The sequence below is a fragment of the Humulus lupulus genome, chromosome 6 (assembly GCF_963169125.1).
Source record: "Humulus lupulus chromosome 6, drHumLupu1.1, whole genome shotgun sequence".
In the NCBI taxonomy this organism is placed as follows: Eukaryota; Viridiplantae; Streptophyta; class Magnoliopsida; order Rosales; family Cannabaceae; genus Humulus; species Humulus lupulus.
Genome location: NC_084798.1, coordinates 30,551,000 through 30,623,088, shown reverse-complemented (window position 1 = coordinate 30,623,088; position 72,089 = coordinate 30,551,000). Strand labels below are relative to the sequence as shown.

At 37.2% G+C, this 72,089-nt stretch overlaps 3 protein-coding genes across 4 annotated transcripts; all 3 read left to right on the top strand.

The window, feature by feature from the left end:
- Positions 1-33,340: 33,340 nt before the first annotated feature.
- On the top strand, positions 33,341-41,254 carry LOC133781993 (outer envelope protein 64, mitochondrial). 2 transcript variants are annotated; one of them, XM_062221119.1, is made up of 13 exons: positions 33,344-33,840; positions 33,927-34,079; positions 34,198-34,322; positions 34,864-34,989; positions 35,099-35,281; positions 35,537-35,681; positions 36,313-36,481; positions 38,196-38,330; positions 38,419-38,619; positions 39,756-39,883; positions 39,975-40,026; positions 40,377-40,446; positions 40,721-41,254. In XM_062221119.1, exons 1-13 carry the CDS (start codon positions 33,572-33,574, stop codon positions 40,801-40,803), a joined length of 1,839 nt encoding a protein of 612 aa, XP_062077103.1. In that variant the 5' UTR covers positions 33,344-33,571; the 3' UTR covers positions 40,804-41,254. The 2 variants fall into 2 exon arrangements, 1 of the variants encoding a protein (XP_062077103.1); XR_009870301.1 differs by lacking the exons at positions 40,377-40,446; positions 40,721-41,254 and having other exon boundaries at positions 33,341-33,840; positions 39,745-39,883; positions 39,975-40,009.
- Positions 41,255-42,258: 1,004 nt separating this feature from the next.
- LOC133781994 (uncharacterized) lies at positions 42,259-45,469 on the top strand. The gene is made up of 4 exons (XM_062221121.1): positions 42,259-43,197; positions 44,743-44,835; positions 45,045-45,112; positions 45,217-45,469. Exons 1-4 carry the CDS (start codon positions 42,547-42,549, stop codon positions 45,350-45,352), a joined length of 948 nt encoding a protein of 315 aa, XP_062077105.1. The 5' UTR covers positions 42,259-42,546; the 3' UTR covers positions 45,353-45,469.
- A 16,574-nt stretch (positions 45,470-62,043) lies between these two features.
- LOC133781992 (uncharacterized) lies at positions 62,044-64,460 on the top strand. The gene is made up of 2 exons (XM_062221118.1): positions 62,044-63,198; positions 63,911-64,460. Exons 1-2 carry the CDS (start codon positions 62,394-62,396, stop codon positions 64,279-64,281), a joined length of 1,176 nt encoding a protein of 391 aa, XP_062077102.1. The 5' UTR covers positions 62,044-62,393; the 3' UTR covers positions 64,282-64,460.
- The last annotated feature ends 7,629 nt before the right edge of the window (positions 64,461-72,089 follow it).

Genomic DNA, 72,089 nt, shown 5'->3' with positions numbered 1-72,089 from the left:
TTCGGTGCAAGGTTTAGATTGATCATAGAAGTACTCAAGGTATCCCAAACTCTAGTCCATTTCTGTATTATATTCTTTAAAGTTCTCATAGTCTTCTACTCATTCTAACCTTATTCCTATTCTTGGTTAGGAAATCCAAGTTCTTAAGCACAAGGTTTTTGGTAAGTATATTTTGATAGTATAGTTCCTTCTTCACTTTCATCCCTTTTCTTCAATATACTCATCATATTATAAATGGTTTTTAGGAGTGTTCCAAGGTCCCAAATCAGTTCTCATATTTCGGTTGTTTTGGTAAGGAAAATAGCATAGGACTTATGTGTTATATGATTTTATATGTTATCTTATGAATATGTGTTATGTAAAATGCTATGTTAAGTATGCTTGTAGACTTGGGCATATGACCTATATAACTAACAAGCCCCAAATAGATTATGGGCATATGACTTGCTTAGCTAGCAAGACCCCACTAATCTAATGGGCATATGACTTGTTTAGTTTATGGGACCCCAAGTAATAATGGCCATTATAGTATGTATGTGACATAAGTGTTATAGTATGTTTTATGTTACCTTATAAATTTTATGTATATGGTTATATGTTAGATTTTCCTTGCTGGGCATTAGGCTCACTCCTTTTTGTTTATATGTGCAGGAAAATAGCTTTAGTGGCAGGAAAGATTCTTGGAAGCTTGGGGAATGTGTATTGAGGCGGAATGGATTCAAGGAGTCGAGAGTTTCGGTTTCGAGGATGAAGTCTTTATTTATGGTTTATGTGTATTTTTTTTCCGCACCTATTTATGTAATCTCTTTTCATCACAATTAAGTTATGTTTTTTTTTAAAAACAATGGGATCCCATATCCTGCTTAGAGTTTATGTAAGTTTAACATTTGTTTTTACAAGTTTCTAATAAAGTATGATTTTTTTTCACTTGTAAGTATTATTAGGGATTAGTGTCTATGCTTAGTTTTCATTAATGGTCCAAAGTCTAGAATAGTTGGGTCATTACATTGGGTCTGCTTGTAGCGCTATAGCGCCCAAAGGTAGCGTTGTAGCGCTACTCAGTCTTCAGAATGGGGTTTTTTGGTACTTTTTGGGGTTTTGACCCGAGGGCTCGGGGGACAATTTCACCACCCTGTTTGGTGGGATTGGAGGTCCCGAGAGCGCGGGATTGGGTTTTAGAACTTGAACTCATTGAAATACCATTTATGGTTGTGACTAGGTTATCGATAGGGGCTTGGAATCAGGATCGTGCTTGTGGCTCATTCATTAGTAACTTATGCTTGGAACAAAGGTAAGAAAACTACACCCAGTATGTGAAGCATGTGATTCATGAGATACATGTGATTAGGACATGACATGAATATTGAATATGAGATTGTTCAGAGCTTGAGTCTCTGTAAATGTGCATGATCATAATTATGCTAGTGACTGTTAAGTAAGCATGTTGAATGCCCTACATTTGGATATTTGACTTATGATATATGCCTGGTTGCATTGCTTACTTGTGTATGGCACTGACCCATGAGTCAAAAATTGGCACGAATCGTATGGTATTGGCTTAAGAGTTAAGAATGGCATTGATGTGTCCAACACAAGCCGAAATGATTAGATCTAATCTACATAAGTGTAACGCCCTGGTTACCCCTATACAGTTACAGTGAACGGTAAACCAGAAATTTGACTCGCTACCCGAGACCTTTGGTTAAAAACATGCATCTAAGTTTGACTCGCTACTCGCTACCATGAAAGGAGACTAGAATGGTGATTGGATTAGTGCCAGGGATAGAATCAGATGTAAGTATTGTTTTGAGTGGCTCAACGGAGTTGTAAGAATTAAAGGTTTAGTTAAGGAGTGAGATGGAATTCTCTAAGGTGGATCTTCAATCGGGTTAGGACCAGTTAGAGATCAGAGAGGAAGTTATATAAAAGATTGTGTTTGTATCAGATAATGTCTTGAGAATTGTTTAATGCCAAGTGTTTGTGAATCAAATGAACAGAGCATTCAAAGGTTTATTTGAATGGGATTTGTGATCATCTTGGATGATGGTATTGTGGTATTTTCTCTGCGGAGATTTGCCAAGATTAAAGAATGCCTTGGGGGAAGGAGTGTCCTTGGGTGGTAAGGATGTTATAGGTGCCTTGGGGAAGGAGTTCTGAGTCTTCTTACAGATCAAAACCAGTTAGTAGGTTGTTATGACATCTCAGTGATTGAGAAAAGCAATTGCCTAAGCAATATTTTGGTGAAAGCCTCTGACCAGAGCTAGAGTAGAGTTTCTGGTGGGCTAGGTGGCCAGTTTATTGTTTGAGATTATTATCTCAGGGAAGATAAAAAGAAAAGATGATTAAGTGAACCGCAGACAGAAAAGATTGAAAGGAAAGTCTTAGCTGGACTAGCTAAGAGTTGTACAGTGTCAGATATGAATTTATTGTGGTATAAGGGTCGGATTTAAAATCCGAGGTTAGTTGGGAGATTCTGGATGAATCTTGTGTTATTCTTCTATTTTTTTCATTCAGGCATTATGGAAATGTAACAGGATATGAAAACTTTATAATGGAGGCCTGAGATGAAGAGGGATGTAATGGGATGCATGGTAAAGTTCTTAACCTGTTACCAGGTCAAGACAGAGTATCATGAATCAGCAAGGCCATTATAGCAATTGAGTATTTCATAATGGGAAAAAGAGAGCATCGCGATGAGTTTCGCGATGGGATTTCCAAGTTAGTGGATCAGCGTGAGTTGGCATTGAGTCATTGTGGACCAGTTTGTCGAAGTGAGTTCATTTTTATCAGCAAGGATAAGTAAATAATTCGGCTGATTAGTATTTAAATCTCCTTATGAGAGAGATAGAATGCCTTCATGAAACTCAAGGTCTATCTTATCAGATGAAGACTCTATTGCAACTTCCAGGTTTTGGAAGGGTTAAGAAGGCGGTGAGTAGATAGATGGAATTCAGTATAGTTTACTACTCTCAGACTGGTGGTAAATCAGAGAGAGAGGGTTATCCAATTATTATTGGAAGAACATTTTATAAGATGAATGAGTTAGTATATTTGGATCCTGCGGTGGTTTAGGGGGCTATTGAGATTATTAAAGAGTGGAGCTTGGATGCTCACTTCTCAGAATAAATGGAAAAGTTTTACTAAATTGAAAAGCAGGAACATAGAGTTCCAGGTAGAAGAATGTATCTTCTTTAAAGTATCAACATGGAAAGGGGTGAGGAGTTAGGGCAAGCTAAGCCCTAGATTATCTCGGCAGTTGAATCCTGGATAGGTCTGATTAGGTTGACTCTGGATCAGCCTTAGCTTTGACATTGTCAGTTGTATACAGTGTGTTATGTACTTCCATGCAGTGGACATGGGTTAAAGGAACTCATAAGTTGAGTAATAAGAATCTGAAGATTAAGGTTAAGTATTTCGGTAAGGAATAGCCAGTTTAGACTGTAACAAAAGTAATAAAGTTCTGTTGAATAGAGTGTACCTTGGGTTAAGGTAGTGCTTTAGAGATAGTGAGGTCGAGGAAGCGACCTGGGAAATTGGAGTCAATTGTGCGGAATTCTTATTCCGAGCTATTTGAGTAAATTTCGAGGACGAAATTTCTATAAGGAGGGGATAGTTGTAATGCCCCGAATTTCCTAATAAGGGTTAGGACCTTGATTAGGAGGCCGGGAGGGCCATAATTAAATTATGATGCTATTTAATGATCATATGCATGTTTATGTGAATTATATTATTATATGGTGATAAATGCATGCATATGGGTGTATTTATAATTATATGGGCATTTTGGTAATTTGGCATGTTGATGGCATATTTGTATATTTGGGTGCATATTGTAATTTGTGAATGAGATTTCATTATTATGGAGATATATTCGAGCTATTCGGCATGAGACGATCTTATATTATGAGTTAGCGGTTTTGTCATAACGGGGTCGATTATTGGGTAATAAGAATGTTTATTTGATGATAAATTGGTAGTATTTGAGGTCAGGAAGAATTTCTGGAAGTTTTGACTATAATGTCCCTGGGGGTATTTTTGGGACCCCGAGCACTAGGTTTTATTCGAGGTTACTTAAGCTTGAAGTAGCTTGTTAAATAGAACGTACTTTAGAAAACATTTCCTCTCTCTTTCGTTAGCTCATTTTACCGTTCGAAGCCTTTTTGAAGAAATATCGAGTTCTAGGAGTCGGAATCAAGCGAGGATCGAGGCATATCGATCCTAGGAAAGATTAGAAGCTTCTTAACCGAAGGATTTGACGGAAAACAACCCAATTGAAGGTAATCTAAGTTTAAGTTTTGAGTTTTTAAGAGTTTCCAAGCTTGGAATTAGCCTTTGTGAATCGTTGAGTTTTTGGTTCGATTGAGCTTTGGGTTTTGATGGTTTTGGACCATTGGGGAAGCTTGGGAACTTTGATTTGATGATTTGGTAATGTTTAGGCATGATTTTGGAGGCTTTGGGATGTTGAAAATCGTGTTTGGGGATGGCTCTGGGTTGGGGGCCACGGCCCTAGTTCGAAGAAGCCGGTGGGGCAGTTTTGTGCTTACTGGGTGCCGTGGCCCTTGATGTTGGGAACCGCGGCCCTTGCTTCTGGAATGGCTGGGGGCCGCAGCCCTTGAGCAGGGTTGAGCCCGTTTGTGTGTTTTGACCCCGAGAACATGGTTTTAGGCCTCGGGATCGTTCCTTCTACCCGGATTAGTAGGGATTGATGTCCCGAAGGCTAGATCTTTGTTTGGGAACCCTTGGTTATCATTTTATTGATGGTGTTCCGTATTTGGTTATGACTAGGTGGCCGCTAAAGGACTAAAAGTTGATCGTTCTCAAGGATCGTTCTTTTATTCATTCTAGCTCGAATCTGAGGTAAGAAAATGGCACCCTGTGTATATATGACATGCATGGTTATTATTGATGCATGTTGGACTATTAAATGTGGCATGCATGATTATTGTTGAGGCATGTGAAGTGGTTAAATATGATGCATATGATGCACGAGAAACATGTGATTAGGACATGCTTTGTATACTGAGTATGATATTGTTCAGAGCTTGAGCCTCTGTGTTTATGCATGATCCTAATTGTGCTAGTATTTTTTAAGTAAGCATGTTGAATGCCTTGTATTCGGATATTAGATATGTGATATATGTTTGGTGGCATTGCTTACTTGTATATGGCACTGACTAGTCAGGGATACTGACCTAAGAGTCAGAAACGACAATAGCATCCTGAACGCAGGGCCGAATGAAGATTAGATCTAATCGATATCAGCGTTGAATGGCTCTAAGGCATTAATGTTGGACCGACCCTAAGGTCAATGAACTTATAAGCGCTTGCCTAGTTACTAAAGCCAGGGCCTAAGGTCCAGGTGACTATTTGTCACATGGCTAGGGAACGATGTTCCAAGGTTATGCCTCTATGGTCATGAGGAAGGTTATGTTGGTGACTAGTCACCATGCATCTATCCTGTTTGAACTAATAAAGGTTCACTTGTTTGTTAAGCCCCGGTGACCCTATCATCACAAGGCTAAAGGGAGCTATACCCAACTCAGTGACTTTTGCGACTGTCACCTATTTGTTTGGACTGAAAGTCCTGGATGATTATTATGATCATTGGTTGATGTGTTATACTCAACATTATGTTTCTATTTTGGGATAAAATCCCTGGATGACTATTATGGTCATTGGTTGATGTGTTATACTCAACATTACGTAAACTCATTTGCCTATTGGAATAGGGCTATATCTGCTAGGCGTGTGCCTTATGATTTGATGACATGTTATTACTTTTCATGAGCATATTAAGTTTTCTTGCTGGGCTTCGGCTCATGGGTGCTATGTGGTGCAGGTAAAGGCAAAAGAAAGTTGGACCATCCTTGAGTTGGAGAGCTGATGATGTGTACATATGCAGCTGCTCAACCACCACGGCCGAGGTTTGAAGAGGAACTAGGGTTAAACCCTGTTTTGTCGCTTAGATCGGCCTGTTGTAAATATTTTCTTGTAATAGACTCTGAAATTATATTTTGGGATCCCAATGTATATATTAAACATTCTAATGAAACGTTATATCTTAACCAAAATTTTTAATCCCTAAACCGCTAATCATACCTAGATACACGATTTTGGCCAAATAGCTCGATTAACGAGTTTAGCACTGTTTACAAGGCACACTGTAACGGTCCCGGAGTTAAGGTGTTACAACTTGGTATCAGAGCGAGCCAAGGTTTATGGTTCCTGAAGACAAGCTCGGCATGTACACTCATTACTGAAGATAGCTTCACTCATTAAACAGAGTTTGAAACTTTTCCCAACTAAGGGCATTTACATTTCTGGTCTGGGTAATCACTTCCCACCAAATCCGGGCATCCTCCCAAAACATATAAGTGGCACAGGCCACCCTCTCATTACCAGTTACCCTAATGAAGTCAAGGATAGTGGTAATCATACTCATCCATTGTTCTGCCTTGGCAAGATCTACACTGCCCTAAAATAATGGAGGTTGTTGCTTCTTGAACCTTTCATAAAGAGGTTCCCATTTATTCCCAACCTCAGGCAGTTGTTCTGCCACTGGCACCGACACAGGAGGTGCCTCTGATACACTGGCCATTGCAGGCGCTTGCTGTTGTCTCAGGAGACGAAGTTCCTCCCCTTGTCTCAACACTGTTGCCTGCAGATCACTGATTATCTGCTGCCAGTTTACAAGAGCTAGCTGTGGAATCTGTGACTGGTCATTTTCCTAACCCTGACTGTTATTATTATTCTCGCCCTGATCACTCTGGCCAGTTGAAGTATTTTTCTGCCCTGGATTCATTCTTATAGGTTACCTTGCTGAAATAATGATCAATACGGCCAGTCAGGTAGTAATAACTAAACCTCTTGCCGCCTTACTGTCCAAGAACTAGCAGACAATTATCACATTCCACAGTCATACAATTATACAGGCAGATACATGTTTATAGCATTTAGCACTCAGCATGTATCACATAATAATTCACAATCAACCATACTGATAAGTATGTTCCAGCAATCTTAGTACTAATTAGCACACATTTGCTGAAGATATAATATTTCAGGGCACAGGTTTAACATGGTGTCTCATGCATACAGGTAAAGTATATATACTATATTTAGGCAGTTATACATATAACTACATAAATAGTTACCAAACCATGAGTCAAGCTTGACTTCAGTGATGTGTGTACATGCCCAGCCAGTCTACAGGAACCCTAACCTTGGCATGCTCTGATACCAAGTTGTAACGCCCTGGTTACCCCAAAACAGTTATGGTGAACGGTAAACCAGAAATTTGACTCGCTACCTAAGTCCTTTGGTTAAAAACGTGCATCTAAGTGTTATTACCAGGCTAAGGTGGAAAAACAATATAAAAGGAAATGATACATTTTATTAAATACATAAAATTGTTCATGGGCCCATAAAATATTTTACAAGTTATTTACAACCCAAAATGGTTATTACTGTTTCAAATTTACAAACCCGCCGACCTAAGCGGCAAAAATAGGGTAAACCCCCTAGTTCCTCTGAGAACTCATTGGTCGTGGTGGTCAAGCGGCCGCATATGTACACATCACCACCTAAGCTCTCCACTCAAGGTTGGGTGAGCATTTCTTTCCCTTTACCTGCACCACATAGCACCCATGAGCCAAGGCCCAGCAAGAAAACACAATATAGCATGATATAATATCAACAATGATCATAATAATCATTCAGGACTTTCAGTCAAAAACAGATGATTGACAGTCGCAAAAGTCACTAAAATGGGTAATGCTCCCTTAAGCCATGTGACGATAGGGTCACCGGGGCTTAACAAATAAGTGAACCTTTCACTAGCTTAAACAGGATAGGTGCATGGTGACTAGTCACCAACATAACCTTCCTCATGACCATAGAGTCATAACCCTGGAACATCGTTCCCTAGCCATGTGACAAATGGTCACCTGGGCCTCAGGCCTTGGCTCTGAGTAACTAGCTTAGACTAGTCAAGCGCTTATAAGTTTCATCGACCTTAGGGTCGGTCCAACATTAATGCCTTAGAGCCATTCAATGCTGATATTGATTAGATCTAATCTTCATTCGGCCCTGCGTTCAGGACACTTATGTCGTTTCTGAATCTTAGGTCAGTGTCCCTGACTAGTCAGTGTCATATACAAGTAAAGAATATTCGCCAGCATTTAATATGCAATCCATGTCCACATTTATCAACCAACATGCCTCAATAACAATCATGCGTGTCACATACACAGGGTGCAGTTTTCTTACCTCAGGTTTGAGCGAGAGTTAATATAAGAACGACCCTTGAGAACGACCTGTCTTTTTGTCCCTTAGCGGTTACCTAGTCACAACCAATTATGGGATTCCATCAATAAAATGAATAACAAAGGTTCCCAAACCAAAACCTAGCCTCCGAGATGTCGAATCCTACTAAGCCGAGTAGTAGGATCGATCCCGAGGCCTAAGGCTAGAATCCCCGAGCCAAAAACTCATTTCTGGCCAAAATGCCACTAAGGGCCGCGGCCCTCCTTAGCCATGCCACGGCCCGGACCTCAAACAGAGACGGCCTCCTTCAGCACCCAGCATGAGCCTCGATCCTCCCTGGCCATGTCGCGGCCCAACCTACACTTCAGCCAAAACTCTGGTTTTTCCTCCCTTGCGATTTCCTTGAAACCAACCCTCCAAACCAAACCAAAACACCACCCAAACTTCCAATACAACCCCTAAACTTGATCTACATCACCCCCTCATCAAAACCCAAGTTAAACACCAACCAAAACTTCCATTAATTCCAACTTCCCACATCAAAACCATAAGATGAAAACTAAAACTAAAACAGAGCAAACCAGGGAACTAGTGGCTAGAAACTTACCTCAAACTCAGATTGTGATGCTCTTCAATGGTAGAACACTCTCCCAAACTCTCAAGGCTTACTTCCCAAGCTTGAATCCTCAACAATGGCTCAAAAATCACAAAGTGAATGGAGGAAAAGGAAGGTACGGATAAGCTCTTGAATATACTCTGTTTCTCTTCATTTCTACAGCCATAAAGGGCTTATATCTATCCTAGGGGTAAAAATACCAAAATACCCCTGGGTCTAATAAAGGTTTCTAAAGGCTCCCAAGGGCAAAATTGGTATTTCCCATCTATCTCGTTAATCATAATTAACGCTCTCCAATTCACGCTATTCTTGATAATCTCAAACACCACTAATTCACATCTTGTTACCCTTTAATTCCTAGCAACGTTCTAATCATTAAAATCACCCCAAGACTCATCCCGAGCCCCAAACTTAAACCTATTATGACTAGACCGCTAATCAATATTCCAAGATCGTCTCATGCCGAATAGCTCGAACAAACCCACATTATAATGTGGTCTCAACAATATATCACCGACATGCATACAAATATACAATTATGCCCTCAACGGGCCAAATTACCAAAACACCCTTGTCATGAAATGTGGACCCACATGCATGCATTTAACATCATATTATAATATAATTAACATAAACATGCATATGTTCATTTAATGGCATAATTAAACAGTTATGGCCCTCCCGGCCTACTAATCCAGCCATTAAACCGCATTAAGGATTTCGGGGCATTACAACTATCCCCTCCTTACAGAAATTTCGTCCTCAAAATTTACCTGAACAGCTTGGGATACTAACTCTGCATATCTGACTCCAGCTCCCAGGTCGCTTCCTCGACCTTGCTGTTTCTCTACAATACCTTAACCAAAGGTATCGTCTTATTTATGAGGACCTTATCTTTTCTGTCGAGTATCTGAATTGGCTGCTCCTCAAAGGAGAGATCCGGCTCAAGCTCCAGATCCCCATAACTCAAAATATGATTCACATCAGATACATACCTCTGAAGAGTTGAAACATGAAATACATTATGCACGGCTGACAACGGCGGAGGCAAAGCCAATCTGTAAGCCACTTGACCAACCCTTTTCAGAATTTCAAATGGACCTACAAACCTAGGGCTCAGCTTGCCCTTCTTCCCAAACTTTCTCACCCCTTTCCATGGCGAGACTCTAAGGAAGACATAGTCTCCCACTTGGAACTCCATGTTCCTGCGCTTGGGATCTGCATAGCTTTTCTGTCTACTCTGAGAAGCGAGCATCCAAGCTCTAATATTCTCAATGGCCTCACTGGTCCTCTGAACTGCCTCAGGACCTAAGTATCTCCTTTCACCTGTCTCATCCCAATGAATGAGAGATCTGCACTTCCTACTATACAGCATCTCATAAGGTGCAACTCCAATGGTAGACTGATAACTGTTGTTGTAGGAGAACTCTGCACTTCCTACAAGCCCCAGCATGATTACCAGAATCTTAAAGTGTTAATCACTCATCTGATTTGGGCTACAAGCCCTAGTATGATTATCAAAATCATAAAGTGTTATTCACTCATCTAATTAGGGTGCAGAGCCCAAGTGCGTGACTTAATTGTCACTTATCTAAGCCACTTATTCTTAGATGGACACATTAGCCATCTATTCTCACTATGACTTGATAGTCATCTATACAAAGGGCAAGGCCCATAAGTCATCTACACAAAGAGTAGGGCCCATAAGTCATCTATACCAAGGGCAGAGCCCACAATCATTATTTGGACTTATTTGCATGCATGAATAGGGCTATTGTCGCTAGGCATGCATATTATGATTTAGTAACATGTTATTACTATTCATGAGTGTTATCCCCAAAAATTGGAGATCAATGACGTGGCAATAAAGGTGACAAGTGGCAGTGCATAGTCAATAAATACATTGACTCCTCAGAGTTGTGATAAAGTGACCCGGTAGGCTGGTGAAGAGTTTGGACTGCTTGAAAGATGTCATAACCAAGCCAAGTGCATCCTAGGAGAGCTAAGGAGAGTGCATCCTAGGAGGCCCCAAGGGTGTGGTCCTAGGAGAGCTAAGGAGAGTGCATCCTAGGAGACCCCAAGGGTGTGGTCCTAGGAGAGCTAAGGAGAGTGCATCCGAGGAGAGCTAAGGAGAGTGCATCCTAGGAGGCTAAGGAGAATGCATTCTAGGAGAGCTAAGGAGAGTGGTCCTAAGAGACCTTGGTCCGAGGAGAACTCAAGAGAGTGGACCTAGGAGACCCCAAGGATGAGGAGAGAAGTGCATGTCCTACCACCATGCACGTCCGACCAACAAGTGTATGTCCTACCACCATGCACATGTCCGACCAGCACTTGCATGAGTGGTCAGTAGGAGGTGGATCAACTAGCTAGAGGAGACTAAGTCAAGATTCCCAGAAACAACTTCAACAAGATATGCGGGAATCTCTCATTCTTCCCACAAATGGGGGGTTTGTTACATTTTGAATTTTGAATGTTTCTTTGTAATTTAAATGTAATAAATATAATAAAATATCCTAGTTCTAGGGGATACCGTATGTATGACCCTAAGCCTATAAATAGAGGGCTTATGGGATGAGAGAGGGGCTTCTTTCTGCTTCTTCTTTCTAGAGAGAGAAAATTTGGGTCTGGCTATTCTAGAGAGAGAAAGGGCTGATATTTGAGAGGATTCTTGTATTTTTGCAATCTGTACTGGAGAAACTCAGTTGGCTCAGTCCATCTGATCTTGAGTACAGATCTATAAATCACAACTCTAAGTGGATTAGGCTATTACCGACAATTGGGGCTGAACCACTATAAAATCTCTTGTGTTATTTACTTTTCTTGTTTGAACTGTCTGTGTTATTTAAATTCTCTTGAAAGTTTGTCGTATTTGACATTCTCACGTCGTTGGCTAAAAACATAGTCAACAATGAGCATATTGAGTTTTTTTGTTAAGCTTCGGCTCACGGGTGCTATGTGGTGCAGGTAAAGGCAAAAGGAAGTTGGACCATCCTTGAATTGGAGAGCTTAGGTGACGATGTGTACATATGCGGCTGCTCGACCGCCACGACCGAGGGTTTAAAGAGGAGCTAGGGTTAAACCCTATTTTGTCGCTTATGTCGGCTGGTTGTAAATATTTTATTGTAATTAACCTTTAAATTATATTTTGGGATCCCAATGTATACAGTAAACGTTTTAGTGAAACGTTGTATCTTAACCAAAAACTTTAACCCTAAACCGTTAATCATACTTAGTTACATGATTATGGTCAAATGACTCGATTAGCGAGTATAACACTGTTTAAAATGCACACCGTAACAGTCCTTGGGTAGTAGGGCATTACATTAAAAGTTGACGTATTTTATCCTTCATTTTATGTTTTGTTACACTTTATTTATATTTGAGACTGGAAATATCTTACTAAATTTTTATTTGTACAAGGTTAGATAGAAGTTTATTTATGGCAATATATTGATAAATGGACAGTTTATGCGTTTATGCTACATGGACAGTTTATGCGTTTTTATAACAACTCCCAATTATCAAGCTTTTCTTCAAAATTTATCACAAATAAAATAACGAGTTACACCTGTGAATGATCACAAAGAACAATGAAGCAAAGCCATGCAAAAAGCATAAATGCATAATGACTTCTATGTAAACCGTAATTTTGAAAATATAAATTTTAGTATATATATATTAATGAAACAAATTTTAAATTACCGTATAAATGAATGAATTTTTTTTAATAAATATATAAATGAAAAAATCTCTAAATTTAATGCTTCTAAACTTTAAAGTAGGTAAATTTTTTTATTAAAAATTATAAACTAATTAATATATAAGTGATTTTAAATATTTTAGAGATATAATAGAAAATAAATTTTTAATATTTGATAAGAATATTGAGATCAATTTACCAAAATAATATGTTAGGCAATAATTAATTAATAAATTTGGTTAAAAAGAAAAAATAAATGGGTGCTACATTTTTTTTAGTTAAAAATCTCACTTTACTCTTATAAATTAGGTTTTATATAATAAATATAACATTAGGGATTTATGTGAGCCAAAATATAAAGGTTGGGGGATCTAATTGCTACAAAAAAAAATGTTGGAGACCTAAGTGATACAAGTAGTAAAGCTTGGGGACCCCAAGGGCTATTTATCCTTATATTTGAGATGGATTTATACATTTAAATGGTACATCTAGATCTTAAAGAGTTATGTCAAAAATATAAGTAGCCTAAGGGATGCATTGTTAAATCTTATGTTGTAGAAGAAGCAATTGAAATCTTTTTAGACTATTTTTCAATTGTTTCAAGCATCGGGGCATGTCCAACAAGAACTATTATTGAAATAAGTAACTGTGATAAATGCGGTGTTGTCTATTAAATTAATTGAGTTGATTGAGATGACGCTTATTTCTAGTTTTACAAAATATTGATTAGGTTCAACCATATATCGAGTAATTTATTTTATTAGTTAAGGAGTTTGTAATATCTTTCGTCCACCACTCTCAATCTTTCGCCGGCTTCTCCATCTCTCTCATCCGACACTTTTGCTTTCTCATAAGCTTCTAAAGCTTTCTCCTTTGCTACCTTCAAATCCCTTACATGGCATCATAATTCTCCCTCTGAAGTTTTTTTCTTGACACTTATACCTTCAACCTCTTAAGTTGAAGATAAAATTTGAGCTTTTTACACTCCTTCTTAATCTTTTTCTTCAACTTGTCTTCTCTAAATACTACAATCTCCTTGACTCGGTCCAAATTGAAGGACCAATATGTCATTTGAGGTTGAAATAAGCTCCAAAATGCTCCCATATTCGTCACCAACATAGTTAATCCTATTGTCCAGGTCAAATCCACGTGGATACTCATCATCCTATATTAGTCTCACAAGTACAAAACTCAAAAAAATAAGAAATAGAGTGAAGAAGTGGAATGTTGGGAATAGAAAGAAAAAGAATTTGAGAATCTACCTAAAGAAATAATGGGGTACACAAGATATAACATAGAGTTGTATTTTCATTTAGGAAAATTTGTGTAAAAAATGAGTGAGTAGTTCTAAAGGTTGCATTTAAGTCACTATGTAGTTTTTTTTTACGACAAAAGTCAGTAAGTAGTCTGAAATGTTACACTTAAGTCATTAAGTAGTTTTTTTTTTTACGAAAAAAATTACTAAGTAGTCTAAATTGTTGTACTTAAGTCATTATTAAGTAGTTTTTTTGTTGTTGTGAAAGTCTCATTCTACACCAATTTTGTCTCAATTTCAATTAATTAATAAAAATCTAAAAATATATGTATTTCTAACTTCAAAATTATAATTGGAATTCATTTTAAAAATAAAAAATAATTTAAAATTGGAAAAATACCAGTTTAACCCTTGTGTTTTGCCTGAATACTCTATCGACCCCTGCATTTTATTAAATGACATTTCAGACTTCGTATTTTGTAAAACGGATCAATATAATACCATGAACTTGTTTAAATAATGAATTAGTTAAATAAATAAAAATATAAATTAAATTTCTTTTAAAATAAAAAATAATTAAAAAAGTAATTTAAATAGTAAAAAAATAACATAAATATTTTGAAAATAAATAATAAGGTGTAAATAAAAAACAATAATCTAAAAATCAATATGTTCTTCATTTTTTTCTCTTTCTTCTTCTTCTTCATCTTCAATAGAGCTACTAGCCGAGTAACCCCAAAAACCCAACCATCTTTGTCTTGCAATTCTTAACCCAAGAAAATCAACATTGGGCTCTAGTCCAGGGGTTGGTGTAACATCCCAAAAATGCTAATAGGGCTTAGTGTCATGATTAGCATGCCGGGATGACATAATTGGATATATGTGTGATTAATTGATTAAATGTATGACTATGTGGCATGCATGATTTATATGATAATATGAATATATTTATATGCATGTTTATGGATATTAAATATGCATGTAGGCCAGTTCCTATTTGCAAGGGCATATTTGTAATTTTGGCCCGTTGAGGGCATAAATGCGATTATATGTGTTAAATGGTTGGGACCACATTATTATGTGGATATATTTGCAGTATACAGCTCGAGGCCATCCTAGTGAGTAGATTGGCGAAATAATCACAGTAGGGTTTAATACCTGGCTTGGGGTGAGTCTAGGGATATTTTTGGAAGTTTAACGTATATTTGAGATTTATCGAGTAGCGGGTAAGTATTTGATAATTAGTTTGGCATGTCGGGATTAATTAGAAATTTGTAGGATGACTCGAGGAATTAGCAGGAAATGGGGCTAATGACCATTTTGCCCTTATGGGCAACAAAGGGGTTGCGTTAGTGTAAGGGGCATTTTGGTCTATATGGTTAAGGGATATAGTTAGGAAGTGTTAGGATTACGCTAGAACATAAGAAACTTTCTCAGCACTCTCTCTCTATTACTCTCACGTTCTCCCCCTCCCTCTCTTGTGCCTTGGAAGTTTTGGAACTTTGGAAGGGAAAACCTGGGAATTGAGCTAGGAAATCTGGAGAAATTAAGCTAGAAAAAGTCAAAGGGACAACTGAGGATCAAGTCATCACTAAGGTAAGATTACAAACTTTAATTTGTTGGATTTCTGGTTGGGTTATGAGCATGCTTAAGGATACTTGAGGGAGTATCTGAATTTGGGATTTAAGGAAGTTTGAACTAGTGTTTTAGGCTATATGTGTTGTTTATGAGGTGATATTGGGAATTCTGGACCTAGTTTTGGCTTGGGTATATATCTAAGTGGAATTATGTGGCTTTGCTTTGGGGGAAAATGCAGAAAAACCTAAGGATTTCTGGGTTCACGGGGGTGCACCGCGCCCCGCGTGACCCAAAAGGCCCTAGGGGGGGCTTGTTGTTTTGTGGGCGCGCAGTGGCCCTATAGGGAGAGTCGCGACCCGCCTACCCCTGGAGCTAGAGTGTAATGCCCCGACTAATTCTAAGACTTCAGACCATTAAAAACTACTAAGACATAACTACTATTTTGAAATACATGCATAAAATACTAGAACTTTATTATAAAAATCCAAAATACGGGATCCCATTGTTTAATACACAAATACATAAAGAAAATATAAACCTTTAATTAATTGTTCAAAGAATAAATGCGGAAAATAAATACATAAATTGAAAAGACTCAAAAATATACACTTCATCCTCGATCTTCCAGCAGTCCATCCATTCAATCCATCCCCAATACACATGCCAAAGCTGCAACGAATCTGTTATCCCCAAAAAATGGAGATCGATGACGTGGCAATAGAGGTGACAAGTGGCAGTACATGGTCCGTAAAAGACACATTAAATAGTCAATAAATACATTGAATCCTCAGAGTTGTGATAAAATTTTGACTGGCTTGAGAAGTGTCATGACCGACCAGGCATGACCTTGTCCGACCAGTCACGACATTACTGCCCAGGAGTGACATTGCTGCCCAAGAGTGGCATGCTAGACCGGAGTGCCATGTTAGAGGAGAGACATGGCATGCTAGACCAGAGTGCCATGTTAGAGGAGAGACATGGCATGCTAGACCAAAGTGCCATGTTAGACGAGAGACATGGCATGCTAGACCAGAGTGCCATGTTAGACCAGCATGCACATGTCCTAGCACTTGCATATGTCCAGCATGCATGTGTCCGACCAGCACTTGCATATGTCCAGCATGCATGTGTCCGACTAGCACTTGCATATGTCCAGCATGCATATGTCCGACCAGCACTTGCATATGTCCAGCATGCATGTGTCCGACCAGCACTTGCATATGTCCAGCATGCATGTGTCCGACCAGCACTTGCATATGTCCAGCATGCATATGTCCGACCAGCATGTGCATGTCCTACTAGCAGCAAGTGCATGTCCTACCAGTAAGTGCATGTCCTACCAGCCAAGTGCATGACTGTCCAGTAGAGGTGTGTTCGACCAGCTTGAAGGAGATATGGGTCGACCAGATAGAGGAGGACTAAGTCAAGATTCCCAGAAACGGCTTCAATAAGAACCGGTCTTGGCACACGTGGGAATATCTCATTTTTCCCACAAATTGGGTGTTCTGTTAAATTTTGAATATTTTTGTAATTTAAATATAATAAGAATAATGAAATATCCCGATTCTAGGGGATATCAGATGTATGATCCTAAGCCTATAAATAGATGGCTTATGGGATTAGAAGGGGGCTTCTTCTTCTTCTTTTTAAACTCTTTGGGAAATTTTGGGTATGAGTTTTCTAGAGAGAGAAAGTGCTTGTATCTGAAAGAACTCTTGTAATCTGTACTGAAGAAACTCAGTTGGCTCAGTTCATCTGATCTTGAGTACAGATCTATAATCACAACTCTAAGTGGATTAGGCTATTACCAACATATTGGGGCTGAACCACTATAAAAATTGCGTGTGTTATTTACTTTCTGTTAAAAACCGTCTGTGTCGTTTTATTTCTCTTGAAGGTTTTATCGTTTTTTACATTCTCACGTCGTTGGCCAAAAAAGCGGTCAACAGAATCCGTCCCGCCTTCCAAGCTTTTTTTCCTGCACAATCTAAAATAAAAGGAATGAGCCTAATGCCCATCAAGGAAAATCTACTAAAACATAACATAAAACATAAGACTAAAAACATATACTATAAAACATATAACGTAAAAACGTATATCATATAAACATAGCACTACAATATTAATGGTCATTAACTCATTACCGTAGTATGTGATAAAACCATCTAGGTCCTTAGTCTACTAATCGAGGTAGGTTAGATCACAAAATAGTATATGATAACCCATCCAGGTCCTCTGTCCACTAATCGAGGTAGGGTATATCATAACTCTAATCTACGATAATGATAAAAATCTCGGGATTTGATTTGCTATCTAAGCCACTATAATACCCAAGTGAATATAACATAAAACATATTCATATACATATACATATATAACATAGCACTATAACATATCATATCATATAAACATATCAAAACACATATAATCTAACCTATTTTCCTTACCAAAAACTGGGATATTGGAGACAAGAACGAGATTGGAAAACTCCTAAAACCAAACAATAAGAATGATGAGTTTCTAAAGAAATGGAGATGAAAAGGAGATCTAAACCATCAAGATAGAAACTTACCGAAAAACCTTATGTTTCAAGAAACTTAAACACCTAACTAAAAAACCATAATAACAGGTTAGGATCTGGAAGAAAATAAAAGAACTATAATAAATTGAACCTGATGATATGAATACCTTGATAGACTAGAACTTTGACCTACACCTCAATACTGAAATGTCACTCTATCTTACTTCCCAAGTGTTTAGAAAAGCTTATATTGGAAAGCTTTTAATCCCAAAACCCTAGTGTTTTCTCTCTAAAATAAACTTAGCAGCTTGGAGCCTTTGAAGAATGCTTGAATGATCAATGAAATGATCGAGTATTAGGTCCTATTTATAGAGTTCAAGGAGCGAAACTAACCCCTTTTAAAAAGAATAAATAAATGAATATAAATTGAATAAATTTGAATTTTCAGTTCAACAGATGCTAAGAACTCAGTCAAAAACGTTCAAGAGCAAGTCCAAGTTGTTGAGGGCTGTTTTAAGCTCAGATTCCACGAAGTTTCAAAAACATCACAAAGGGCCGATATATCGCTCCCTATAGGCGATATATTCCCCACCCCTATGCCCCGAGCCTTCGTAGTTTCGTTCGTGCGAAGTCGACGTGTTTTCTGTATCAACCTTAGGCGACATATCAGCCTTTATAGCTGCGATATATCGGCATACGCTGATATTTTAAACACATTTTTGCATATTTTTAGCACACTTGAAGTTTGTTAAAAAAACTTTGACTGAGTAAAATGTGATCCTAACAGTTGCTGGAAGATTCTAGAGCTTCTAGATTCATCCATTATTAAATTATTCATCTAAAATCCTTAAATCCTTAAATAAACATGCATGTGACAAGTGTCACGTTCTTAATTATTCTATCTAAACCTTAGGTTATAAAAAATATTATTTCTAGGACCAGTTATATTAATCAAACCTTATGTTAAAATTGACATTTCTAAACTATAGGTTAAACTTAAAAAATCCATAACTATTTCTATGAGTTTCCAACTAAATCCCAGCTTGAACCAATAATCACGAAAACTAAAATACTACAAGCTACTGCTATTGGCTACTGCTACTGCTGCTGCCAGCTGCCTGCTGCTGCTGCTGCTACTACTACTACTACGCACGTCGCGACCCTTAGGGCCAGGTCACGGCCCACCTAGGCAACCATAGCCAAATTTGGTTTTTAGGCTCGGTGACTTTAACCTAAGCGCTCAGGACGAATTCTACTACCTGGTTTAGTAGAATTTAAGGTCCCGAAGGCTAGTATTTTATTACAAAACATTTAATTGAATTAGATTTTGATAGTTTTCATTGTCGCTTATGACTAGGGTTACTGTTAAGGCTTGGGATTAATGATCATGCTCGGGACTGCTCCACATCCTCCACTCAAGACTCGAGGTAAGAAAACCGCACCCGCATTGTGAATGGGACGGAGACTTCCATGTATTTGAATATATGCAAGATTATAAATGTATTTGTGGTTGGAAATATCTGGATATGCAAGTTAGCTCTACTGATTTCGATTGAGTGTTTTGCAACCTATATATTTGTTATGTTTGATATGAAAGTCCGGCCTAAGGGAGCCAGGGTTGATGTTAAGCATACTGAGCACAGCTCGGCCTATGTGAGTCGGGATAAGCTAAATAACTAAAGGGCTCGGCCTAAGGGCGCTGACCCCTAATTAATTATATTGAGATTGAATTATATGTCATGATTAAATTGTTATTGCTACCTAGCTTAGTATTTGTACTCTATTGTTGATTGAACTAGTTGATCTAAAGTTTACTATGCACTTTGTAGTTATCTATGCTTGTTGAATTTGGTTTTCTTGCTAAGCCTTGGCTCACGGGTGCTGCGTGGTGCAGGTAAAGGCAAGGGAAAGCTGGACCAGCCATGAGTTGGAGAGCTTTGGGGGCGGGGTGTATATCGGCAGCTGCTCGACCGCCATGGCCAGAGGATGTACAGGGACTAGAGCCAAAATTTGTATTTTGCCATTTAGGCTAGCTGCAGTTATTTTTACTTTTGAGGGTTGTAACCGCCTTGTAAACATTATATTTGGGATCCCATATATCAAACTCTTATTTTAATAAAAGTCAACCATTTTACGAACAAAACCTTTTAACCCTAGCCTTTCAGTTGACTTTAGAGACATGTTTATGTTCAAACGACTTGATTAACAAGTCTTGCACTATTTTAAACACACAGTGTAATAGTCTTTGTTATCCAGGGTGTTACAACTTGGTAGGTTTAAGGGTTCTTGAAGACTGGTTGTGCATGTACATTTGCCGCTAAAGACAAGCTCGACTCAGGGTTCGATAACCATATATGTGATTATATGTTTGAATGTTTAAATGAAATATAAATGCTTTTTCTGCATGATTATTAGGGAGCATGAGATATACTGATAGGGCCTGGCCCTTGATTACTATGTGAATATGATAAGGCGTGCTTATTAACATTGCTACTGTATGTGAATAATTTTTTAAATGCATGTTTACATTATGATTGTGTATTGTTGGTTGAGTTTCGGTGTTGGACCGTAGGATGATTATAAACCTATTATCATTACCTGACCAGCTGAGTCATTGATTGCAGATAAACTTGGAGAGTTATGCCACCAAGGCGATCAATTCGACTAGGCGATATTGGGGTTGAGGCTAGAGATGATGAGCAGGGCCAGAACCCTCCGCCAGTTCCTGATAACTTACAACAGTTACTGTCATGCAAGCTAGACTTCAAAGTCAGGAAGAAGAGATTCGCCTTCTAAGGCAGCATGCTCCGCCAGGGAGTGTTGCACCTAACTTGCCACCTGTTGTGGCACTAGTTGTACAGCCGCCTGAGATTGGGAACATGTGGGAGTCGCTTTATGAAAGATTTAGGAAACAACATCCTCCTACCTTTGAGGGAGGATTAGATCCACTTAAGGCTGAACAGTGGATGAGTTTGATTACCTCCATCCTGGACTTCATGAGGGTGGAAGGTAACGACAGGGCGGCCTGTGCCACCTATATGCTTCATGATGATGCTCACATCTGATGGGAGGTAACATCACAGACTCGAGATGTTTCTACTATGAGTTGGGATGGGTTTAGAGACTTATTTAATAAGAAATACTACAGTATTGTCATCAAGGCGACAAAAATGAATGAGTTCACTGGGTTGGTACAGGGCAGCATGATAGTTACTGAGTATGCCCTGAAGTTCGACAGGCTAGCGAAATTTGCACCTGATCTAGAGCCTATAGATGCAGCTAGGTAGGACAGGTTTGTTCGAGGGCTTAATACTATGATAGCCCGAGATGTGAAGATCACATCTGTACATGGGGAGACAACTTATGCCCAGGCGGTTGAGAATGCCCTCACTGCTGAGGAGGCAGAGAACAAGATTTGGAGGGAGAACGCTACGAGACGGGATGTTCGCATCGATAAGGGATTGATTAACGGTAGTGATTATAACAATGGACATCGACTTTGTACGAGTAATATTGTTCTATGAATTCAAGAGTTCAATTCTGAATCTATAGTGGAGTCATGAGGAATTAATAAATTGTGAGATAATTTATTTAATAAATAAACTCACGGGAATTTATTGAAGCTTGTATTCATGGATCCATGATCCCCATGCCGTCTCTTATTAAATAAAATTTAATAGTCTGAAACAATTGATTTAATTATCAATTATAAATAGCAAATTAGCTGGGTCAATTTAATGATATTTACATGTATTAAGAATTTGAGAATAAAAGAGAGTATTTTGAGCAAATTTATTAATATTGACAAATTGATGTCAATAAAAATAAATAATATTAAATCAATTTTCAAATTATAATTGGTTAATTTGAATAAGGATTTAATTATTTATTTAATGAATTAAATATAAGACAAATAAATAAAATATTTCGAATTTGACCCAATTGAGATATAAATTCAAGACAAAGAGATTGGGCACAACTAGTTGTGTGGGGTGCCCAAGCTCTTTATTTTTTGTTTATTGTTTTAAATAATTTATTTAAAAGAAATCCCATTTAGTTGCCTATATAAGGAATGCAATGTTTATGGTTTTCTTTAAGTGTGTTGTTTCAATTTTTGGTAAGTGAAAACCTAGACACTCTATTCTCCTTGCTTGGTTGCCCATCACTATTCCTTTCCCTCTAAAATTCTATCTCATGTGTTAAAAAGTTGTCCACCCTTTGTTAGACTTGTTTTAGAGATAGACTTGGAAGACTTTGGTATCGGTTTAAGCGGTTTAGATTCTTGATTATTCCTAGCATCTAGAAAGGATAAAATGATAGAGAATCTAAAGGAATGAGACATTGTTTCGCTACTCAATTTGTAAGTACTTTATTTCTATTTATGTATTTACATGAATATTCATATGTGAGCATGTTTTGGTATTTTCTATTTTATATTATGTATATGAAAATAGGAAGCATGCATCTAGACAAAAAGATTTCAAAGCCTACATCATTTTCGAAGCTGGAGCATCTCTGACTGACAATGAAGCCACATCCCAAGTTTGGTGGAAATTAGAGTTAAGACACACTCGAATGGAAGCTTCGTGGTCTCGTTGTCGAAACTTTGAGGTGACATTCAGACCAACTCCGATGACTGTTTGATGAGTGGTTGGTACCGTCAGAATCAGCGTCGCAAGAGGAATGTTTCCCACTAAACCATTCCAGTAAACTCGACGTTTTCCTCCGATGAGATTTTTGGATCTCCACCCCTTTAGGAGTGTTTTCTGGAAACACCGGTGCTTGTTTGGACAAATGAGCTATACTTTCGTGATGTACTCATCAAGAGTATTTTTTTGATATATAGAAAGTCAATTTCCGTCACTGTTGCTGGAGCACCGCTGTAATGCCTCAAATTTCCTAATAAGGTTTAGGACCTTAATTAGGAGGCCGAGGGGGCCATAATTGATTTAATATGCTATTAAGTGATAATATGCATGTTTAGGTGTATTAAATATGCATGTGAACCCATTTCTAAGTAATTGGGTGATTTTTATATTTTGGCCATTTCAGGCATATTTGGCATATATGTGATATATGTATAGTGTTTTATTATTATTTGGTTATGCTAGAGTTACTCAGCGTGAGACGATCCTAGGAGGTAAGCTAGTGGGAAAGTCACAACGAGATTTATGCTTGACTTGGAGTGAGTCAAGGGGTATTTAGAGCATTACCGGGTTATTAGGTAATGGTTTTAAATATTTGGTGATAAATTGGGAGTTAGTAAGATCAGGGGAAAATTCTGGAGGTTTTGACTATTCTGCCCCGGGGGAGTGTTTACGGGACCCCGAGCGTTAGGATTTGTTTGAGGCTACTTAAGCTTGAAGTAACCTTTTAAGAAATAAAAAGAACGTTCATAACGTTCTCTCTCCCTCAAGTTCCATTTTCGTCTCCCGATCGCATTTTCGAATGTAACTTGAGTTCTAGGACTTGGATTCAAGCAAGGATCGAAGCATAGCGATCCTAGGAAAGATTAGAAGCTTATTAGCTGGAGGATTTAGTTGAAAACAACTCAATCAGAGGTAATTCAAGTTTTAGGTTTTAAGTTTTTTAAGTTTTTAAGCTTGAATTGGACTTTGTGTTTTGATGAGTTTTTGTTAGATTTGAGACTTGGGTTTTGTTGGTTTTGGATCATGGGGATGTTTGAGAACTTTGATTTTTGAGTTTGGAGATGTTTGGATATGTTTTTGGGAGGTTTTAAAAGGTTGAAAATGGGGAAAAATGGTTGGTTCGAGGTTGGGTCACGGCCCTCTTCTTGTATAATGACCCAACTACTCTAGACCTTGGACCATTAACGAAAACTATACATAGACACTAATCTTTAACAAAACTTACAAGTGAAAAAATCATAACTTTGTTAAAACTTGTAAAAACAAATATTAGACTTACATAAAATCTCAAGTAGGATATGGGATCCCATTGTTTTAAAAACAAAACATAACATAATGGTAATTAAAAAGAGATTACATAATAAAATGTGGGAAAATACATATAAAAACCATAAGAACAAAAACTACATCCTCGAATCGAAACTCTCGGCTCTTTGAATCCATTCCGCCTCAATACACATTCCCCAAGCATCCACGAACCTTTTCCGCCACTATAGCTATTTTCCCGCATAAATAAACATAAAAGGAATGAGCCTAATGCCCAGCAAGGAAAATCTAACATATATCCATACACATAGAAATTCATAATGCAACATAAAACATACCATGACACTTATGTCACATACATACTATAATGGTCATTATTACTTGGGGTCCCATAAACTAAGCAAGTCATATGCCCATTAGATTAGTGGGGTCTTGCTAGCTAAGCAAGTCATATGCCCATAATCTATTTGGGGCTTGTTAGTTATATAGGTCATATGCCCAAGTCTACAATCATACTTAACATAACATATTACATAACATAAAATCATAAGATAACATATAAAAGCATATAACACATAAATCCTATCCTATTTTCCTTACCAAAATAACCGGGATATGAGAACTGATTTGGGACCATGGAACACTCCTAAAAACCATTTATAAGAAGGTGAGTATATTGAAGAAAAGGGATGAAAGTGAAGAAGGGACTATACTATCAAAATATACTTACCAAAAACCTTGTGCTTAAGAACTTGGATTTCCTAACCAAGAATAGGAATAAGGTTAGAATGAGTAGAAGACTATGAGAACTTTAAAGAATATAATACAGAAATGGACTAGAGTTTGGGATATCTTGAGTACTTTTATGATCAATCTAAACATTACACCGAAATGTGTACAGAACCTTACTTCCCAAGTGTTTAGTAAGCTTGTAGTGATCAAGCTTATAATTCCCAACCCAAGTGTTTACACTCTCACACTAACCTAGCAACTTGCAGCCTCTGAACTTAGAGAAATAGATGAATAAATGGCTGGGTACTAGGTCCTATTTATAGAGGAATGAAGAGATCTTCATTTAACTTGAATAAAAATAATGGCTTTTTAAGTGAAAATAATTTAAATTATCGTTCAGCAGAGGCTGAAGACTCGTTCAAACAGATGCTGGACTCATCAAGAGGTTGAAGGTTTGAATGGAAAACTTTTTTTGAAAACTTTCAAAATATGCTGAGAGGATATCGCCCCCTATAGGCGATATATCGCCTGGGCCAGTATGCCCGAGGCAATCGTGCAATGTTTCATGTTTTTCGTATCTTCGTGCTGCGATATATCGCCCCTATAGCTGTGATATATCGGCATACGCTGATTATTTAAACATGAAATTACACATTTTTAGCTTAATTTAAATTGAGTAAACAACCTTGACTAAGCCCTGTTACGTTTTCAAAGCTGCTGACTGGCCTTAGAGTATTCAAATTTTAACCTTAATAAATTAAATCCTCAAAATACTTAATCATTAATAAACCCATACATAACATGTGCTATTATCTAATTAGTTCTTATCTAAACCTTATAGTATAATAAATATTATCCTCAATATGAGTCATATTAATCAAACCTTAGGTTAAAATTAATATTCCTAAACTATAGGTTAAACTTAGAAAATCTACAAGTACTACTATGAGTGTCCAAATAAATCCCGGTCTGAACAAAAAATCCACAGTCATAAAGATAATGCTATTATTACTATTATACTACTATCTAACTTAGCTAAGTAAAGTTCTTGGACTCTACATCTTGGGCGCCGCGACCCAAGCTCGATGAAGCAAGTGAAGTGTGTTGTGAGCTCTGGGGGCTGTGGCACTAGGTGTAGGGCGCTGCGACGCTTACCCCTGATGCCTCTATTTTGGCTGGGGGTCGCGGCTCAGTGAGTTGGGGTCGCGGCACTTGAGTGTATTTATGGGCGAAATGATGTTTTAAGCTTGGGAACTCAAACCTTAGGCCTCGGGATCATTCCCACTACCCGGATTAGTGGGGTTTGATGTCTTGGAGGCTAGGTTTTGGTTCCGGGATTGGTTTTAGAACTTGAACTCATTGGATCACCATTTGTGGTTGATAAATGAGTTTTAAACTCATTTATCTATGTGTTATTCAGGTAAAGTATTAGGTGTTTGTTTTGTTTTGTTCTATTTTACGCTGGTTTTTGTATGTTTTCAGGTGTCGAAGGGCTTAGGTGACTTAGGTGTGGAAACATGGTGGAAAAATCGACAAAATGACAATAATTGGTGGAAAACGGTGTTTCGGAGCACTTCCTGCGACTATAGGAAGTGTGTCTTGCGGTTGCAACTCCAAAGAAGATTTTGCATTTCTAGAGCATTCCTGCGACCGCAGGAATGACATCCTGCAACCGCAGGATATGTCTACAAATGAGAAAAACGCAGATTTTTAATTAAGGGTGTTTTGGTCCTTTCGTGTTTAAAAAATCGCTAATTAGGTTTAAATTACGATTAAGGAGAGTAAAGGAGGCACTTTTTTCATATCTAGATTGGGAGAGGAGGCTAAGGAGGCTTTGGATGAAGATTGGATTGATCATCTAGAGTTCTTTTCTTTTTAGTTTTAGTTTATGTTAATTTCATGTTTATGGATTTCTTAATGATAAACATGAACTAAATTTCTGTTTAGGTTTTCTAATTGACTCTCTTGAAACTCTATTATGATTTAATGCATTTATCTATTTCTTCTTCATCTGAAATCTATTTAGTTTGTGTTTATTGTGTATGTGATTGATTGATCAACTTTTACATACGAATTATGAATTTGAATCAAAATCTAAAAAGTGAGATTTGAATATGCTAAAATTGAATAGACATAAATTTCAATTTAGAACGAGAGTATCAAATTGGTTTATGTGATTTATGGTTGTATTCATTGCTTCCTATTGTTTGAATTGACCATAGAAATATAGGGAATTCACAGTAGGTCGACTTTTCTATTTCTTAACTCGAATAGTTAACACTTTTGCATGCCTATCATTTCAGTGAGAAGAATTTCAGTAGTAATTGAATTAAAGAATAATAGAGTGGACAGTAGAGAAGATTAGGATTCCTAATTATTTTACAGTGAATTTAATCCTTGTGTTTTTGTTATTATTTGATTTCTGCAGTTTTTATTTATTTCTATTTTCTTGTTTTAAAAAATTCACAAATCTAATTTTCATTAGTCAAATAGAAACTAAAAATTAATTATTTGGTAATTGATAAATCAGTCTCCATGGGAACGATATCGGTCTTACCGGAATAAACTACAAAAGCGATTACATATACTTGCGTAGCCTTAATTTTCGCTACAGTGGTTGTGACTAGGTTATCACTAGAGGCTTGGTGTAAGGATCGTGCTTGTGGCTTGTTTATTGGTAACCTGTGCTTGGACCGAAGGTAAGAAAACTTCACCCCATATGTGACATGCATGGTTATTCTTGATGCATGTTGGATGTTTAAATGTGAACATTGATAGCATATTGAATGCTTAGCAATCTTGCTCACTTGTATATGGTTATTATTGAGGCATGTTGGATGTTTAAGTGTGATGCATGTGATTAGGGCATGCCATGAATATTGAATATGAGACTGATCAGAGCTTGAGTCTCTGTGTTTGTGCATGATCATAATTATGCTAGCAACTGTTAAGTAAGCATACTGAATGCCCTACTTTTGGATACTTGACATATGATATATACTCGTAGCATTGCTTACTTGTGCATGGCACTGACTCATTAGTCAGAATTGGCAATGGTGTCAGTATCAACTGTGAAGCTGTGACTCATTAGTTAAGTTCGGCAGTGGTACTGAGCACTGGTCACATGGGATTGACTCATAAGTCAAGTACGACCTTAGCGTGTTAACGCAAGCCAATAAAGATTAGATCTAATCGCATCTGCATTGAATGACTCAAATAAGCATTAATGCCAGAACGACCTCAAGTTCGATGAAAACTAAAAGCGCTTGTGTGACTTACCCATCAGTCACTCATCTGTTTAAGCTAGTGACTACCCATCAGTCACTCATCTGTTTAAGCTAGTGACTACCCATCACTCACTCATCTGATTAGAGTCATTGCAGGAAAGCCCAGGTAACGGTTTCGTTACACATTTATGGGCACTGAGCCCAGAGTGACTTGCTTGCCAGTCACTCATTATGGTTAACAGAACCTCAAAGTGATATTCACTCATCTGTTTAGAGCTATAAGCTCTGTATGATCATTCTGATCATCATTTGCATGACTTTGGGTATTGAGCCTCGTGGTGATGTGCTTGTCAGTCACTCAGTATGGTTTACCAGAACCTCAAGTGTTAAATCACTCATCTGATTAGGATTGACTTGATAGTCATCCAATCAGGAGGGCATGATTTCTTATCCTCGATTCCCCAGCATTATCTGAATTTATTTGCATGCTTGAATAAAGCTATGTTTGCTAGGCATGCCAGATATGATTTGATATCATGATATGATTGTTCATGAGCATATTGAGTTTTCTTGCTGGGCTTCGGCTCACGGGTGCTATATGGTGCAGGTAAAGGCAAAAGAAAGTTGGACCATCTTTGAGTTGGAGAGCTTAGTGTTAGGAAAAATTGTTTTGCCTCAATGGAAATGATTATAATATTCAACTCTATGCAATAATATTACAAATGAATATAGATTGATTAAATAAGGTTATAACTCTATAACTGAAAATTACAAATAAACAAAGAAAATGAAGAAGATGATGAAGAAGAAGAGAATAGTAAAATACAACTCTAAGCAAAAAGTTACAAGTAAACTAGAAGTGTTTGAAACAAAAGAAAAGAAAAGATTACAACTCTTGAACAAGAAATACAAGTAAATAGAACAAGAGAATAAGAAGAAGAACAATAGAATAAAAAGAAGAACAGAACACAAGTAAACTCTCACTAACACAACCTAAGTGAAGAGGGTTGGGGATCACCAACTTGAACAAGGTTTAAAACCTTTGTCCAAAATCTTATTTCCCCCTAACTCAAGCACTAAGGGATCTCTCTCGGATATTGGAAAAGCTTTCTCGAATTATCAAGCCTTAAGGTGTTTCTAGCCAAGTGCTCCAATGGATAGAAATGTTGTGTCTTACAAGTGAGCTATAGGCTCCTATTTATAGAGTTTAGAGACACCCTTTGAATTTCAAATTCCACCAACCCCCATGGCTGTTACCAATGTTTAATTGGATTAATATAGAATTAAAAAAGAGATTTGGGAGTTATTTGGGTTTTTTGAGCCGTTCAACAAAGATTGAAAAAATTGAAAATTTGGTCAGTTTTGGCCTGTGGCCGCGGCCACTGGTCTCTGACCCACAGGCCGCGGCCACTGAATGTTGGTGGCCGCGGCCACCAACCAATTTTAGCACAAAAAATGTGCTGTTTTTCCAAACGGTTCCAAACCCTCCCAAATGATTTTGTAACTCCCAAAACACATTATTGGGGTTAAAATCATATTTCTAACAGCCATATCACATATGACTTTATGAAATTCATCTCAATATTATGTAACAACAAATTTACACAATAAAGGGTAATATTTGGAAGTTATAAATTTGTAACACCAAATATGTTACATTATTTGGATATATCGTATATATCTAAATATTGTAACTCTCTATTATATGTTACAATATGTGACACACTTTGTCACATTTATTTAATCTAAAACATTATATTATAATATAACATTCCCCCACTAGATTAAATAATTATCTATTGTAACACTTATTTAATCAATCATTATATTTTGAAATAAAACATATCCCCCACTTGATTAAATAAGCACTCTCTCTTATAGGAGTCATTGCATTAGTGCATAAAGCAAAGTGTTTTTCAACTTGAACTTTACTATAGTGTAATTATCACAAATTTGTCAAAAATTAGGTTGCACTAGGCATTGAACCATCTTTTCATGATGACAAATCGGTGATAACACACACACCTTTGCGATGTTCACTTGAGACCTCTATGTCTCGCTTTGCACCGTTAATGGCCATGTGCACTTTCCATTCATGGACGTTCTTGAGAATACTCCCAATTCTCATGAGAGGCGGCACCATCCCTAGGTCCATATAGGTAGAATTCTTACAGTATTTCGTTACCAAAAATACTTGTCTTTACAAGACTGAATTCTATTAAAAAACCTTTCGGTTTTAACCCTCCACTTGGTAACACACAAGTACTCAATATCTCAGATGGGACTTGTTTTGAGTACAACTAATATTCACTTGATTGACTTGTTGTTACCTATTGAACCTAACACTAGTTGAATAACTAGTGTTAAGATATGTTACCATCAATCGTGAATCTCTTTAGGGAGTTTAAGTCCCATCCCTCAAGATGATGCAGCCACTAAATCCCTCGTTAGTGGCTTAGTGAAAGGATCCGCCAGATTTTCACTTGTTCTCACATAGGATATTGAGATGACTCCTATTTGAATCAATTCTCTTACATATCCATGTCTTAGACTAATGTGTCTAGACTTCCCATTATACACTCCGCTGTATGCTCTAGCCAATGTCGCTTGGCTATCACAATGTATCGATATAGTAGATACTTTATCTTTGATTAGGGGAATCTCTATCAACAAATCCCTAAACCATTCGGCCTCTTTGCCGGTAGCAGCTAGAGCTATGAACTCTGCTTCCATAGTGGAATGAGATATACAGGTTTGTTTCTTGGAACCCTAAGAAATTGCACCTCCACCAAGTGTAAATACCCAACTAGTTGTAGACAAGTTGTCCCCAAGATTGGATATCCAACTTGCATCTGTATATCCTTCTAATATCGAAGGAAATTTGGAATAGTGAAGGCTTAGTCCTTTGGTTTTCTTGAGATAACCTAGGACTCTTCCAATTGCCTTCCAGTGATCCACACTTGGATTACTTGTAAACCTACTAAGTTTACTTACCGCAAATGCTATATCAGGTCTAGTATACTGGGCAACGTACATTAGACTCCCTATAGCACTAGCGTACTCCAATTGAGCCACTGCTCTTCCTTCATTCTTCTCTAGTTTTACACTATGATCAAATGGAGTATTGGCATCTTTAACCTTGAGATGGTTAAATTTGTTCAATACTTTCTCAACATAGTGGGCTTGCCCTAACGCAAAACCCCCACTATGTTTCTTTACTTTGATACCGAGTATGATATCAACTTCTCCAAGATCTTTCATCTTGAAGGTTGATGATAGAAACCTCTTCGTTTCTTCTATCCCTTTCATGCTATTACTTAGAATAAGCATGTCATCCACATATAAGCAAACAATGATCACATATCCCTTACAAGTTTTGGAATACAAACATTTGTCTCCATTGTTATGTCTAAACCCATTAGACATGATGGCTTGATCAAATTTCTCATGCCATTGCTTAGGAGCTTGTTTCAATCCATATAAGGATTTTACAAGTCTACAAACTTTATGTTCATGTTTTGGTAGGACAAACCCTTCGGGTTGTTCCATATAGACATCCTCATTGAGGTCACCATTAAGGAATGCTGTTTTGACATCCATTTGATGAACATACAAGTTGTGTATAAAAGCTAAAGCGAATAAAAATCTTATAGAAGTTGTTCTTGCAACAGGCGCATAGGTATCGAAATAATCGATACCCTCTTTTTGCCTAAACCTTTTAGCTACTAATCTAGCTTTAAAGGTTTGGATAGTGCTATCAGTGTGATATTTTATCCTAAATACTCACTTACACCCAATTGGCTTACACCCAATTCGTTGACTTGGAAAAAAATAAAAAACTATTAAAACCAAGAATTTTTGTTATCTATGCACTTTTTATATAGAAGATATATATATGACAGTTCTTCTATAGGGGCTTCACTTTAAGCCCTACCGGTAGGGCTCTCAGTGTTTCTCGACCCGCGAACAGTTTTTGGCGCGACTTTTTTTTATGACCGTGTATATTGTAGCTATTTAGAGCATCCTGCAAATTTTCAGAAAATTTCGAATAGTTTACAGTACCGAAAACTAGGTTCAAACATGTTGTTTTCCACGTGCATAAAAAAAATTAGTCACGCGTGCAACAACATGTTTGAACCTAATTTTCGATACTGTAAACTATTCAGAATTTTCTGAAAATTTGCAGGATGTTCTGAATAGCTACAATATACACGGTCATAAAAAAAAATCGCGCCGAAAACTATTCACGGATTGTAAACACTGAGAGCCCTACCGGTAGGGCTTAAAGTGAAGCCCCTATAAGAGAATTCCCCTATATATATCTTCTATATAAAAAGTGCGTAGATAACAAAAATTCTTGGTTTTAATAGTTTTTTATTTTTTTCCAACTTTAACAGAATATTCTTATATTTAACAGTATAATATAAACATGACTTAAACTTAAATAAATAAATAATTAAACAAATTAAAATATAATATTTTTAAGATATTTTACAATGATAATTATTTAAAAATAATAAAACAATACATTTTATAACTTAAATAAAATTTAATTAAACTTAAACTTCACGTGTTAGAATAATATCATATTAAACATATAATATAATATAATCTACTATCAACTAGCCACAAACATCTTTTATTTAAAAAAACAACAAACTTAAATTTAAAATCACATATAATATTAATACTATATTAAACCTACAATATATAATCTCTTATTGTTATTGTCAAATTCAAAAACTAGAACAAATATAAACTTAAACAAAAATAAATAAATAAATAAATTAAAATAAGATATTTTATGGTAATTTAAATAATTAAATCATATTTATTTATATATAATAATGTCATACATATCAATTTATGTGATAGTTTTTTTTTATCATGTGATTGGAGTTTTTTTCTTTATCAAATTCACCAAAAAATATTGAGAGATACATTAAAAATTAAAAATAGTTGATACACTATGATTTTTTTTATTCTTATTTTTTTCTATTATTAATTTCTTTTTGAATATTATTGTAATTTATGTATATATTATGTAGTCATATAAATATATATCTATATCAATATTATGTTTAGATGTCATGTATAAATTATTACATATTATTAATATAAATATTTGTATATACTATAAACTGTAATTCATTCTATTATATATTAAACATCTTTTATTTATTTTTATGATATTGTTTATTTATTTAAAATTTATATAATAATTAAAAAAATAGAATAAAAATAAATAGATGTTTGAATAAATATATTTATAATTTAAAAAATGAGCATGCAAACTGTCGTGTATATATATATATTTCTCTCTTTCTACACTTTTTTCTACAAAATTTTCTTTCCACTTATCAAACATATACTGAAACAATAAAAAAATTATCAGCTAATTATTTTAATCGAGAATAAGATTTTATTATCCACATATTAAAAAATACAATTTTTTTTAATTAAAGAAAGACACAAATAAAATCTTTTAGCATGATTTGCTAGTAACAATGGAGAAGCTAAGTATCCAAGGAAGCCAGCCTCTTAGAAGATTCGCGCCACGAAAACGCACTCACGCACATCACATCTGCGCGCGCGTATAACCTTCTCTCATCTTCTCTCCCCTCTCTTAATTGACGCCCCCAGCGCAAGATAGCAACCATCCATTGCGCAAAGCAAAACACAACTATAAATATGGTTTGGTCTTAAAACCCTTGCAAAACCCTTGATTAGTTTTTACTCTCATCGAGCTAGCTCGATCGATCATGTTGAAGCCACTCCAGCTGGTGAAGGAAAATGCGTCTGCCCACCCGAAAACCTGGATCGCCGTCGGACTCGGCGTCGCCGGAGTCTTGGTTTTGGTCGAGACTCGCCGCCGCCGGAGGAGGAGTATCGCCATGGGTGCTCATCTGTTTGGTAATAAAGACGATTTCGGCGCTTTCTTGGAGCGATTCGAACTTCTTCCTTTCCTTCAGCCTCCTCCCCCTGCCGCTAGACTATCCCTTTCTGATCTCTCCTTCGCCATTTCCGACATGTCTGTATTCCGATCACTTCTTTATGATGTTATGTATGTATGCGTGTTGTATTTAGATGTCTTGTTTTGGATTGTGGGTTGTGTAGATTTGAAGTGAAAGACTATTTGACGGGGTTTGGGAATCCGGATTGGCGGAAAACTCACGAGGCAGCTGAGAAGACGGCGTTGGTAGTGACTGCTTTGCTGAAGAACGGGGCGAAATGTGTAGGCAGGACTGTCATGGACGAGCTTGGTTTTGGGTAAGGCTCGGAAACTTGTCTTTCTAGCTCCTACACACTTAGTTCGGAGGAAATAAAATCATGGTGTTTTCTATATTTGTTTTTGATATTTTTCCTTTTTTGGGACGTTTTCTTGTAGGATAACTGGGGAGAATATTCATTATGGTACTCCTGTTAATCCACACGTAGCCTCCTGCATTCCCGGAGGTTCATCTAGTGGTTCTGCCGTGGCTGTTGCAGCTGGACTTGTAGACTGCGCTATTGGTAAGCTTGTTTGCTGATTTTTCCTAGATTATTGAATACCCATTTAGCTTTGATGATAAAACATATTGGCTTTGCTTCTTTGTTCTCTTGGAGGTTTGCGTTCAGTTTTATTGCATTACTTTTACTGTGTTCAGGGGAGAGCTTTATCTGGTTTGTAGAATTGTTGCAATGAAATTCGTGTTTTCTAAAAATTTGACTGATTGACACAACGTCATGATTGGGATTTGATTTTGTGTTGTGCCAGCCATTTCCACTCCCATGGATCATTTGTGCTCCAACCATTTCCATTCCCATGGATCATTTGTGCTCCAAATAGCCATTTTTCTTTTCTTTGTCTGATAGTGGCAAGGTTTTTTTTTCCTTCAAATGCACATCACAAGACAGGCACACTGTTACAGATATCTGCATGTTCTATACTAATCCGATCCTATTTTTCCTCACAGAAGCTTTTGGTTAACTCCACTTCCTATATGTATATTTACGTTTGTTTTCACGCAGCCATTTGATCATTTAAAATTTCATCTATTTTTATTCTTTATAGGTACTGATACAACTGGATGTGTAAGAATCCCAGCATCATTTTGTGGTGTAATTGGATTTCGCCCATCTCATGGAGCTGTATCTACAATTGGAGTGCTGCCTAATTCTCAAAGCTTGGATGCTATTGGTATGTCAGAATCTGTTTCTTTTTCTTTTTTTAATCTTCATTTGTTTCAGATTTTATTTATTTAATCAATAACTTGTTTCTGTTGATATCGTTCTGTATTATTTTTTAGGATTCTTTTCCAGTGACCCATCTGTTCTACATCGTGTTGGACATGTCTTGCTTCGACTAAATTCAGTGGAACCTAAAAGGGCCAGACGCCTTATTTTTGCTGATGACCTTTTTCAGCTGTCTAAGATTCCTACACAGAGAACGGTGCACGTTGTCAGCAAAGCTATTGAAAATCTATCTGGGTGTAAGTAGCAGAACCTTTTGAATTTAGTTATGTCCTATCTATCAATCACAGTTTAGAATATATAGATATATATTATATTGTTTAACTTTGCGATTCAAAGTTATAGTAGTACTTGTAATAAATAGATAGAACTAATGGTGTTGTGGTTGTCAATGATTTATCCATCTTCCTAGTGTGATTGATGTCATGTATTGTTGTGATAAAAGTCAAAGTGATAATAACTCTGCGCTGGTTATTTTCTTGTTGGTTTTGCAGACCAGCCACCCAAGCATATGAATTTCGGAAAGCATATTGCGTCAAATGTGCCCAGTCTGAAAAGCTTTTGTGAAGTATCTTCAAACCTTCAAAGTGGAACATTTGCTTTGAAAGCTCTGTCATCTGCGATGGTTACATTGCAAAGGTATTCAAGATATAGGCTATTTATCTATTATATTTCTAATCTGCTTTTATTGAACCAAACCAACCAAGTAAGCTGTTGACTGCTGGAGTATATATGTTCAAGTTAGATGTTTAAAGCCGTGAGGAAATTTTTGCTGCTTTTGTTCGATAGTTCAACACGTTTGAAATACTGACCTAAAATAAATTAATGCCTGAAAGATGAATTGGTATTTGCTAAAATAAGCTTGGTTTGGTACTTTGTTCATAATATAGCTACTTGTTCATTAATAGTAAAGTTGCCAATTTCTATAGGATTGGCTAGTATTATTGTATCTCGAAATAATGTTTTTCCTTCTCAAGACTTGATCCTGGGTTATATCCCCAATTTTATAGGCTTCTCTAGTATTTGGTATGGTTGTGATCTCTCTCTCTCTCTCTCTCTCTATCTATCTATTTACATGGATCCAGTGAATGCAGTCCTTGTATGTAGTTGTTGCCATTGCAGTTTTCTGCAGTCATTGGAGCCAATTTTACTGACTTTTGAGTGCTCAGTCTTTGTAAATTGAATATTGCTCTTGCTTTTTCTAGTTAAGGATCTTTAGGATTTGGTGCTCTGTATTTGCTAACTTCTGTAACCATGCAATTCTTATCAGATATGAATTTAAATCAAACCATGAAGACTGGGTTAAATCAGTAAAACCAAAGTTAGGACCTGGTGTATCAGATTGTGTATATGCTGCAATTAAGACAACATATGACAATATTAAAACCTTGTATAAAGTTAGGACTGAGATGCGAGCTACCCTTCAAAGTTTATTAAAGGTATTATTCTTTTCTTCTTCAAATTCCTTCTGTAAGTTATTAGTATTTTTTTTACTGCCCATTTTTTAATACTCATGCCGATTTTTTAATACTTGTAAATGAGAGTTTTATTTATAGTTTTCATTGTTTTCTTAACCTTGATTAGTTTATTTGATTACTAATAACATTAGTTTTCTTTGTAGTTTCTATTTCAATCATCATATGTCGCTTAATGGTATCTAGAAATGTTTTCCATGACATGTGCATTAACATAGCATCTTATAATAAGCAGTCCCACCATAACCTTCATTGTGAAAAAATCCTTCTAATTTCACTTCACGGTGGAATGAGCCTAACATTTATAGCCTGAACCGTCTTTAAGTCTACAACTATAAAATTCTATTTATCTTTTTAAATTATTTATTTTTGAAAAACAGACAACTTTGTATTAGTCTTTAGAATAAAATACAAAGTTTAGGGTCATGTTTTGCTCGCACCAGAAAATTGAAGCATGATCACCCCAAAAATTGTATACATAATACAAGTAAAGGTGTAAAAACAACTAGAGAAAAAACTATTCTCAGTGATCACAATTTTATTCGGATCCCTGACTAAATCTGAACACAGAACTCGCTTGATGCCTTTTACATTTTACACCCATATTGCTACTCAGAAATTTTATAACAAATGGTTCTCCGATCCACCCTTTAATTTGCATAGAACACACGGATTAAAAAGGTTTTATCAATCTTATTTTAATAATGAGAACGATTACATGGATATATAATACAAGAATAAAACAGAATATATAAATAAGTCTAACAACATTTGACTAAGTGAACCTAGCTAACGTGAACCTAGCTAACAAACAAACTAAGTAAATATCCTGGGAAGTGATATACATGCTAAGTTGCTAACAATTAAATACAACATACTTAAGAAAGAATACTAATATTAACATGATAAGGATGTCTTTTTTGTAGATTATCATGCATATTTAATCTTCCCCAGGGCAAGTAGGCACCCAAATTCTATTTATCAATGCCTGTTTGAATAACTATTTATCCCTGGCTTGAATTTCGCTTTAAAGTATGAAGATTTTATGAGAGTTTCTGATAGTTCACCTTTCTTAATCTTAATTGGTGGGATGTAGCAATTCCATAAAAACCCAATGCTTTATTTCTGCCCTATTTGGTTTCTTAAAAAAAAAACACGGGAACATGTTCAAGAGGTAATCCTTAAAAGACGGCAGCGAAGACAACAAAAAGCACCCTCCACAACCAACAATAGAAGCTTTGACCGCAACTGCACGTTACTTCTACAAAGATCCAAGTCAGCACTGACAAGGATATCTGGATTTAGTATTAGAACCCGAAGTCAGCTTGTCTTATATACTGTATATTATTGATTTTTCTACTTCTTGAGGCCTTAGAAAGTATGAAAGCCAAGATGTGTTGCTTAATTGACCTAATTACCATTAGCTTGTATATAGTTCCATTTTTGTATCACTTTTGGGTGTGGGTACCCTTTCAACCATTTAATTTTTCTTTTTATTTTTACTATTATACTTTGCTGTTGTGCTCATGATTAAATGAATGTGCCTTAAGGACTTGCTATTGATTCCTTCACTCTATTCTTGTCCTTAAGTTTATTGTAAACATCAACATCATAGATGGCTTTTACATGCATGACTGAAATATATGTACTTTGTCTAATCTCATTTTTATTGCCTTAGGATGACGGAATATTAGTAGTTCCCACTGTGGCTGATCCTCCATTGAAGCTACGTACAAGGAAAGGGTCATTCTCTGAGTTCCTTGACCGCACATTGGCACTAACAAGTATTGCAACCATGTCTGGGTGCTGTCAGGTATAATTTTTCTGGCTTTGGCATTCATTCCTGTGCACTGGTTCTATGCATAACTAATTCAATTTGTACAAATGCTATGCATTACCAGGTTACGGTTCCTGTTGGAAAGCACAACGATTCTCCCATTTCTGTTTCATTTATCTCATTTCATGGTGCTGATAAATTTCTTCTTGATACGGTTTTGGATATGTACTCTTGTCTGCAAGAGCAAGCCAGTGTTGCAACCAATTCATTGCCGTTGCCAGATACCAATGGTAGCATGGATGCTTCTGAACTTTTGAAAGAGAAGGTTTGTTTTTTCCTACTGTTTTCTTTTTGATAAAGAAAACGAAACTGTATTATTTATTGTAGAGCATAACAATACAAATAAAGGAGAATGACTTAGCACACCTAAAGCAGAGTTCACACAAACAAACAATCAACAACCCAGACCCACAAACATAATGCAAAAACGAAAGACTGCAGGCTCCCAAACAACTTACAGCAGCAGCTCCCATTCCCATTCATCTGTACTATTTCGATGCTGTAATGATTAATACGAGACTTTTTTTGGGTGCCTTTTCTTTTTACTATTGTACATTTCTCTTGAATTTTTCTACCTTGGGTCATGATGCCAAAATGCCAAATTTCTGCTGTGAAGCTTGATTAACAAGCCTCACTAATGGTATAGTTATCATAAACTACAGTACTTACTGTATGGGCTGTCTTGTCGATCCTCTTTGCTAAAAGATAATCTGCCAGGGATAGTTCCAGCTGCAATCTTACTTTAAATGTTGAGGATGTGTCTTGCATTTTTGTGTGATAAAAAAATTATTTTCATAAAGTTCTGTGCACATAGTGGAGAAATTTTCTCTCTTGCTAACCTAACTGAACCAGCCATCCTGTGAAACTAGAGTTCTAAGTTGGAATATGTAGAGTATGTCAAAACCTTAAGTGACTTTTCATGATTTAAAGAAGAAAAACACTCTTGATTTGCATTTGACAGCCTAAAACTTTTGCAACAGAAAATCTTATTTTAGAATAGTTAGGAGGTCAGTTATTGTTGAACTGAATGGCTTTATAAACTAACAAATTACAGCAGCAACTCCCATTCCTTACTCTTTAATGACAGTCATCTGTTATGCATGAGAACTAAAAACAAATTATTATACTGTTACTTTCAGTATTTATGCCCAAATTTTAGTCTTGAAGTGTTACTTCTATCCATATTTTGCTACTTCTTAGATACATTTCCTTATACAGTATTGCAGATTGCCTTAGTCACAAGTTCTTTTAATTGTTCTCTTTCTGTCACCAATTTACCTACCTGTGCTGCAGCTTGCAGAAATAACTTGTCCACACTAATTAGTTGGCTTGTTTCCTATCTTTCTATATTGTTAAATGTTTATGAAAAGTACTTTCTATTTACGTACAGTTCTCTTCCAGGGCAATGCTGCCTTCAAGGGAAAGCAATGGAATAAGGCTGTGAATTACTATACTGAAGCTATCAAATTAAATGCAACAAATGCAACTTACTATTGCAATCGGGCAGCTGCATACTTAGAGTTAGGCTGGTATGATGTTGATCTAGTTTACTATTAGCACTATTCTTTTTTAATTAATCTGTTGTTTTTAGACACTTATATAGTTATATTAATTATGCAGCTTCCAGCAAGCAGAGGAGGATTGCAGCAATGCAATCGAACTTGACAAGAAGGTGAGGGAGCAAGCTTTTGATCTTATTTGCTTTATGCAAAATATTCTTTTACAGTATACAAAAATAGTTATTCTTTTAGTATTTCATTTACTTTCATTGTGTCATTGGACATCACAAGTCCTATGTACACCTAGCGACTTTCACAAGGTCCAGAGTTGTGTTCGGCTGAATATTTCCACATAAAATTAAATGGACAACTGACATTGAAATGAGAACTAGTCCACCTATTGAAGTACTATATAGTTTGAGAAAAGCTGGTCTCTTTACAAATGCTAAAGTTCTAACTTGTTTTAAGAGTTTAGATTTCCCCCTCTTTGCTGTTATAACAGTTTTGTTCTGAAATTTCCCAGAACGTGAAGGCATATTTGAGACGTGGAACAGCTAGAGAATCACTCATTCGTTATAAAGAGGCTATGCAAGGTGATAATCTCAAAACTTCACTCAATTTTTTTTCTTGTACGAGTGAGATGACCATTTTCCATGTACTCTGGTATAGTGGTCTATTCTCTCTTCAGATTTTCATTAAAACCCCCAGTATTTAAGTTTGCACCCAAATGCTCATCCTTCTTTTTATAACTATTGAAGCTGGATTGTCTGATATAAGCTCAAAAGAGACTCGTTTATGCATAGATTTATATCTCTTGCTTGAATTCACTCTGCCTTTCCTCACTCTTGAACTTATCTATATTTTCAGATTTTAAGCATGCTCACGTTCTTGAACCACACAATAAGGCTGCTAATATAGCTGAAAAAAGACTCATGAAGCTAATGAGTTAAGGGTTGGATCCCGTTCCACAAATGACAACCTCAGTTTCGTGCTAGTTAAAATCTGCTAATAATTTTGTTTTAGCATGAAGCGTCTGGGATTCTCATCTGTTTGGATCATGAAGTCCGACGAAGAAGAGGTGAGGCTTGCTTCGTTGAATGCAGCATTTTAATTTTTTTGTTCTTTGTATACTGTTTTATTTGTAACTAGCCATACACTTGTGGTTAATTGCATGCATTAACCAATTTTGTCCACATGGTTTCTAGCACAAATTGTTTGTCCCGTAGGAGAGAGAGAGAGAACAACAGAAAGATAAAGAAAAAAAAAAGAAAAGGAAATGATTTCAATAAAGACCATGCTTTTTGTATCAAATCAAACGGGTCATTGTTATACATGCATTAGCCAAGTTTGGTTGCTTGTTTCATTTGTCTCCAACCTCAAAGAAGAGAGTGTTTATCGTTATTCTATAGTGTTATTTATTACATGTACCTGCCATTTTATTTCATAAATCTTGCCATTAATTAATTATGCTCGTTGGAAGATTTGTAAACTAGTTATTTAGTTAAAAATTAGAAGATACTCTTACCATATTTTTTTTAAAGACACCCTTTCTTTTGGGTGCGTATATCATCACCTTTTTTTTGTTCGGTTTGCAAGCTGAGAATACCATCAGATTAAACTTGCTATCAGAAATGATTAATACGATTTTGGCTTTTTTTTTTTTTTTTGCTTCACATTGTGTTGGTTAATTATAAAGTTATGAATGTGTAAAAAGTCCCAACTGGGTGTGGTCTGATTTTCCTCCCTACAACCGTGTAGACGACTGGTAATAGGAGAATCTATACCCTATAAAATTGCTTGCGTATTACTCTTCTCTTAGTTATTCTTATGAAGGCAGTACTTTATTATTTAAGTCAGTTTTTTTCTTCTCCAAATTAAAAGTTTGGTGGACTAACACCAGTACACTTGAAACGATTACAACTTTTATTGTGTTTGCCATATTGTGACTGGATCATCACCTCGTGTATTATTACTGAGTTTACCTAACTCTCTTTTGTCTCTTCTTTATGAAGTGTCAAAATGTTCACAACGTTTTTCAATTACAAAAAGAACATTGCTATCTTTCTGCTTTTTTCTTGGTGTATATGAAAAGTATAATAAATAAAATATACCAACTTTAAGGAAAAACATTTATAACTATTATCATTTTAGTGCCATTTATTTTTTATTTAGCTCTATTCCCTTTTCCGTTTGGATTTTTTATCCCCTATTTGGAAACTTTAATCCAACCAGACTACTATCGTCTCTCATTCATCAACAGCTCAAGAAAACATATTACAGATACATATGCATACGTGTGCTACATTGACACAAGTAACTGGTAATAATATATATTTTTTGAAATGGTATATGATAATATATTAGTAATTGGTGAAAATAATATTTTAGTTTATTTATTTTGCAAAATGATTTTCGATTATTTAAAAAAAAAATTACTGTGCGATGTGAATTAAAAAAAGAAAATAAATATTCATCCGTGTATAATATTTATATAAATATTTTCGGGAGAAGTTCAAACTCACTTCTCCGCATAGTTGCTCAAAAAAAAAAAAAACTCTACATAGGAGTAGTCTTCTACGTTGGATTATAACCCAAGGTGTGGTTATTATGCCTGCAACCACACCTTGAGAAAAAAAAAATAAAGAATAAAAAAAATCTAAATATTTCATTATCACATTTTTATATATATAAATATGAAATGCTTTAATTTCACCGCCTCGAGGGACTGGTTGTACCGCCAGTCCTTCGCCGCGGCCGGTATGCGCTCGGTCACCACCGACCTCGGCGATGGCACCGTCATGCACTGCTGGGCACCCAAACAACCACGTAAGAACAACAACGATCCCAATTCCAAGGTGGCTCGTCCCGCGGTCGTCCTCCTCCACGGTTTCGGCGCCAACGCCATGTGGCAATACGGGGATCACCTCCGCCACCTTACGGCCCGGTTCGACGTGTACGTGCCGGACCTGCTGTTCTTCGGCGGATCGTACACGGAGGCGTCGGAGAGGAGCGAGGCGTTCCAGGCGCGGTGCGTGAGGCGGTTGTTGGAGGAGGCGCACGGGGTGAGGAGGATGAGGTTGGTGGGGATCAGCTACGGTGGGTTCGTGGCGTACAGCATGGCGGCGCAGTTCCCTGAGATGGTGGAGAGCGTTGTAGTGTGCTGTGCGGGGGTGTGCCTTGAGGAGGCGGACATGGCGGAGGGGATGTTTAGGGTTCCGGATTTGGAAGAGGCTGCTTCCATTTTGCTGCCGCAGACGCCGAACAAGCTCCGGGAGTTGATGCGGTTGTCCTTCGTTAAGCCTGCTAGGGTTGTTCCCTCTTGTTTTCTCTCCGATTTCATCGACGTAAGTAACGCTTATTTATTTATTTATTATGGCTTAATATATTTATAATAAAAGGTATATTATTAAAGAAAATATATTTTGTTTATGTTATATATAAATTTTGGACAAAATTTTAGTTATAAAATTAATAAATGTTACAAACATTGAGGAGAGATTAAATCAACTTTAGTGTGTGCGAGGGAGGGGAGGGGTTGATATTTATATTTATTAGATTTTCGATTTCGGAAAACATTAAAATAAAAAGGTGAAAATGTGTTTCTAAAACTATTTAAAATACCTATATAAAAATCATAGTGAGTTTATTTGGTGGGGGCGTTACTTTTCTGTGTTTTAGTCACGTGAAAAAATTATATTGGTGAATTCTCTTATAGCTTTCATTTTAAGTCCTAGGCTTTCAGTGTCCTAACCAATGATCAGTTTTCGGTGCGATTTTTTATGACTGTGTATATTGTAGCTATTTAGAACATTCTGTAAATTTTTAGAAATTTTCGAATAGTTTACAATACTAAAAATTAGGTTCAAATATGTTGTTGCACGCGTGACTAATTTTTTTTATGTGAGTGAATAACATATTTGAACCTAGTTTTCGTTACTGTAAACTATTCAGAATTTTCTGAAAGTTTGCAGGATGCTCTAAATAGCTAGAATATACACGGTCATAAAAAAAAGTCGCGCCGAAAACTATTGTCGAGAAATACTAAGAGCCCTACCGGAATGGATTAAAATGAAGGCCCTATAGAAGAATTATCCAAATTATATAATGTATATTGTAGTTATTATAGGTATTTTATTAATTTTTGAGAAATTTTAAAAGAATTTACTGGGTTGAAATCATAGTTGAAATAGGCACATACTTGTTTTTAGGATTCAAGGACGAAATAGAAACAAAATTTAGCATATAATTTGTTCCATGCCAAAAACAGAGATGCATTACATACCCCACCAAAAACTTTTCCATTAATTATATTTAAACTTCTAAATTCTATAAATATAGTTTATTTATTTATTTAATAACTATGAATTTATATTTTTATATATAATAAATGTCTCGAACTCTTTTTTTTTTCAAACAAAACAAGGGATTCATCATTTCGTTAAGACAACTTTTTCGTAAGAATAATGTTAAGAAGTTAAGAAGCACATGTAGTGCTAGACCACTATAAGTATAGATCTCACATATTAATTTAATATTCTGATATCGCATGTATTAGATTAGTTAATATCGTGTGACTCATATGTATTACTATTAATTTGATTTTTAATAAATTAAGGGTATTTTTGTTTTGAAAATACAAATATATTTTTGGGAAAACAATAAGTGTGGAGTATACAATAATTTTGGGCACGTACTGAAAGAACTGTATATTTAGACAAAATAGTAAATCAAAATGACTAACTACTACCTATCTAGTAACTCCTTTAGCTAAAAGTATAGTTTTGTGTGACTCATATGTATTACTATTAATTTGACTTTTAATAAATTTTAGTTTTTGTTTTTCTAACCGGTAATTATATTTTGACAGTACTAGATATTTGTATGAGCAGGTGATGTGCACAGAGTTTGTAGAAGAAAAAAGAGAATTGATCCAAGAAATACTCAAAGGAAGAAAGCTTTCTAATCTCCCCCAAATCAAGCAGGTATCAACACTTTTTTGTTGAATAGAATTAGTACATGATGATTTTTGAGTTATTTATCCATGTCTATATATAAATATTAAGTACTAATCAAGAGTTGATTATTTGATAAAAAATTAGTGTCTATGGTATAAATTGAATTAAAATGTTCTATAATTTTCCATTTGTGCATTCCTTGGGAGAATTATTTCCTAAGAATTTGATTGATGCAGCCAACGTTGATAATATGGGGAGACCAAGATCAGATATTCCCTTTGGAACTAGGTTATAGATTGAAAAGGTATAACTAAAATAAACTATAGATGTTTATTACCTTCATCTTGATGGTTTCTTATGATCTTTATCTTACATGAGAAATTATAACAATTTGGCTTTTATATATAGGCATTTGGGAGAAAATGCAGAATTGGTGATTATTAAGAACGCAGGACATGCTGTGAACCTAGAAAAGCCCAAGGAGTTCGTTAAGCACATGAAATCTTTTCTTGTGAATTCTCTTTCATCTCCTTTAAAGGATTGAATCGTATAATGAATCAAATTAATATACATGAGTTTTTTCTTTATTTTCCTCTGAGTAATTCTTTCTAATTTTTAAATTTTAATATTATATATTTTTTGGTGCGGGATTTTGTTCTAATTGTTCTAATTCCAAAGATGAACAAATGGTAGAAATGTCTAATAAGGTTGATTGCTATGCTTGATTCTAGACTTTTTCTTTGGATTTGGGTTTGGCGTAAGGTCTAGTAGGAGTAGCCATTTTGTGTTGTGTAGGAGGGGTGTACAAGGATGGTACTTTGATTGTTGTCTCAGATTAAGTTGGAGATGAATCGCTTGTTAGGGGAATCCTTGAGTTAGAAAGTCTCTTAGAGAGGAAAGTGATAAGCCTCCAATTACCTACGTGTACATGAGGAGAGGGAAAGGTGAGGCCAACACAGCAAGTGGCTAGGAAGTTAGTTATAGGGGCTGGGATTGTTTGTAAGAGGGGTGCACGGGTTAGGGTGTGGTCTAGAGTAAGTAAATAAGTTGTAAGAAGTTTACTCAAGGTTGTCATGATTTCAGTGCTATAACCAGCTTGTGGTTGAGAACCTGGCTCTCGAACTCCAGGATAATCAATACAATCAGATTTTTCCTCTATTCTTTTCCTCTATTTGGCTACTATTTTATTGGTTTGACAGGGAAGTTCCTATCAAATTGGTATCAAAGTCAATACGATCCATGTCACCAAAGAAAGAAAACCCACTGGACGCCATTGATGAGCATCTGGAGAACCTACAATTGGGCTTCCGATCTGAGTTGATGGTGTCTGATCAGACTTCTAGCATTCATCGCAGGAGATGGATTCTTTGAAATTCGAATTTGTAACGATGCAAAAGAAGATGGAATTCTTGGTGGGTCATATGACCCAATTCGTTCAAGCTTCTGGGCAGCCACGCGCAGAACCAACGGTCGCCAATAACGATCGGAATCGCAAGGCAGCTGATGCAAAGGTGTCGTCGACTTCTGGGCAGCCTTCGACGAAGCTCAGACCAACTCCACAGCAGCAATCGCCAACAGGAGATCCATGGGCCTTCAACGACCATGGGTACGGTCGGGATTATCAGCCACCTAGATTGGAATTGCCACTGTTTGCAGGTGACAATCCTGATGGGTGGATTTTCCGAGGCACATATGCTTGAAGCTGCTATTATTGGGCTGGAAGGAGATGAACTATCTTGGTTCCAATGGGAGAACTAGAGAAGACCCATTACTTTGTTGATGGCCCTGAAAACTCTGCTGTTGTTGTGGTTTCGAACAATCCTGGTAGGGTCGACGACGGATGAATGATTGTTCGTGACCCAAGAAACCACAGTGAAGGATGACGGACTTAAAATATGAAATACTAGTGTAAGCATGAAATCGAACCCAAATGAATTGTCTAAAATAAAAATGAAATTATTTTAAATCAAAATTAATGACTAATGACAATTTGTGACAAGAAAATCAAATAAGAGACAAAAAAAAAATTAAAGACAATAAACAAAAATAAATTAATAGTAGAAATCAATATGGTAAAAGAAGATTATTAATGTATTAGAATGCACAAAATATAAGAAGATTATTAATGTATTAGAATGCACAAAATATAAGTTCAATAATATTTATAAGTACATTGATTCCTAAATTTCATTAATAATATAAATTAATAAACTATTACTTATTCAAATTAGATGTTCTATTTAAGCACAAATTATTATAGAATTGTAGGATTTATAATTTTAAAGTATTTAATATAAATCAATCTAATGAAATAACAAATAAATTAATGAATATTATTTATAAGACAAACCATAATATTTTTGTTCTAAACATTTGATGTGCACACTTTAATCAAAGAATATTATGATTTTGCACTAATGAAGTACAAAGTGTAAATATGTTCTAACAATAAAAAATACAAGATATTTAAGATGAAAGAAAATATTTGAAGAAGGGAATCCATAAACTTTATTGCACAAAATGAGAAATCAACACATAGCATAAATATTATCTAATTACATATTGTTTCATCACCACCTTAATAATCTTAAAAAGATTAGAAACTCATAACTAGAATAGAAATTACAAACATAAATAGGAAAATTTGGAGGAGGAACCCCCAAAATTTTCCTCTAAAAACTCATAGAAAAAATGATCAAAAAGAAGAAAAAGATGAAGAGAATGAAGTGGTCTTCCAAGTGTAGAAATTTTGTAGTGTAACATCCCTAGAACAAGCACACCCAAATGGTCTTGAAAATTCTCTATTTATAGCCAAAATGAGAGTATTAAAATAATCAATTTAAATTAATTAAATTAATAATAATATGACAAATAGGGGTAAATTTTAGGGTGTGATAATGATTTTGGGGTAAAATTTGTGGAAAAGTTTGGGTAAAAATATGGCATTTTTTAGTATAGGGATAAGGGGACAAGGTGGGCTCAAGAGGAGAAGTGTTGGTGGCTTGGTGGGTGTGGCAGGCGGCAGGGCAGGTTTGGCCTGGCGTGGTGGCTGGCGCAGGGAAGAGGCCCAAGGAGCTGGGTTGTGCGTGGGCTTGCTGGGCAGGAGGACACTGGCGCGGGCCTGGGCTTTGGGCCCATGAGGTGCATGGCTGGAGCTGGAAGCGTGGGCCACGAGGAGGGTCTAGAGGGAGGCGGGCCCAAGTGGCTGGGATAGCTGGGCGAGGGAAACGGGCCTGGCACAGGCCTAGATTGGAAGCTGAAGCTGGAGGACTGGCGTGGGCTAAAGGAGGTTGGTGTTAGGATGGGCCGATGGCGGGCCTGGTTGGCATCAGACGGGCCCAAGGGGGCTGTAGTTGGGCCTGGACAGGTGCGGGCTTGGGCCTGCTGGGTGAAGGAAATGCCACCTTTTTATCCTTTTTCTTCAAACACAAAAATACCACAAATTCCCTAACAAAATAAACATAAAATAAATCATAATAAAATATTTTCACTATAAAATAAATCAAGTTAATTATTTGAAAATATTAATTAAACTTAATTTATATTTAACATTTAAGTTCAATAATACAACATTTTTTTACCTCAAACTAAACAACATTAATTCAAATAATTAACTACAACATTTTACAACAAAATAACTATAAAACACTCAAAAATATATAAAATCATGATAAGACTAATAAATTCAAAATTGCTTAAAAACTTAATAAATTAATTAAAACTCAAGAATTAAGCAACAATTAGCATATAAAAAGTGGTAAAATAACTCTATTTTCTAGAGTTATCACACACACAAACTTAATATTTTGCTAGTCCTCGAGCAAAATAAAAATGAAAAACACACACATTTTTTTTTTAAATTTATTGGCGATAACTTAAGTATTTCCTAAGAATTGCACAAAGAAAATAGTTCTTAAAAAAATTTATGAATATAGATTAAACTTATCAAATAATCAATCTTGATTTCTAAGAAGATTTAAGCAATATTATTTTTCATATAAATTTATAGGAAATAGAAGTGTTCTATTATGAAAAATATATAAAAAAAAAAACATAGAGAACTTGACTCAATAATTGAAAACAAAGCTTAAGAACTATTCATATTTTTAAGAGAACTATAATTGAAAAATATCACCAATTTTTTTTTAATTTTACAACAAATGAAAAACATGCAAAAACACAAAGAAAAACACATAAACACCAAGAAAAACACATACACACTACTCCCAAACGTAAATGAAACATTGTCCTCAACGAGTAATAAAATGAAAAAAGTTAAGAACTACTCCTTTGGATGTATACTTCCTTGATTTGGCTCCTTTGTTTTCTTCTCTTCTTTTTTGGCAAGAAGTTTTCCTTCAAGCTTTTGAAAAATATGAAACAAAAACACACAACAAAAGTGGAATATAAAATTAAACATAAAAAATAAGGGTCACCTCCTACAAAGCGCTTTAGTTTATAGTTTATAGTCTTTAGCTTGGCTATAATTTTATTTCTTTTCAACCTACACCCAATCGATGGTGTAAAATTTCATTAGTAGGGTGAGTTATGACTTTGATGCAAATGCCATAAATAAAAATTGATAACATCACACCTACAAGAAAATTAGAAATATGTAATTTTAATGGAATATCAATAAAATAAGAAAATTGCATATCTATATTAGACTCATTTTCATTTTGAGTAAATATACAAATTTGTTCAATTATGGACTCTTAAGATATAATTATATATTTTTCATTTTCTTCATGAGCCTCGAGAATTATTTTATCTAACTCTTTTGTTTCATCAGGGGGTTGGATGCATATTACAAGTTATTCAACAACTTCATTCTCTTTTTCACTTTCAATTTGACTATTTTGATTGGGAATGGGTTGGTTGGGATAAACTTGTTTTTCCGACTCTATAATAGTTGCAAGTTGTCCTACTATTCTCTCAATTTTTGAGATTGACTGAGACTGGGCTTGTAAGATTTGGTAGGTTGATTGCATGAACTGTTGTAGGGTATCCTCTAAAGATGGGCTTGTTTCTTGTTGAATGAGATATGATAGGTCGGATTGGGTATGAATTTGATTAGGTATGTTGAATTCATGCTCTTGATTCATTGGAGATTGGGTATGGCTCCATAAAAAAATTGGATTATAGGTAGAGGCAAATGGGATATCAAAGGATTCACCGTAATCATGCATATCATCAGTTTTTCCATAATTTAAATTTGATTGTACATAATAGTTGTACTCAGAATTCCAACTATAATAAAAATGATTCATAAGGTAAAAACTAAATGACAAACTATTTTTTTTAAATGACAATTAAGGTAAAAAGAACAAGAAAATAAATTAAGAGAACAAAAACAATGTTAAGATATTAAACAAAATTTAGGAGGCACAAATGTCATCAACTAATAACAATATAACAAAATAAAATGTTACGAGGCACAAATGTCATCAACTATCACAAAATAACAATAATAATAACACAAAAGCTAGGAGGCACAAGTGCCGTCAACTAACAAAGATATAAACAAAATAAAATTACAACAAAATTAGGAGGCACAAGTGCCATTAACTATAAAAATTAAAAAGATAGATAGGAGGCATAAGTGCCATCAACTATAAAAATTAAAAAGATAGAAAGGAGGCACAAGTACCGTCAACTAAAAAAAACAATAAATATAAATATATAAGTAAGTTTTTTTTTTATGGGTGGTAGAACCGTCCCAAATTATCTTTTTTTTTTAGTTTTTATAGTTTTAAATATATATATTTTTTATATTTTTGTATATATAGTTTTTTTTAAAGTGCAAAAATTAAAATAACTAGTAGAAGAATTCACTAACCTTGAGATAAATTTCGTTTATTTTCTTGCAACTCCCCGGCAATGACGCTAAAAACTTGATGGACCCAAAATGAGTATGTTTTAAAATATTTATAACTCGCAAGCGCACAAATCGTATATGAAATATAGTGTCCGTGTAAGCACGAGATCAAACCCAAATAAGTTGTCTAAAAAAAAAAAAAAAAAACTATTTTAAACCAAAATCAATAAATTCTAACCTAGCTCCAAAGATTGATGAGAATTTGTGACAAGAAAATCAAATAAGAGACAAAAGAAATTAAAGACAATAAAAATAAAATTAATAGTAGAAATTAAAATGGTAAAAGAATATTATTAAGGTATTAGAATCTACAAAATATAAGTTCAATAATATTTATAAGTACATTAATTTCCAAATTTCATTAATAGTAGAAATTAATCAACTATTACTTATTCAAATTAGATTTTCTATTTAAGCACAAATTATTATAGAATTGTAGGATTTATCTTTACTTTTAAAATTATAATTTCAAAGTATTTAATGTAAATCAATCTAATGAAATAAAAAATAAATCAATGAATATTATTTATAAGGCAAAACATATTATTTTTGTTCTAAACATTTGATGTGCATACCTTAATAAAAGAATATTATGATTTTGCACTAATGAAGAACAAAGTGTAAATATGTTCTAACAATAAAAAATACAAGATATTTAAGATGAAAGAAAATATTTGAAGAAGAGAATTCATAAACTTTATTGCACAAAATGATAAATCAACACACAACATAAATACTATCTAGTTACATATTGTTTTATCATCACATTAATAATCTTAAAAAAATTATAAAATCATAACTAGAATAGAAATTACAAACATAAATAGGAAAATTTGGAGGTTAGGAAAATTTAGATGAGGAACCCCAAATTTTTCCTCTAAAAACTTATAGAAAAAATGACCAAAAAGAAGAAAAAGATGAAGAGAATGGAGTGGTCTTCTAAATGTAGAAATTTTGTAGTGTAACCTCCCTAAAACAAGCACACCCAAATAGTTTTGAAAATTATCTATTTATAGCCAAAATGAGAGTATTAAAATAATCAATTTAAATTAATTTAAATGATTAAATTAATAATAATATAGCAAATAAGGGTAAATTTTAGGGTGTGATAATGATTTTGGGGTAAAATTTGTGGAAAAGTTTGGGTAAAAATATGACATTTTTGGGTATAGGGACAAGGGGACAAGGTGGGCTCAAGAGGAGAAGTGTTGGTGGCTTGGTGGGTGTGGCAGGCGACTGGGCAGGTTTGGCTTGACATGGTGGCTGGCGCATGGAAGAGGCCCAAGGAGTTGGGCTGTGCATGGGCTTGCTGGGCAGGAGGACACTGGCACAGGCCTGGGCTTCGGGCCCATGAGGTGCACGGCTGGAGCTGGAAGCTTGGGCCATGAGGAGGGCCTAGAGGGAGGCGAGCCCAGGTGGCTGGGACAGCTGGGTGAGGGAAACGGGCCTGGCGCGGGCCCAGGTGGGAAGCTGGAGGCTAGAGGACTGGCGTGGGCTGAAGGAGGTTGGTGCTGGGATGGGCCAGTGCGGGCCTGGCTGGGAGCATCAGACGGGCCCAAGGGGGCTGCGGTTTGGCCTGGACAGGTGCAGGCTTGGGCCTGCTGGGTGAAGTAAATGCCACCCTTTTTTTTCCTTTATTTTTTTTTTAGCTTTTTACCCTTTTTTTTTTCAAACACAAAAATACCACAAATTCCATAACAAAATAAACATAAAATAAATCATAATAAAATATTTTCACTATAAAATAAATTAAGTTAATTCTTTGAAAATATTAATTATAACTTAATTTATATTTAACATTTAAGTTCAATAATACAACATTTTTTTACCTCAAATTAAACAACATCAATTCAAATAATTAATTACAACATTTTACAACAAAATAACTATAAAAACACTAAAAAATATATAAAATCATGATAAGACTAATAAATTCAAAATTACTTAAAAACTTAATAAATTAATTAAAAACTCAAGAATTAAGCGACAATTAGCATATAAAAAGTGGTAAAATAACTCTATTTTGTAGAGTTATCAAAGGACTATCAAGTAAAGTGGGAGGCCTTGGCGTCAAGAGAATTTGGTGTGCCGAAGCACATACTAGAGGGTAGTTTCGTGAAAGGTTTGAAGGAGGATATCGAAGAGGCTCTGCATATTTTATTGCCGGTGGGCTTGGCACAAATAATGGAGACGGCCCAAAGGGTAGAGGAGAGTCATCAGTTGCTCAATACGGCTTTAATGCACAAGCACCATGCTCGAAAGTGTCACCTAGCCCAATCTTTATCCCTTGACCAACTTTCTCCCCCTTCTCTACAAAAAGTCCGACGTTACCTTCTTCGGCAGCTACAATGGCAACAACAAAGTCGATTTTAGCTTCCACAAAACCTTCTTTCCCAGCGAAACCACCATTCATAAGACGTCTTACCGAGGTTGAGTATCAAGATAAGAAAGCTAGAAGAGTTTGTTTCAAGTGCGATAAAAAGTTTCACAGAGGGCATGAATGTGAGAAAAAGTTTCTTCAGGTTATGCTTATGATGGATGAGGAGGAGACAGTTCCTAATATTCCCCACCATTTACCCCAAACTCGTCGATGGAGGATACTACGGAGGAGACACTAGCAACGTTATCCTTGAAGTCTTTAATGGGTATTTCATCAGCCCATATGATGAAACTAGCTGAAAAAATAGGCCAACAACAAGTGACAATACTTATCAATAGCGATGCTACACACAACTTCATTTTTACTGAAGTAGTCAAGGCAGCCCAACTACCGATTACAGCCAAAAATTGCTACGTGGTACTATTGGGAACAGGCAGTAAGGTGTGAACAGAGGGCATATGTTCTCATGTCAATTTGGATTTGGGTACTTTACGAGTAGGTGCAAATTTATTACCCTTGGATTTAGGAGGAGCTGATGTGATTTTGGGCATTCAATGGCTGGAAACACTAGGGAACATGCAAGTAAATTGGTGTTCTATGACAATGAGGTTTCAAGTGGCAGGTGCTTGGGCTTCTCTACAAGGTGATCTTAGCCTTTGTAAGTCGCAGATATCTCTTAAGATAATGATTCGGGTAGTGCAGCAAGAAGGACAGGGGTATTGGGTTCAAATGAGTCCACTGTCAGCAGATTTAGAAACTCAGAATGAGCAGGTGCCACTAAGAATTTCAGAGTTGTTGCACAAGCATGAGTTGGTTTTTGATATGCCTTCGAGGTTACCTCCACCGTGTGTTCGAGAGCATATTATCACCCTTAGGGAAGGAGTAGGGCCTATATCCATTCGACCATACCGCTATGCTCAAATCCAAAAAGATGAGATTGTGCGACTAGTAGCAGAGATGTTGATGTTTGGCATTGTTCGACCTAGCACGAGTCTGTTTTCAAGTTCGGTTTTGTTAGTCAAGAAGAAAGATGGGAGTTGGAGATTTTGTGTAGATTATCGAACATTAAATCATGAGACGGTGGCTGACAAGTTCCCCATAGCGGTGATTGATGAGCTACTAGATGAGTTGTTACATGGAGCCATTATTCTTTCAAAGCTAGATCTCAAGTCCGGATACCATCAGATTCAAGTTTCGTTGAAGGACGTTGAGAAGAAGACTTTTAGAACTCATGAAGGGCATTACAAATTCATGGTGATGCCTTTTGGTCTCACAAATGCACCAGCCACATTCCAAGCACTCATAAAAGAGGTATTTTTGAGATTTTTTGCGCAAATTTGTGTTGGTCTTTTTCGATGACACATTGGTTTGTAGCTCATCATTGGAGGCTCACAAGGAACATTTGGAGTTAGTATTACAATGATTACAGCAACAAAAATTGTTTGCCAATGCTAATAAGTGCTTATTTTCCAAGCCTCGGGTGGAATACCTTGGTCATGTTATTTCAGCGGAGGGAGTGGCAGCGGATCTGGATAAACTCATAGCCATGAAGAACTGCCCTATACCAAAATCTCTAAGGGAGTTGAGAGGTTTCCTTGGCCTCATGGGTTATTATCGCAAGTTTGTCAAGGGTTATGGGTCGATAGCAAGGCCACTAACAGATCAATTACGCAAGGATGCTTTTGGCTAGAACCAAGAAACGCATGAGGCATTTGAGCACCTGAAGTCAGACATGTGCTCGGTACCAGCCCTTTCCTTACTAGATTTCTCAGCCCCATTTATTGTGGAAGCAGACACCTCGAGTTGTAGGCTGGGTGCGGTCCTTATGCAGCAACAACGACCCATAGCATATAATAGTCAGGTACTTTCATCTAGAGCTCGAACCAAGTCAGTTTATGAAATGGAATTGATGGCTATTGTGTTAGCCATTCAAAAATGGTGGCCTTATCTTTTAGGCAGAAAGTTTATCATCTGCACTGACCAACGAAGCCTCAAATACTTGCTGGAACAGAGATTGGTAGCTTCAAAACATTAGAAATGGCTCACTAAGTTGTTAGGGTATGATTTCGATATTCAATATCGACCGGGGTTGGAAAACAAGGCGACTTATGCTTTGTTTGGGATGAATCAAGGGGTTGAGTTAATGGAAATCTCGGCTCCTACAGTCGTTTCTATTCCGGACCTACAAGCTCATGTGGCGGCTGATCCATTGCTCTCAAAGATTATTCATGAGGTTCAATTGGGCCAGGCTAGTGCGGGTTACACATACAGCTAGGGCTATTTAAAGTTCAAAGGGAGGTTAGTTTTACCCTCTTCTTCCCCTTTCATCCCACTTCTTTTACAAGAATACCATTGCAGCAATGTTGGGGGCCATTCAGGAGTATTCAAGACTTTGCAAAGGTTATCACCTGACCTCCACTGGCACGGTATGAGAAAAGATGTCCAGAAATATGTGGCTGAGTGTGCAATATGTCAGCGAAATAAGTATTTGGCTCAATCTCCGACGGGTTTATTACAGCCTCTATCGATTCCAAACCAAGTGTGGGAAGATGTATCTATGGATTTTATTGAGGGACTTCCCCAATCCAATGGGTTTGACTATGTTTTGGTGGTAGTAGATCGACTTACCAAGTATGGCCATTTCATTATTTTGCGTCACCCATTCTCAGCTACAACATTGGCAGCGGTGTTTGTGCATGAGATTGTTCGACTCCATGGGGTGCCGAGATCAATGTGTCAGATATTGAAAAAATCTTCTTGAGTTTATTTTGGAAGGAGTTATTTTGTTTGCAAAGGACAACCCTCAAGCAAAGTTCAACATATCACCCTCAATCAGATGGCCAGAATTGGTGAACCGCTACCTTGAAACATATTTACGATGCTTTGGAAGTACTAAACCATCACAGTGGGCAAAATGGCTTCCTTGGGCTGGGTATTGGTATAATACATCATTTCACTCATCAGCTGGCATGACCCCGTCCAAGGCTGTCCATGGGCATGAACCTCCTCCATTACTGAGGTTTGAGCCAACAAGTACTAAGGTATCAACAATTGAACAAATGCTGCAGTCACGAGATGAAATTTTGGAGCTTTTGAAGATGAATTTGCATAGAGCTCAGCAGAAAATGAAAGTGTAGGCGGATAAGAAGAGACAAGAAGTGCAATTTTTAGTAGGGGACTTGGTGTATTTCAAGCTTCGGCCTTACCGACAAAGGTCCATAGCTAAACACAAAAACGAAAAGCTAAGCCCTCACCTCTTTGGTCCATTTCCGGTGTTAGCTCGCATTGGTTCTGTAACGACCCGAATTTTCTAATAAGGCTTAGGGCCTTGATTAGTGTGCCTGGAGGGCAATAAGTGATTTAGTATGCTAATATGTGGATTTATGTGAATATATGAAAATGATGCATGTTTAATTGAGTTAAATGTGCATGTGGGCCCCGTCTGGATATTAAGGGCATAAGTGTGATAAATGTTATATATATGTGATATGTTTGTGCAGCACGATCCGAGACAGTCTTGGGGAGCGGTTAGCCAGAGAGTTGTTGACCCAAACTCTTAAGTCTCCTTGTTTTGATGATTAACAAATATTTGATTATTATTTGTTACTAATGATTTTTTGATTTTGTAGCAAAAACCAAAGTGAATTAGCAAATTCAAAGTCAAACTTATGACCAAGGGCAAAATGGTCATTCTACCAAATTTTCCGGAAATGACCCGAAATGGATTTCAAGACTCAAGAAACTCAAGATAAAGGTTTAATTTCACTTCTTAGTCTTGTAAAGTGATTGCAAGTTTACTTTAAGTCATAAGTATAAAATTTGGCTCATTCACGTGCTAAAAATGGTGATTTTTCAAAATGAGAACTAGACATCCTAAATTCACTTTTAAGAAAATACATCCCGATACGGTTGTAACGCAATTGGAATTTTTGAAATCGGATAAACGAGCTAAAAGTTATAAAGAATTGAAAAACGGGAAAATATGCATATTTTGAACTTTTGCTCACTGCCTGCCATCCGGAATTCCGGTTGCTCCCAGACCGGAATTCCGGTTGCTCCCAGACCGGAATTCCGGTTCGCGGCAGGCAGCTTCAAAAAGGAACCCCCAACGGCTATAAACGGCTAGTTTTTTCCCAAACTCTATATAAACTCGTTTTTCACTCAAAATTAGGAGTTGGCTGAGCATTTATTACATATATCAAACCTAATCCATTGATTTCAAAGAGCTCCAAAAGTTTAAATCATCCAAACACATATTCACACACTTGAGCCAAAATTTGTATTATTTCTTCTAAGTGTGCTTGCTAATCACTCTAGGCTTCTCATTGTATCATCATACTTCTAGAGTGATTTTTGCTTGTAATATCAAACACATTCCCATATTGTGATTAAGGTGAGGTTGGCACCGGTTTTGTAAACAACCCGGTTAGAGTGAGATTGGCACTTCAACAATCCGAAAAAGAGGTTGATAATACCTTGGTGGTGGAAAACTATTGTAAGAGGTTTGGAAATACCTTGGTGAAAAATTCCCTGTTGTAAGGGTTAGTCAAGCCCGTTAACTTGGCTCGATAATGGAACTCAAAGCTAGGTCTGTAGCTTTGAAGACCAAGGACGTAGGTGGCTTAGTTCTACCGAACCTTGTAAAATTCGAGAGTTTGCAATTTCTTAACCTTAAACTCTTTACATTACAAGTTTGATTATTTGCTATATTTATTTTATTGCCATATTATTTGCTTTTACTTGATAAATTTGATTTATTGCATAATTTGGCATATTAAGTTTTAAATTTCCGAAATTAGTTTAAATTTCCAATTCACCCCCCTCTTGGAAACATATCTTGGGTTAACAAGAGTCACAACGGGGTTGAGATTCCGACTCGGGGCGAGTCGGGGGGGGTAATTTGGGTACTAGGTGTTATGGGGTTATCGGGACATGAAAATAAATATTTAGAGATATATTTGATGATAGAATGTCTAGGCGGGAATATTGGGAAAGTTTACCATTTTGCCCTTGGGGACGTTTTGGTACCCCGAGCCTTGAGGTAACCCTTTAGACTTAAGTTAAGTAAAACAAAAAGGAGGAATTACTTAGAACCTTGGGGAAATCGACATACACATTCTTTCATAACTGAGATAGCTTTTATCTTCTTCTCTTCTTTACTCTCTAAGGCAAACTCAAAGGGAAACTCAAAGGAAAACTTGGAGGAATTGGCTAGGAACTAGAAGGATTTCAGCTGAGATATCTTAGGAGCTTGAGGCTTAAGGATTGAGGATCAACCCCAGGGATTGAGTTCAGCAAAGGTAAGCTTTAATCATTAAGGTTTTGTCTAAGAATTGCTGCTGGTTTGCTGGAGTATGCATGTTAGTTAGGCTTAATCTGTGTTTGAGTGTTTTAGCTAAGTTTTGGAATAGGTTTTAATGGGGTTTTGGTGCTGTTACTGAGCTGAAATAATTGTGTTGGTTATCTAGGAATGTTAGCCAAGTTTTGGGTGAATTGGCTTGAGGAAAGGTGTAGAAAAATGGTGAGAAAATTTGGGTTCGGTGTTGAGGGCCGCGGCCCGTGTGCGCGCGCGGCCATGGGTGGCCGAGAGGTTCATGTGCGCCACAACACTTGGTGCGCGCGCCGCGGCCCGTGTGGGGGTCAGTGTGGTGCTAGCCTCTGTTTTGAGGCTAGCCGCGGCGCCTGTGGGTGGGGCTGCGACTCTTAGTGCCAGATTGTGCTTTTAGGGGGTGTTTAGGCTTGGGAATTCAATGGTTAAGGCTCGGGATGGATTTTATCACCCGGATTGATAGAATTCAAGGTCCTGGAGGTTAGGGTTTTGGCACAAAGTTATTTATTGGATTAGAACTTGATGGATAGATATTGTTAATGTGTTGTGACTAGGGTTTCGGCAAGACTCAAGTTAGAGGACTGTGCTCGGGGCATCGGTGCTCAGAAAGCTCGGAACTCAGGTAAGAAAACCCTTGTTCCCATAGAGCTTGTGTGCAGGGCTGAGCCCAATGTGTTTGAATAGAATTAGTATACAGGGCTTAGCCCAATATGTTAGAACTGCGGGGCGTAACCCTTTAACTGAATATGCTAGAATCCTGTACTTGTTTGTTATGTTATGTATGTTATGATGTGAATGATCGGCAAGAGCCGGGAGCGGTGTAGACCGAGAACGGCGAAGGGCCGGGAATGGCGTTGGGCACGTTGAGTGCAAGGCCGAGAACGGCAAGGGGCCGGGAGCAGCGTTGAGCACGTGGAGTGCGAGTTGCCAGGGCGAGTCCCTAGAAGGATACCTGGGATATCCTCACAGCGTGGTTCGCGAACCCATTGCTTGGTAAATGCCTGGGTTTACTAGGCCGTATGTGTTTAGCCCATTGGTGGCCTGTTTATATGTTTGATATATGTGTTTCATATGTTATCTGTTTGTGGGTTTTCTTGCTGGGCTTCGGCTCACAGATGCTCTATGGTGCAGGTAAGGGTAAAGAGAATGTCAACCAACCATGAGTACAGCAGGCGTGAGGCGGCGTGTACATGTTTGGCCAGCCTGGCTGCCATAGCCAGAGGATTTTGGGTGATGCTTGTAAATGAACTTAGATTTTGTCGTTTAGTCGACTTGGTTCTACTATTATGTTGTAAATATCTCTAAACTGTATTTTGGGATCCCAGGTGTCAAACTTTTATGATTTTCAATGTTATGGAGTTATTTCTAAAGTTTTTCTTCTGTTTATAGCCTAATTATACTGTTTAACTTAAAACCTCGATTAGCGAGTTGAAAGCACGTTTTAAAACTCACCTGTACCGGCTCTAAGGAAGTAGGACGTTACAGGTTCAGCAGCTTATAAGCTCCAATTACTTCCAGATTCATGCATACACTGTGTATTTCATGTGTCCATGCTCCGTGCTGCTCTTGGTTTGCAACAAGTGACTACTGCTCTCCCAAAGGACCTTTCGGCATATTTGGAATGGGCTATAGAACCTGACCAAGTCCTAGATGTATGCCCCGGGACACACAAACAACAACCACAAGCATTGGTTAAATGGGTAGGACTGCCTGAATTTGAAGCAACATGGGATGATTTTAATGTAATCAAGCAGCAATGCCCTACTTTTCACCTTGAGGACAAGGTGAGACTTTGGGCAGGGGGTATTGATAAGCCTCCAATTACCTACGTGTATACTAGGAGAGGGAAAGGTGAGGCCAACACAACAAGTGGTTGGGCTGGGATTGTTTGTAAGAGGGGTGCACGGGTTAGGGTGTGGTCTAGAGTAAATAAATAAGTTGTAAGAAGTTTACTGAAATGTGTCATGATTTTAGTGCTGTAACGTGGGAGAGAACATGTGGGATAAATTTTTGGAGTTGTTCATTATTGAAGTAATTTTTTTTTTTTGACAAAATTGTCTTTAATATGATGCAGAAGAAAGAATAATTATAGTAATTTATGATGATGTACAGAAGTTCAACAATTTTTTGGAGTTGCTTGCTTTAATATCCCTCTTCTTACATATTTTATCCTTTTAACCCATGTATTTTTACTAATATCTTTATATATAGAGAAATTATAGGAAATAGCCCAAAATAAAGCTATCAAGAAACTAATGTCCTTATTTTTAAAATTGTAGATAAATAACCATTTTACATTGTTGATTACTTAAATTGCCATTTTTTTATAATTTTTTATTTATTTAGGACCGTATGACTTTAATATAGTAGTATATGTCTATTAGTTTTGTTTAATTATTTTTATTTTAAAGTTATATTGATTTTTTAAGTTTTTTATAGGTTGTTGGTATATTATTTTCCAATTAGTGTATATATTTTTTGTAGTATGGTATATAATTTTTTTTTGTGATATTTAATTTCTATTTTATTATAATAGTGGTAGTATATAATTTTGTATCATAATATATACATTTTAATGGTAGTATATAACTTTGTTAGCATAGTATATACATTTTTCAGCATATATATTTTGTAGTATGGTATATCATTCAACAACCCATAAAAAACGAAAAAAAAATTAAAATAACTTTAAAATAAAAACTAATTAAACAAAACTAATATACATATACCATAATATTAAAATATTTAGAATAAAATAGTAATTTGTTCGAATGTGTATTTAGTAATATGTAATATTAAATAAATGATTAGACTATTTTACTACAAAATTAAAAACATAAATATTTACTTACTCTCACATTATCATTTTGCACCTTGACCCTCGACCCTCGTATATACTAAAATTGGTTACATTTTTGTGGATGGAGTGCTCGTACATACTTTTGTATTGACCAAAGTCTCTATATCAGTCAACAAATTCCTAGATTTGTCATTGTCAATTTCTTTTATATTCATTCAACTGCTCTGATCTACTCAGCGTTGGTCTTTAGCCACTTCTATCTTTTGCCATTTGTCACCAACGCTATGGATGCTCTCCCATGTGGTACCAAGATTTGGTAGTCTATTAATACATTTAAGGAGAGAAATGGTAAAAAGCCGGTCAACATATGTAGCACCTATTACAAAATTTCTTAAGGTGGCTTATAGTAATGCTTAATATTATTATTAGTGTAATTTAGTAATATATTATACCGATATTTATTTACACCAGTATAGTAGGTATTCAAGAATTTAAAACACAACATATTGTTTTGGTGTGATTTAATAACTGAAATTAAAATATGTAAGATGCAGTATAACTATAGATAGACTGCCCTAAGATGCTATTTATAATTTTTCTTTAAAAAAAAAAGAAAAAAAGTAATGGAGTAGAATAAGCCTGGAAGTATGGCCAGAATTTTCTAGATGTCAATACTAGACAGAATGTCAGTTTCTCTATTAGTGAGTATTGTGACTCAGCTTTAAAAAACCTCTTGCTTACGTAATACACTGATTTCTGAGCACAATTTTTTTCTTGAACTAACACGGCACTCCCTTCATTTTCTGTCAACAAATAAAGAAACACAGGCTCTCCGGGTATTTGTTTAGATAAGAATGTGAAAGAGCTATCTCCTCTATTATATGCGTGGTTTCAACTGAAGACTAGTCAATTACTGGCAACAAAGCAAAAACAATCCTACGGTCCAAAACCAAGGACTAAGCTAAACTCCAAAATCTCCCTACTTATAATATTTTCTCCTATTTAATTTATTCATATAAAAACTTTACAAATCAAAACCCCAAAATTTATTTAGTTTAGGCCGCTCACTTCTTCATCTTCTCCCTCTCATTAATTTTACCTCTTTTCATTCACCAATTACCTCTTCAAAACCCCCCAACCCAATAACTCATCCAATTATAAACTATAGCAAAAAAATAATAATAAAATCGAGATAGGCATGGAAACTGGGTCTATGATTCTCCGGAACCTCGCCTACTCTCTATTCGTTTACGCCGATAACTCTTTTCTCAGCTTTGCCGAAAAGCACAGACTCCTCGAGCTCATTCGCTCTTTCCTAATCGCTTTTGTTCTCTTTCTCCTTCGTTTAATCCCTTCTCTGACCCCAAACTACTTCCCTTTCGACTCGCTTAAGCTCACCAAGAAAGGCGCGTTCACTCACTCGCCGCCCTCCGGCGATGGCGTTGGTGCCGTCGATGTAGGGGAGAAGTTTGGAATCGGTCGAGCGCTTTCGCAGTCGCTGTCGATTATGAGCGAGATTCCCGTGAGTTCACGGAAGTACGACGTCGTTCGGTCTTTGGCGGAAAAGATTATTGAGGATAACCGGAGAGAAGGCTCCCCTGCTTTGTGTGAAGTTAACCGGACGGTTTTATCGGCGGCGTTTTCCAGGACTCTTGCGCAGCTTGAGTTGGATGTGGTGGAGAAAGGAGTTGGGCCGGAGGTTTGGGCCGAGAGTGGGAATGGGCCTGGCCCAGTTGACTACCGGTTGTTTAAGGTTTTGAGGGTGGTTCGGTCCATTGGGGACGTGGCTTGGACCAAGGTTGGCGGGAGAGCCAGGGTGGGAGGGAGCCCGGCTGGGAGATCGGCGGAGAAGCTGGCGGCTGAGCTGGTTTGGTTGGCGGAAAAGATGGCGGCGTGTGGGTTTGCTGATGATGCTGTTCGGAGGTGGGCTTCAGCTTCTCGATTGGCTTGGCTTGCTATTTCGGCTGAGCCGCGGCTTCAGTGTTCCCTTGTCAAACTTTCAGGTACGCCATCACTTTATTATTTTCGAAGTTTCTTTTAAAGTTCCTTGGCACAAAGTTTTAGAATATACTTTTTGCTAGTAGAAATGTACTATTTTGAGGTTGATTGTGTCCAAAGTAATTACTTAATAAAGAATATTAATTGCTAGATTAGGAATATCTCTTAATTCATTAAAAATTTATTTGAGTGATTATGGTATATATACTTTATTTAGGAGCCATTATGTTTCATGAAGTTGTGAAGATAACTTTGCAATTATCAACTCTTATTTATTTTGACCATGTATATTCACTTTTTTTTAATAGTATATATATTTATATAAATATATATATATTTATAGATTCACTTGCAGAAAATAATTAAGCAGTATAACAATTTTATTAAAACAAAATTTTCACTAATAAGGACTATTAGAAAATAGTGAAACTTGCCATTAATTCGATTACAATCACTACGGAACGGATTCGTCGTCCTTTGGTTATCTTTTTTTTATTGTATTTTATTCTAAACAAAGAATGTTGCTCCAAGCCAAGAGATATCATAACAAAATATGTATTGTATGAACAATATAATTTCTGGGCAGCTAGTCTAAAAAAGAGCTAGTTTTTGGTTAAGATGGATAGAGCTTATCTTATACATTATCCTTGATCATATATCCACATATATATATTTATATATTCTCACAAGAATGGGTAAACTCTATAACATGTACAGCGTTCTTGTTCGCTGAAAGTAAAGACTTTATAGAGAAGGATTTGTCTGAGCATGAGAAAGAGCAGCTGAAACAAATGAAGATTCAAATGCTGCAATCATGGCTGCCACTGCTTTGTAGGGCAAGCAATGGCACCGATGCGCCTGTGTTGAGCGGGAGCAAGAGATCGGAGGTGGAGAAAGTGTTGGAGGAGATAATAGAGACGTTGGATGAGGTTCATCAAGAGAAGGTGTTGACCCTTTGGCTCCATCACTTCACAAGTTGTCCCTCCTCAGAGTGGCCTAATCTCCATGCCTCTTACACTCGCTGGTGCGATGCTGCTCGAAAATCGCTCTTGCTCCACCAAGATCTACTACTTCTAAATCAAGAATAATAAGTTAGCGCACCAATATGCTATCCGATCTTCTTCTTTTGGCTATTAAAATCTGTAATATAATTATTCTTTATAGAATTGATTTCTCCTCATATATACTGTAATGTTATATATATATTACAGTATTGTATAAATCTATAACATGATTATAAAGTGTTTATTCATTAAAAAGTTTTAAAGATTATGACTCAAATTTTCTATTTTCTTTTCTCTATACCTCTGTCTATGTGTCCTACTAACAAGTGACACTTAAAAAAGTTATTATACTTTATCTCTTTGTAGTTTCTTTTTCATTTTATTTGCTTTCCTATATTGAAAAAAATAATAATCATATTCTTCAAAATTCAAGTTACATTTCTTTCCTCAATTATTTGCAGAAAAAAAAAGAACACTTCCACCATAAAAGAAAATACAAGTGTTTTGATAGCATCTTCTTGGCATATAAACACTGCCACCTGAAGTGCGTTTCAGCCAAACATTGCTAGCTAACTTGGTGATTTTGGCCCATGTGCTACATTCGTTTAGCTCATACAATTAACATTCAGAGTGGGATCAGGGTTTAGTTAGTTTGTTGACTGGTTAGTTATCTCTGTTGTAGATTGGTAAAACTGGTGCTCACGTTACTAACTGTAACCTCTTGTAACTGACTAGCTCAGCCTATATTATTGAGCATTGTCACACTTTCTTTCAATTAATGAAATCATTCTATCTCATTCATTCAATCAAATTATCTCTTTTCTAATATGGTATTAGAGACGTGATAGGTTCAAAGTTCTTCCACAATCTTTTTTCTTCAAGATTCTTGCTTCAACAATAATGGCCCAAAGGCAACAACTCACAAGCTAACAATGGCAACAAAAAATTTGCTCTTTTTGATCCAGTCACCAGAGCTTCAGTCAAAGATGCAAGAAACCTTTTTCATCTTAGCAGTGGCAGCAACTGGATCCTCAGTCTCATTTCAAATCCACTCACATGCAACAATTACAATTCTTGGAATAGGGCCATGAAAGTAGCCTTAGTTACTAAGAACAAGTATGGTTCTTTCACGGATTATCAATGTTGTTTCTCGTGAGATTGCAAATAGTATAATGTACATAGAAGATGCTGTAGAAGTGTGGACTAATCTCCATGGCATGTTCCATCAAATCAATTGCCCGAGAATTTTTCAGCTCAAGACATTGCTCACAAGTCTTTCTGGGTTCTATGGATGTTAGTTCGTATTTCACAAAGGTTAAGACTCTTTGGGATGAACTCAAAGATTTCGTCCAATTCCTCCTTGCCAATGAGGAGGTATGAAGGGCATAATAGAATATCAGCACCAAGATTATGTTATGCAGTTTTTAGTTGGCTTAAACGAGTCTTATTTATCATATTAGAGCTCAAATTCTAATGCCAGATCCTCTCCCAACCATCAACAAAACCTTTTATTTGGCAATTCAAGAAGAAAGACAAAGATCATTGACACCACCTACCAATCTTCTACCTTTTGCTACAACAAGCAATTTCTCTAATAATAAGATCCACTGTGGATACAACAACCTGTTAGGCTTGATAAGCCTAGTATCCGGTTCACCTATACTAGGAGGGGGTCGGGTCAGAAGGGTAACTGGGTCAATTTGTGATAGTTGGTTAGAAGGGCAAATTGGGTACTGAGTAGTCTATTAGTGGGAAAAGGAAGCTAGTAATTAGTTATGCAGGAATTGAGATGATTCTAGGCCTCATGGGGATATTTTCCTCTCTGTTTGTATGAGACTGATAGTATATTTTTCATTCAACAAAGCTTCAGTTTATTCATTATTGGTTTACTGTTTTATTGCTTGCTATTCTGTTTTCTGGTTTCTACTATTCTGTTTTCTGGATTCTACAGAGATTGTAGATAGGTCCTATTAATTGGTATTAGCAGCCAGGACCGGCGTTCGGTGTATGCCGGTATCGACGAGAATGGAGACTCGTGTTGTCGGTGTTGAATCAACCTTATCCAGTGTCCAAAACCAGCTCAACGATCATGGATTACTGCTTAAGGATCATGCGTTGGAGCTGGGCTCTCTGAAGGACGTGTTGGATCGTTTGGTTACTGCCCAAGGCAGGGTGGCAGATGAGCTTGCTTTTTTTCGCGAAGGGTCTCAAGGTATTCCTGGTTCGGGGCGTCGTCTTCCCGGCGAGGGGTCTGTGGCGACTGGCGGGGGCGCTTCCTCTGGCCGTGTGGTGGATGGTGGGGATAGAAGATCTGAATTTCGGGCTCGGAAGATCGAATTGCCAGTTTATACGGGAGATGACCTAGATGATTGGACTTATCGTGCGGAGCGCTACTTTAATTTACAGCGATTGTCCCCGGCCGAGCAACTGGAAGCGGCGGTCTTGTGCCTTGAAGGAGCGGCTCTGTCTTGGTTTCGCTGGGAAAATCAGCGGCGACTCATCCCCACGTGGGAGGAGTTGAAACTTCTACTCCTCCGGCGATTTCGTCCCACCCATGAGGGGTCGGTTTATGATCGATTCTTTGTCCTCCAACAGGTCACTTCGGTTCAAGACTATCGTAGAAGATTTGAAGCTCTTGCTGCTTCGGTAGAGACAATGGGGGAGGCTGCATTGCAGGCTGCTTTTTTGAAGGGCCTTAAAGTAGAGATCCAGGCCCCTTTGAGAATTTTGGAGCCCAATGGGCTGTTACACATGATGGAATTGGCTGAGCAAATTGAAGCCAATCAAGCTTTCAGTAAAAGCTTTCGGACTGGGCCTAGTGGGCCCATTAGGGCACATCCACGACCACCTTTGACCAGCCTCTCTCTACCTGAACACAGTAAGGGCACTTTTGTCATTTCTCCATCATCTTCCTCCTCTTCTAGCCCGACTCTTACTAGCCCTAAACTAGCGGCGGCTCCGGCGTCGTCCATAGCGTACCGCCACCTGTCTGAAACCGAACTCCAGGAGAAGAAACGCAGGGGAGTTTGCTTTAAATGTGATGGGCGTTGGACTCGAGGGCACGAATGCTCGCAGGCGGAGGTTCAGGTGGTGATTATTCAAGATGAGGCCGTGGATGCACCGGCCACTGATCCGATTGGGGAGGTTCTGGGCATTGCAGCAGCTACGGAGGCGGCTGAGGCGCACATGGTGGAAGTTTCTCTCAATGCAGTGGTCGGGTTAACGTCCCCCAAAACTATGAAGATTTTGGGTTCTATCTTGGGCCACGAAGTGGTGGTTTTGGTGGATAGCGGGGCGACACACAATTTCATCACCACAGAATTAGCCCAGAAATTGGCATTGCCATTATCCACGACTGATGCTTATGGGGTGCAACTGGGCAGCGGTCAAGCGGTGAAGGGGGAAGGCATATGTCGCTCGGTGCCGTTACATTTGCAAGGACTGGAAATAATCGAAGATTTCCTACCGTTGCAACTCGACAGTACTGATGTTATCTTGGGCATCCAATGGCTGCAAACTTTAGGGGAAACCACTCACCATTGGAGGAACCATACGATGAAACTTTGAATCCAAGATTAGCCCGTGGTTTTACATGGAGACCCTCTGCTTCACAAGACTTGCATTTCGTTGAAACAGATGGTACGTCTGCTCCAACATGAGCGGCAAGGCGTTTGGGTCGAGCTGGGTTGCGCTTCGGTTATTCCGGGCTTGGCAACATATTCGGATGAGATACAGCAACTTTTACAGCGGTACAAACATGTTTTTGACACACCAACTTCGCTACCGCCGCCGAGACGACATGATCACGCCATTGTCCTTCAGCCCGGCACCACTCCAGTGAGTATTCTCCCCTATCGGTACCCACATGGCATCAAGGATGAGGTCGAGAAAATTGTTCAAGAGATGCTGAAATCAGGGGTGATCCAGCCAAGTAATAGTCCCTACTCGAGCCCTATTCTTTTGGTTAGAAAGAAGGATGGCGGATGGAGGTTTTGTGTGGATTATAGGGCCCTTAATAGAGCCACGGCACCCGATAAATTCCCCATCCCAGTTATTGATGAGTTGATAGACAAGTTTCATGGGGCTCGTGTATTTTCGAAGCTTGACTTGCGCTCGGGGTACCATCAAATTCGGGTGCGGCCGGAAGATATCCATAAAACGGCCTTTAGGACTCATGAAGGCCACTATGAGTTTGTAGTGATGCCATTTGGACTAACCAACGCCCCCGCCTCCTTTCAATCTCAAATGAACGACATTTTCCAGCCGCATCTTCGAAAAAGAGTATTGGTCTTTTTCGACGACATCCTCGTCTATAGCTCGGATGAGGAAACTCATATCAAAGATCTTGAAATCGTGTTGCAAACATTATCTCACCACCAGTTTTTTGCTAACTTCAAGAAGTGCTGTTTTGGACAGCGACAAGTTGAGTATTTGGGTCACATTATTTCAGGCGAGGGGGTGGCGGTGGACCCTTCTAAGATCCAATCTATGCTGGATTGGCCGCTGCCCAAAACAATTAAAGAGCTGCGGGGATTCCTTGGACTCACAGGGTATTATAGGAAGTTTGTCAAGAACTATGGGGCCATTGCTAGACCTCTTACTGACCAACTCAAAAAAGACCAATATGGCTGGACCGAAGAAGCTTCTGCTGCATTTGAAGAACTGAAGAAAACGCTGACCACAGTACCTGTCTTAGCACTTCCAGATTTTACCAAGCCATTTGTGGTTGAAACTGATGCTTCGGGATTTGGCGTAGGGGCTGTTTTGATGCAGGAGGGACGGCCACTAGCGTATTTCAGTCAGGTGTTGAAGCCCAAAGCGAGGCTGAAATCTATATATGAAAAAGAAATCATGGCTATTGTACTAGCGGTACTCAAATGGCGACCTTACCTCCTAGGACGACGATTTGTTGTGCGAACAGACCAGAAAAGTCTCAAATTTCTGTTAGAACAGCAGCTGGTTACTCCTGAACATCAGAAGTGGTTAGTCAAATTGTTGGGATTTGATTTTGATATTCAATATCGCTCAGGGGAAACAAATAGGGCGGCTGATGCTTTGTCTCGAGTCGGTCATGTGGAATGTTCTTTACTGACATCTACTACATGGATGGATTGGGAGCTAGTTGATCGTGAGGTGGCAGCGGACCCTTTTTTGTCTCGAGTTAAGGCAGATTTGGAGCAAGGAAAAGTCATTGTTGGGTTTTCAATATCCCAGCAACGGATACTGTACAAGGGCCGCTTAGTTTTGTCCAGCACTTCAGCTTTGTTACCCCATTTTTTGCGTGAGTATCACGGTTCGCCCATAGGGGGCCATTTGGGGAGCTGCGCACTTACCAACGACTGAAAGGAGATGTCTATTGGGTAGGAATGAAGGCTAGGATCTTGGAGTTTGTGCGTTCTTGTGAGATTTTCCAGCGAAACAAATATTTAGCCATGTCACCAGGGGGTTTATTGCAGCCTTTATCGCTGCCAGCACAAGTTTGGGAGGAGTTGACTATGGATTTTATAGAAGGGCTGCCTAAGTCAGAAGGTGTAGACACTATATTCGTGGTGGTGGATAGGCTGAGTAAATACAGCCACTTTATAGGCCTTCGGCACCCCTTTAATGCTAAAATGGTGGCTGAAGCGTTTGTTACACATGTCGTCAAGTTGCATGGAATCTCGCTGTCTATTGTGTCTGATCGTGACAGAATTTTTCTCAGCCATTTTTGGTCAGAATTGTTTAAACTACAAGGGACGGAACTTCGCCATAGTACTTCTTATCACCCCAAACGGATGGCCAATCCGAGGTTGTGAATAGGTGCCTGGAGACCTATCTTCGTTGTTTCGCTTCGAACCGTCCAAAAGCTTGGGCTAAATGGTTAGCATGGGCTGAGTATTGGTACAACACCACTTTTCACTCATCCTTGGGTTGCACTCCATTCAAGGTCTTATACGGGCGTGACCCCCCACCGTTGATTCGGTACGCAGCAGGTACCACTCATGTGATGGCTGTTGACCAGCTACTTGAAGAGCGCGATGCATTCTTGGATGACTTGAAAATGCACCTGCTGCGAGCACAACAGAAAATGAAAGCAAGAGCTGACGGATCGCGACGACTGGTGGAGTTCGTTGTGGGAGACAAGGTATTTGTGAAATTGCGGCCCTACCGACAGAAATCATTGGCTACCAGAAAGAATGAGAAGCTGGCAGCAAGATATTACGGCCCGTTCGCAGTTCTGAAACGCATTGGAAAAGTCGCTTACCGCCTCGACTTGCCCCCTTCGTCAGCCATCCATCCGGTTTTTCATGTTTCGCAACTCCGCGCTGCTGTCGGGACTGCTCATTCTTCCACCACGCTCCCATCCACTTTAACTTCAGACCTGGAACTTATTGTAGAACCTGCTGAAGTGTTGAATATCCGACAGAACCCAGCCTCTCCAGACCAATGTGTTGAAGTGCTTATCCGCTGGAAGGATCTACCAGATTTCGAAGCTACGTGGGAGAAATTTGAAGCTATACGACGTCAGTTTCCAGCATTCAACCTTGAGGACAAGGTTCACAACTTGGGCGGGAGTAATGTTAGGCTTGATAAGCCTAGTATCCGGTTCACCTATACTAGGAGGGGGTCGGGTCAGAAGGGTCAAGGGTAACTGGGTCAATTTGTGATAGTTGGTTAGAAGGGAAAATTGGGTACTGAGTAGTCTATTAGTGGGAAAAGGAAGCTAGTAATTAGTTATGCAGGAATTGAGATGATTCTAGGCATCATGGGGATATTTTCCTCTCTGTTTGTATGAGACTGATAGTATATTTTTCATTCAACAAAGCTTCAGTTTATTCATTATTGGTTTACTGCTTTATTGCTTGCTATTCTGTTTTCTGGTTTCTACTATTCTGTTTTCAGGATTCTACAGAGATTGTAGATAGGTCCTATTACAACCATACTGTGGGACAAGTGAATTAAATTTCATGGTTATTATTTTGGTTATGAACCAAGAAACAAGTTTCCGAATTCATACCAATCCAGACACATGGCTAATCAAATCTACTGCAATGTTGATGATACCTTTCAGCCTGATCAAGCTTCTACTTCTTAGAAAGGTCAGCTGCCTTTTTTCTCCATTGAGCAACTTCAACAACTCATTAGCATGCTGAGTTCCAAACTGCAGTCCTCAGCTCCTACTCTAATTCAGATGTTCAACCATCCATTTTTTCCAACACCACTGTTGACAAATTTTCTGTAAAATTTTTTATTGGCTAACTTTAATTTAGACAAAATATTTTAAAGATTTTAAGGAAAATGAGTAGCATATCTCCTTATTGATTCATGGTTTAAATATCAAATTGATTAAGCTGATTTTCTAGTGTGAAAATATCTTTTAAGTGTGAATATATTTCTTACCTTATGTACGCCCTAATTTTCCAACGGGCTATTAGCAAGCTGAGATATGACCTAATTATATCAGCCACGTGGATCCCCCATGACCGGAGCTGCCGTCGTCAGGTCCTATCTCTTTAGCTCGAGGTAGCCAAGGATTCACCAAGATTACTCAAGGGCCGAGTCAGGACTATGAAGGCTGCAGACCGAGAAGGCATCCAGTTCGGGATACGAGCTGGATGTGGAAGCTATGACCTTTTATAAAGTCAATCACGCAATGTAAACGTGCATATATCAAACATCACGTGTCTGATATATCCCTGAATTCTCGGACACGCAACATGAACGTGCGTATTCAGGCACCCACGACTGGGTTGGGCCGTGTGGCCCATTATCCCCCTTACCTATTGATTAGACCATACTTCACTTGTCAGGTTTTAGGATTTAATCATGAATGTCACAGAAGTGACATGATAGGTAAGAAGGTCACGGAATGACCCCCCTTACCAACTCCCAGGTGCCCTCTCTTAAAAATA

Bases quoted from the DNA above. Each gene is read 5' to 3' on its own strand.
- LOC133781993 (XM_062221119.1), top strand. From the start codon at position 33,572: ATGTTGAAGCCACTCCAGCTGGTGAAGGAAAATGCGTCTGCCCACCCG. The intron at 38,331-38,418 runs GTATAATTTTTC...ATGCATTACCAG, and splicing joins CCATGTCTGGGTGCTGTCAG to GTTACGGTTCCTGTTGGAAA. The intron at 38,620-39,755 runs GTTTGTTTTTTC...GTTCTCTTCCAG, and splicing joins CTGAACTTTTGAAAGAGAAG to GGCAATGCTGCCTTCAAGGG.
- LOC133781994 (XM_062221121.1), top strand. From the start codon at position 42,547: ATGAAATGCTTTAATTTCACCGCCTCGAGGGACTGGTTGTACCGCCAG. The intron at 43,198-44,742 runs GTAAGTAACGCT...TTGTATGAGCAG, and splicing joins TTCTCTCCGATTTCATCGAC to GTGATGTGCACAGAGTTTGT. The intron at 45,113-45,216 runs GTATAACTAAAA...TTTTATATATAG, and splicing joins CTAGGTTATAGATTGAAAAG to GCATTTGGGAGAAAATGCAG.
- LOC133781992 (XM_062221118.1), top strand. From the start codon at position 62,394: ATGGAAACTGGGTCTATGATTCTCCGGAACCTCGCCTACTCTCTATTC. The intron at 63,199-63,910 runs GTACGCCATCAC...TAACATGTACAG, and splicing joins TTCCCTTGTCAAACTTTCAG to CGTTCTTGTTCGCTGAAAGT.